Consider the following 68804-nt stretch of genomic DNA (forward strand, 5'->3'; position numbering starts at 1 on the left):
CTTGCAGCCAAGCCATATTGCTTGAGGACTAGTGCCATGGGTAGAGGACATGTCCTGAAAAGATCCTGAAGAGAGCCAGAGTGATTTGGAGTGCAAGACTGGAGCCATGGGGGTTCTATGAGACCCCCCCCCCGACTTGTCATTTGCAAGTGGATCATGAAGATTTGAGGTGGATGTTCCTATCCGCCCCTTTGTTAAATTTTATTTTATTTCCTTTTACTATATTTCCTTTTCTTTCCTTTTTTTCTTTTCTTTTATTATTTGGTTTTATCACTTTATTTTATTATTTTATTTATTTTATCATTTCGTTTAAAAAAAATATTTTATTTTATATTTTATTTTACTTTTTTATTATTTTCATTTTATTATATTTTATATTTTTTATATTTTATTTTAGTTTTGTTATATTTTATTTTACATTTTTATTATTTTAGTTTTATAGTTTTATTTTATTATTTTACTTGATTTTTAATTTCATTATTTTATTTTATTTTAATTTTATTTTAATCATTTTCTTTTATTATATTTATTTTTTTATTTTCTTTTATCAAATTTATATGCCGCCCATCTCAGTATCCAACTTCCTGTTTCTAACATCCCCTCCTCTTTCTGGGACCTCAAGCAGAGAGTCCTTCACAGGAGGCAAATAAGATATGCAGGACTACTTCCCTGAGGATTAGGGACTTGCAGGAGACCCCTCCCCTCCCCAGGGCCAAAGGGTGGGCTACAGACGGCAGCCTGAACCATGAAAGCCCACTGGGTCAGTTTATGTCAATCACCAGGAGGCTGGGAGTTCCATGTCCATGGGTTAAATGATCCCTGAGCAAAGTCAATGGAGAAGCCAGATTCGCTGAACGGCCGTGTGACGAACTTGAAAAACTGCAGAGATTCACTTAACTTTGGTGGAAACAAAGGTCGTAAAAAAGGACAGAAGTCACTGAAGCGATGTCGCGCCAAAGCATAGGAATTTTGGGCTGGGTTGCTGTTATAAGTAGAAGAATAGCTGCCCCCCTCCGACATGGGTCTCTTTTTGATTTTGCACCTTCCCCTTCCCCGCAGGAGCTACAGCTTAGATCCAACCGGTCCTTCCGCAGTTGCAAAATGAAGAGTGATAGGAGTGCGGGTTAAGCCAAACACGACTGCTCCCGAGACCTGTCCGGAGGAACCAAAATGGACTTCCGGAGTGAGAAAACCGACGATCCGGACCACAATGGCAAGATCACCGTCCAGCTGCTAAAAAGCCGGACGGGAGAATTCGATCTCGAGTCCATTCTGCTGTTAAAGCTGCGAGGTCTCGGGATTCTGGAACTGGGCTGCCTTGGCGAGTGTGCCAGCTTAGAGTGGCTCGACCTGTCGGGCAACAGCCTGACCCACTTGGCCCCCCTGGCCTCGCTCAAAGCATTGACCGTGCTCAACGTCTCTGCTAACCGTATCTCAAACCTGGAACCACTGAGCGGCTGCGAGAGTCTGCAGAGTCTCAATGCATCCGGCAACCAGTTGCGCAGCCTACAACAGCTACAGTGCCTGGCCGGGTTGCGGCATCTGGACAACGTGCGCTTCCACAATGGCCCGGCCCGGCTCAGCAACCCCTTCTGCGCTGCCGCCGGCTACCCGGGAATCCTGGCAGAAATGTTTCCACGGGTTAAAGTGATCGATGGTGAACGGGTATCCGGACGGGGTAGCGAGCTCTACCAGCTGTGCAAGGATCTGGATCGCTCACTGCAGCGTTGCAGCAACGGCGGAGGTCTTGCCGAGACGGCCAGCCGGGCCCAGCCCTGGATGGAAGAGGGCTACTGGGAGGTCCAACCGGCCAGGAGAAGCTCCATCGTGGAGGAAGCCTATAAGCAGTTTAGCGAGGCTTTGCTGGAGTGCCGGGAGTTGAGTAAGCAGGCTGACCACAGCATCGGCCAGGCTGAGCGGGTGCTCGGTGTAGGGCGTCCCGACGCCAACTCGTACCTCTTTTGAGGCTGCCGGATGCTGAGTGTCAGATGCGCTGGGGAAGGGTTCTACGCTATGGCCAACTCTCTATGGCCAACTAGCCATGGGTTAGGGCTCAGGTTAGGGTTAGTCTCCTCAACCAATTCATCACAACCAACTCAAAACAGCCAACTTGCCATGGTCAACCCTCTTTGGCCAACTCACCACAACCAGCCATGCCCAACTCACCACACAAACTCGCCCGGCCCAACTCACCATGGCCAACTTACCGCAACTAACTAGTCATTGTCAACTCTCTATGGCCAACTCGCCATGGGACAAGAGTTACACAAATACCAAAGAAATGGTGGAACAGAATGCTTCATGAAAGGCTGCCGAAGGAGGAACAGAACGAAATGGGAAGGCCAACGATTAAAATAATTTTCAGATTTTTAAATTCTTCAAAATAATTGCATTGTTGAATTGTCCTGCAGCTAGTTGGTCACGCCAAGTAAGCTTATGGCATGTTGGGCATGGCAAGTTAACGCCCCCACCCTGCAAAAAAGGGAGAAGGTCCCTTACCAAACCGTTGCTCTTTCTGCCTGCGTTGGGGGGAACCTGCCAAGACATCCGTTTTTTCCCCCAAGGGCAGCGGTCACTTCGGTTTGGGTGCATGGTGGCCTTTCTCTGTGTGTATATGTAGGCACTGGCTGGCCTGCTCCGAATAGCCCCCTCCCCCAATGCTGCTTAACAAGATAACCACAATTCTTTGTCCCAGACTAATCCCAGCTTTCCCCCTTAAGCAAGCATTATGAATCTCGGCCTGGCTGGCGCAGCTGCTTCTGCTTTTTTCTGCGGGTTGGGTGGATCAAGCTAGAAATCTGACAAAGTGGAGACATGACAACCCATTAAAAAACAAACAAACATCGCCATGTTTGCAATTCTTTTTTTTTTTTTTTTTGGGTGGCCGTGTAACGAAAAGACAGTGTGCAGATTTGCTAACGGGAAGCCAGAATTTGCTATCCGAAGCGAATTCAAACAGTCCCATCTTACCCCCAGGACATTCCGACAATCTCCAGAGCCTTACACCGCTATGTTGTATATCGTTACTCTCCCACCTGGTTGTAGAGAGGCAAAATCACAGAGGACAGGTCTTGTGCCTGGCCCCCAAATGCGCTTTTTTTTTCAAGAGACAACTGGACGTTCTTGGTTTCTTTTTCCTTGAAGAGGTTTTGCTCCTCATCCGAGAAGCTTCTTCGTTCTGACTAACAGTTCAGTTCTTCAGTCAGAAGTGATGAAGCTTCTCGGATGAGAAGGGAAACCTCAGGACAAACAAACCCCCAAACAAAACAAAATTCAAGCTCTGATTGGATGGTGGGGAACAGAAAGATTGATATTCCTTGCAGATAGTTGGTCATTTGTGTCCTTTTAGAGAGCTGTTGAGGCCATTTGGAGGTTTGTCGGCGTCATATCCTAGTAGTACATATGGGGGTGGAGCTTCTTGAAACTGCAGCTTGCATGATTTGCGCTACTTTGCACTATTTGGGTTACCTTGAGGACACCGACAAACACCAACAAACCTCCAAGCAGCCTCAACATCTCTCTAAAAAGGATGCAAATGACCAGCTGTCTGCAAGGAGTATCAATCCTTCCATTCCCCACCATCCAATCAGAGCTTGTTTTTCCCCCCCCTCCCTTGAGGAGGTTTCTCTTCTCATCCCAGAAACTTCTTCACTTCTGACTGAAGAACTGAACTGTTAGTCAGAACGGAGGAAGATTCTCGGACGAGGAGCAAAATCTCTTCAAGAAAAAAGAAACCAAGACTGTCCAATTGCCTCTTGGAAAAAGCTGCTTTTGGCGCAACCGCGACCTGGAATGACTGAGAGTCTCCGTAGACGTCTTATGCCCAGTTTGCTTCTGGGGACGATGGACTGCCGTGGATGCCCACAGAGCAGAAATGACAGGCGTGGTGAAAACTCAACTTGCAATTTTATTGGGAGAATCGAGAGGGAGGGAAAGGTGAGGGACTGATGTTTCTGGAAGGTGGAGAGGGATGATGTCTGGATGCCATCAGCAGTTCACGCAGCTCTGCATTGGGGAGGGGGAGAGAGAAGGGGAGACCTTCAACATCTTCTCCAGATAGCAAGTGATCCAAAAAAAGCCCAGAGATAACAGAAGATCAACAGAGGGGGAAAAAATCTATCTATCTATCTATCTATCTATCTATCTATCTATCTATCTATCTATCTATCTATCTATCTATCTACCTCTTTCTCTCTCTCTTTCAACTGGACAAATTTCAGCTGAGTCCTTCAATATATATGTGTGTGTGTGTGTGAACATCATCAGTGCTAGAAGGGAGGAGGAGGAGGAAGAGGAAGACTGTGTTACTCTCCTTGTTACTCTCTGAGCTTGAAAGTTTCTTGCAGATGTTTCATGACCCAACTAGAGAACATCATCAGTGCTAGAAGGGAGGAGGAGGAGGAAGACTGTGGGGTCCTTGTTGTTCTTGGAGGTTGATGGAAAAAGGCCGAGCACCTACCTGGCCAGGTGCGCGGGGAATGATCAGGAAGGAAGCCCAACAGAAAAGGCAAACTTCCCGGGCAAGTATGGGTCCTCATTGGCCAATTTGATGGCTCGACATTCCTCTTCTTGCCGCCTTCTCACTTCCTGTGTGGGGAGAGGGTGGGGAGAAACCAGGATGGGGGGGTGGGGGCTGGCATTTCTCAAGATGGGAAAATGTGGGAATAGATCCCCCCCACACACACACATTTGCCAGCTTGTTGGAGGGGGGCAGATGGCAAATGAAGCCCCTTGACATTTCCCAACAGGGTCGATGGAACCTCTCGAAGAACTTGGTCCACTCTGGACGGAATCTAGAATGACGGAGGTGGAAGGACTCTTGGAGGTCATCTAGTCTAATCCCCTGCTCAAGCAGGAGACCCTTGCAGAATGATGGAATAACAGAGTCACCTTGGACAACCAGCTCTGGTATTCCGTCATTCTGTAATTCCGTCATTCTTGAGACGCCATGTTCGAATAGATGGCAATATAAATTTCCTAAAATAAATAAATTCTGTGATTTCCTTAAGGGCCTCCTGCTTGAGCAGGGGGTTGGATTAGAAGACCAGTGAGGTCCCTTCCAACTCTGTCATTGTGTGATTCTGTTCGGTTCCCATTGGGCTGGTCGTGGCATCCACATACCTAGAGAGCAACCAGCTGTGCTGGCATTGCCAGCCAGCCAGGCCAGAGGTAGGAAGGAGTCAAGCAAGCATCTAGCTTGTAACTGTTGTACAGCCGCAAATGACATAAGCGTGAATTCTTTCCAAATCCACAAAGCCTTATCTGGCGGAAAACAAGCCAAGATTCTTGTAACATTGGTGATTGACAATCACCAGGGGGAGGGGGAGGTGGGCTCAGGCCAAACCCCAGCCCTCCGACAGTGCCTTGGGAATCTGGGGCCTCCTCTCCCTGGGGAGTAGCAGAGATGCGGGCATTCAGGAGCAGATGAGGGAGAGGGAGGGGGGGTTCCGACCCACCTGGAAGGCGGGATTATGTTCAGATAAGCATCGGAGGGATTTGTTGATGAGGGTCCCGGGATTGATGGCATCAAACTTGAAGCAAGCCAAGCATTTCTGCCTCCTCTGGAGGAAAGAAAAAGAGAGAGAGAGAGAGAGAGAGAGAGAGAGAGAGAGAGAGAGAGAGGAAAGAAGAAACGAGAGAGAAAGAGAAACAAAGAGACAGAGAATGAGAAAGACAGAGAAAGAAAAAAGAGAAAGAGGAGAAAGAGAGAAAGAGAAAAAGGAAAAGAAAGAAAGACAGAATGAGAAAGAAAAAAAGAAAAATGAGACAGAGAAAGAAAAAGAGAAAGAAAGAAAGAAAGAAGAATGAGAAAAAGAGACAGACAGAATGAGAAAAACAGAGAAAGAAAAAGAGAAAAAGAAAGTGAAAGGAAGACAAAGAAAAAGGAGAGGAAGAGAGAAAGAAATACAAAGAGAAAGAGAGAAGGGAAAGAAAGAGAAGGAAAAGAAAGAAAGGGGGAAGGAAGGGGAAAAAGGGAAAGAGAAGGAAGAGAGAGACAGAGAAAAAGGAGAATGAAAGAGAAAGAAAGAAAGGGGGGAGAGACAGACAAATCATGGTTAAGTTACAACAGAACTCTAAAGAAAAATGTGTCAATTTGACCTCAAAACTGTTCAAACAAGACTGTTGTATGAGAAGCTCAATTCATCAGTGGAACCCCCCGCCACCAGAATTAATGGCTGCTCCACCACTGGAAGTTTTGAAGAAGAGACTGGAGAAGCCTTTGTCTGGAACAATAGAGGGTCTCCTGCTCAGACATGGGGCTGAACCAGAAGACCTCTGAGGTCCCTTCCAACTCTGTCATTCGGTCAGGGTCTCCTGTTCAAGCATGGATTGGACTAGATGACCTCTGAGGTCCCTTCGAAGGCTGTGATGCTGGGAGAGTTTCCTGTGTCTTTTTGAGGTTTGGCTTGCGAAACGATGGCTTTGGCTTTGTCGCTTGTTGTGTTTTGCAAGATTTGGTTCTGGGAAATGGAGGGTGGGGGGGCAGTCTGTAATCTTTGTGTGTTTGTGTGTGTTTGTGTACTCACGCCACCCGCTTTGACCTGGCAGTTCTGGCTCCTCCACTGATGTTTTCTGCAAATGGTCTGGACGAGGTTGACTTCCAACTGGACATAGGTGCCCTTTGGTAACACCTGGGAGGAATACAAAAGTTCAAAGGAAAATTAAAAGTGAATGAAAATTCAATTAAAAGCTAGGACCAGGTAAGAAACGGCAGGGACCCTCACAGGACTTAGAAGGGGTTATTTGGGGAGAGGGTGACATAATGAACTTCCCACAGGACTTCGCCAACTTCCTGACCTTCGAACCTTTCGTCGCGAGCTGAAAACATATTTGTTCATTCGTGCAGGACTGGCATAGCGTTTTAGATTTTACATAGTTTTAATTTTTAATGGGTTTTACTGTTTTTAATTTTATCTAAATTGAGCCAAATTGAATAAGTTTTTTAAATAGTATTTTATCTTGTATTTATATTGTTGTTCGTTTTTATCTGGCTGTAAACCGCCCTGAGTCCCTTGGGAGAAGGGCGGTATAAAAATCTAATTAAATAAATAAATAAATAAAATAAATAAATAATAGCAGCATTCCAATATTTGGAGGGGCTGCCCCAAAAAAGAGGGGGTATACCCTTATTTTCCAAAGCACCGGAAGGCAGACGGGAAGCGGCAGATGGAAATTCATCCAGGAGAGAAGCAACCTGGAATGAAGGAGGAATTTCCTAACATTTGAGGACGATTAACCAGCGGAACTGCTTGCCATTGGAACTTGTGGGTGCTCCAACACTGGAGGTTTTTAAGAAGATACCCAACAGTCACTTGTCTGGAATTAGGTAGAGGGTCTCCTGCTCTGGCAGGGGGTTAGACTAGATGAACTCTGAGGTCCCTTCTGACTCTGTCACTCTATGATTCCATAAGGCTCTCCTGCTTTGAACAGGGTTGAATTGGAAAACCTCCAAGGTCCCTTCCAACTCTTGTCATTCTATGATTCTGCTGTTTAAGGGGGCTGGCCTAGATGACCTCCGAAGTCCCTTTGTTTAAGTTGCGTTGTTTAACTCCGCACCTCAAACTAAGTCAAAACCCAACAGATGGAGCGCAATGGAGCTTCCCTAAATCGCAGCAGTCTATCTGGCATCCACCTGGGGGCCCAACTTATTCGCTCTCCCTCCCAGCCCCTCCTCTCCCCCTTCTCCCTTCTTTCCAGGGGGGACTTTCCCAGGGCGGTGGCTGACGAACCCGGGGCCTCTCTCTCTCTCTCTCAGCGCAGCTTTCCAAACGGTGCTTGGAGCATCAGGCCGGGCTGTCAATCAAGTCGCGCGTCCCCCCACCACCCCACTCCCACGCCTGATGCCGTGGGTTGGTTCGGGGAGTATGGAGAGTATGGGGGAGAGGAAAACCCTTCGGTGGGTGAGAACTGGGAGCCCAGGAAGGGAGACACGGAGATCCCACTCCCACGCGTGCTGATCTCCCACCTGCTCCTTGGAGGTCTCCCCCACCTCGTGGAAATCCTTCAGCCACGTCTGCCGACCTCCCACCTACTCCCTTGCGGGCTCCCCACAGACCCCCTCCCCTCTCGTGGAAGTTTTCCAGTATTCCCACGCGGACTAAACTCCCACCAGCTCTTTTGGAGGTCTTCTCCTCGGCACTCGGGTGAAGCTCTCCCTCCGTGGAAATCTTCTGGCCCTCCCACACGGAACTCACACCAGCTTCTTGGAGGAACGCCGCTCGGACGGGGCTCCCTGCAGGGAAGTCCCCCAGCATTCCCACGCGTGCTAAACTCCTACCAGCTTCTTGGTCTCCGCTGGGAACGCCGTCCAGGTAAAGCTCTGCTCCCGTGGAAGCCCCTACGCCCCCTCCCATGCGTATTTGATGGCCGCCTTCCCCCCAGATTGCCTGACCTCCATCACTTCTTCGGCCATCTCCCCTCGGAAGGCCGCCTGGACCAGGTTCCGCCCGTGGAAATCCTCCAGGACTTTCTCCAGCGCGTTTTGCAGCGCGGTCGGCCGGCCGACCTCAATCAGGACTAGCAACATGCACGACAGCAACCAACGGGACATCGTGAACTTCTGCGCGGGTCCGCTTGCGCTCCTCCTTCCCCTCCCTTGGAGCTGGCGGGATGGGTGGGTCATCGGCCCGCCTCCCTCCCCACGCCCCCTTGTTGTTGTTGTTCCGCGGGGGAGTGGGTGTAAGAAACGCCCGCCCACTGGCTTCATTGGGCTGGGAACTTTTTTTTCTTCCAAGTTGCGAAATCTCCGCTGGCTTCTCCGAAACTCTCAGCCCGTTTCGGGGAAAAGACTCCTCGCGTGACCCATTATGGGGGTGCGGGGGTATTTCGTTAGACTCCCCCACGAGTATCAGGGACAGGCGACCCCCGTGGGGGGGGGGGCGGACGTTGCACCGAAGCTGTCCTTCTCAGTCAATCGCCAATTGGCTCCGGGGGGGGGGGGGATAGGACCGTTTCGGCCGTCGTTTCGGACTCGGTCCGTTGTTAGACGCTGCGGTTCGGTTACGGACCTCATCCAGGTTCGAAGGCTGTAAATAGATTCCATTCCCTTCCCCCCCCCCCGGCTTTAAGAAAGAGAATTTCAATTCCCAGAATCCCCAGCTGGTGGGAACTTAAACACAACTTGACTTTGACACCCAGAATCCTTCAGCCAGCATGAGTGAACTTTGACCCCCAGAATCCCCAGTTGATGGATTTCAATTCGACTTCAACTCCCAGAATCCCCCAGACTACATGGTGATTCTGGGAGTCGCCATGGGTCGGACACGACTTCGCAACTAACAACCCCCCCCCTTAAAGTTTCTATAATTGAGAAATATCGCACTAAACACAAAAGAGGAGAGCAGAGCTTACATGAAGCAGGCTTTGAATTACAGAGCCCATGATTCCCCGCTTCGATGGCCGCGGATCGAGGTGACGGGGAGCCATGGGGCCTGCAATCCAAGGCCCAGATTCGGAAAAGCCTCGATTGGGAAGCCTGCGGCCTTCAAAGCGCAAAACTCAAATTCCCAGAGAACCGCGCGAGGAAAAGCTTTTGGAGGGGGGCGGGAGAAAAAAAAAACACCAAATACACGGCGGGTCGTTCTCGCGAGATTTCTTTCCGAGACGTGCGAAGGCGCGAAGTCTCTGTCTCTGAAAACAAATCTACAAAGAACAGATAGTCCCCGCGATTACAATACGAAGAGCGCGGGGAGGGGTGGGGAGAAATGCCTCTAGGGCAGACCTATCAATCTGGCAATGCGTCATCCGCAGGCCACGCCCACCCGGCCTCCGCGCAGGAAAAAAATGTCGCGAGACATCGCCAGATAGGATCCAGGGAGTGATGCGCGCACAGCGAAAAGCGAATTAAGGAAGTACGGTGGCGCGTCATTTCCGCTTCTTTTATCCGGGTCCTTTTCTTTTTTTAAAAGAGCCTCGCCTCCTTCGGCCCGAAGAGAGAGAGAGCGCGCAGGCGCGGGGGGAGTGCGCGCATGTGACGTCACCGCGTGAGGTCGGCGTCTCGGCCCGATGATGCGTCGCTGACGCGCGACGCGTCCGCCACGGGGCCCGGACCGTCGCCCTTGTTGCTATGGCGACCCCGCTCGCCGGGTCAAGGGGTCACGGCGCGGCCTGGTGAGCGGGGGGGGCTGGGTCTCGGGGAGAGGGGGTGCGGGGGGGGTGTCCCACGTGGCAGGAGGGAGGGAAAGCCAGGCCCTGGCGGGCTTCCCTACGACGGTTGGACGGGTGAGGGGCGTCGGGCCTAGCGGGGGAGAGTGGGAGGAGGGAACTATGGGGACCAGGACCCCCGCCTCAAATCCAGCCAAGGAAGGAAGGTTCGCCCCTTCACCAAGCCGAGCTGAAAGGGGAGGTGGCGCAACAGGGCGGGGTGGGTTGGGTTGGGTGTGGGTGGGGAAAGCTTTCCCTCTTGGCTGGATTTGAGGCGGGGGTCCTACTCCCCCTCCCGGCAGTGACGTCTCTGCACCCACCTCGGGGTCTTTCTTCTGGTGCGGAGAGGGAGCATTAGCTATGGGGGGGCTGGGGTGGGTGGACGCGGGAAGGTGGGGGGGGGTTGCCCGGGGAAGTTTGGCGGTGGGTGGGAGGAGAGAGAGAGAGAGACAGAGAGAGGAAATGAGAGTGGAATTAAGGAAGAGAGGAGAGGGGAGGTAGAAAGGGGAATGAAAGAGAAAGAGAAGGGAAGGGAAGAAGAAAAAGAGGATGGAAGAGAAAGAATGAGAAAGAAAAAGAGGAAGGAGAGACAGAATGAGAAAGAAAATGGAAGGGAAGAGAGAATTGAGAAAATGAAAGAAAGAAAGGAGAGAATGAAAGAGAAAGAGGAGTCAGAAAGGATGAGAGATGGAATTAAAGAGAGTGAGAGAATCAGAAAGAGAATTAGAACAAATGAGAAAGATAGAATGAAAGGTAGAATGAGAGAGAGAGAAAGAATGAGAAAGAAAAGATAGAATCAGAGGGAGAGAAGGAGAAAGAATGAGAAAGGGAAAGACAGAATCATAGAATAGCAGAGTTGGAAGGGACCTTGGAGGTCATCTAGCCCAGCCCACAAAGTTAGGCAGAATGAGGGAGGGAGAGAAGAGAGAATGAGAAAGAGAATGAAAGATAGACTGAGTAAATAGGACAATGGGAAAGAGAACTAAAGAGAGGGGGGGGGGAGTGGGTCCCTTCCTTGCTTGGGAAGGGGCGGGACTTGAGTCTTGGTTTGCCTCCTATTCAACCCAGGTTTGAACCCTGAGCTTCAGCAGAATAACAGAAGAGGAGAGTTGGAAGGGACCTCAGAGGTCTTCTAGTCCAGGGGTCTCCAACCTTGGTCCCTTTAAGACTTGTGGACTTCAACTCCCAGAGTTCCTCAGCCAGCTTTGCTCCAAGGTTGTTCTAGTCCATCTCTCTGCTCAAGCAGGAGACCCTAATCCATTTCAGACAAGTGGCTGTCCAGTCTCTTTTTAAAAAAAACCTCCCGTGATAGAGCACCCACAACTTTTGGTGGCAAGCTGTTCCATTGGTTAATTCAATCAATCAGTCAATCAGAATAGAACTGGAAGGAACCTTGAGGTCTTCTAGTCCAACCCCCTGCTCGAGGCAGGAGACCCTCTATCATTTCTATCTGGTCTCTTCTTAAAAAGAGTGGTGCAGTGGTGAAGCACCCAGAACTTCTGGTGGCAAACAGTTCCACTGATTGTCTTCACTGTTAGGAAGTTTCTCCTTAATTCCAGGTTGCTTCTCTCCTCAGTTAATTTCCCATCCGTTGTTTCTTGTCCTCCCTGTGCTTTGGAACATAAGTTGACTTCTCCCCCTGTTCTTTGGGGCAATTCTGGAATATTGCTATCATGTCCCCCACTGGTCCTACTTTAAAAAAAAAAAAAAACTAGACTAGACTTCCTCAATTTCAATGTTGGTCCTGAAAAGAAATTCAATATTTTTCTGATTTATGCAGGGACTTTCTGAAAAGCCAACTGAAATAAATGGATTGAAACAAATAAACAAAAATTATCGTTCCACACTGGGATGGAAAAATTGCTCACCAGTTCCTGGTGAGCCAGGTAAGTTGGACGGCTGTTTTTTTTTATGCCTGCCTCAAGTATTTCCTTTTTTAATTATTTCTGTGGGTGTGTGTAAATTACCTAGGTAAGATGGAAGGAGGAGGATGTTTTTTTGATGCTGGGCTCTCAATTCTCTCTCTCTCTCTCTCTCTCTCTCTCTCTCTCTCTCTCTCTCTTTCTCTCTCTCTCTCTAGTTTATCAATAAGAATACAAACAAATATGTATGTATGTTTGTATATATGTGTGTGTGTGATGTATCAATAAGAAAAATACAAACCGTGTGTATATAATGTTTTTATCAATAAATAAAATACAAAATGTATGTATCTATATATGTGTATGCATATGTGTGTGTGTGTGTGTGTATACAGTCATGGCTGAAATTGTTGGCACCCCAGAAATTTTTCCAGAAAAGTATTTCTCACAGAAAAGTACTGCAGTAACACATGTTTTGCTATACGCATGTTTATTCCCTTTGTGTGTATTGGAACAAAACAAAAAAAGGGAGGAAAAAAAGCAAATTGGACATAATGTCACACAAAACTCCAAAAATGGGCTGGACAAAATTATTGGCACCCTTAACTTAATATTTAGTTGCACACCCTTTGGAAAAAAATAACTGAAATCAGTCACTTCCTATAACCATCAATAAACTTCTTACACCTCTCACCCGGAATTTTGGACCACTCTTCCTTTGCAAACTGCTCCAGGTCTCTCTTATTGGAAGGGCGCCTTTTCCCAACAGCAATTTTAAGATCTCTCCACAGGTATTCAATGGGATTTAGATCTGGACTCATTGCTGGCCACTTCAGAACTCTCCAGCGCTTTGTTGCCATCCATTTCTGGGTGCTTTTTGACTTATGTTTGGGGTCATTGTCCTGCTGGAAGACCCAAGATCTCAGACGCAAACCCAGCTTTCTGGCACTTGGCTTTACAGTGCGACCCAAATCCTTTGGTAATCCTCAGATTTCATGATGCCTTGCACATAGTCAAGGCATCCGGTGCCAGAGGCAGCAAAACAACCCCAAAACATCATTAAACCTCCACCATATTTCACTGTAGGTGCTGTGTTCTGTTCTTTGTAAGCCTCATTCCGTTTTCGGTAAACAGTAGAATAATGTGCTTTACCAAAAAGTTTTATCTTGGTCTCATCTGTCCACAAGATGTTTTCCCAGAAGGATTTGGCTTACTCAAGTACATTTTGGCAAACTGTAGTATTTCTTTTTTATGTCTCTGTGTCAGCAGTGGGGTCCTCCTGGGTATCCTGCCATAGCGTTTCATTTCATTTACATGTCGACGGATAGTTCACACTGACACTGATGCTCCCTGAGCCTGCAGGACAGCTTGAATTTCTTTGGTACTTGTTTGGGGCTGCTTATCCACCATCTGGACTATCCTGCGTTGCAACCTTTCATCAGTTTTTCTCTTACGTCCACGCCCAGGGAGATTAGCTACAGTGCCATGGGTTGCAAACTTCTTGATAATGTTGCGCACTGTGGACAAAGGCAAAGCTAGATCTCTGGAAATAGACTTGTAACCTTGAGATTGTTGATATTTTTCCACAATTTTGGTTCTCAAGTCCTCAGACAGTTCTCTTCTCCTCTTTCTGTTGTCCATGCTTAGTGTGGCACACACAGACACACAATGCAAAGACTAATTGAACTTCTCTCCTTTTTATCTGCTTTCAGGTGTGATTTTTATATTGCCCACACCTGTTACTTGCCCCAGGTGAGTTTAAAGGAGCATCACATGCTTGAAACAATCTTATTTATCCACAATTTTGAAAGGGTGCCAATAATTTTGTCCAGCCCATTTTTGGAGTTTTGAGTGACATTATGTCCAATTTGCTTGTTTTCCTGCCTTTTTTTGTTTTGTTCCAATATACACAAAGGGAATAAACGTGTATAGCAAAACATGTGTTAATGCAAGGGTATAGGTATGTAAGTCTTGGCATATTCGGGTCTTTTCCAGTGTAAGGTTGAAAATGTCTTGGCGATGTTTCGATGAGGTCTCACTCATCATCTTCAGGCTGGTGCTTTCAGCTTCATGCTTGTGCGAGCAAAGCAAAGCTTGTGCGTTTTGCTCGCACAAGCACGAAGCTGAAAGCACCAGCCTGAAGATGATGAGTGAGACCTCATCGAAACATCGCCAAGATACTTTCAACCTTACACGGGAAAAGACCCAAATATGCCAAACCTACACACATACACACACACACACACACACACACACACACACACATGCAAATACATGTTTTATCAATAAGAATAAAATACAAAACAAGTTTGTGTGTGTATATTTATAATATATAAATCGTGTTTTTCCGAAAATGAGATCAGGTTTTTTGCTCCAAAAGACACATTAGGGCTTATTTTCTGGTTAGTTCTTATTTTTTGGGAAATACGGTTCTAAATGTATCCAACGGGCTGACAATCTTAACTGGGGCTTATTTTGGGGGTAGGGCTTATATTAATTCAAAATTCAATTCAATTCAAATCTTTGTTAGTGCACAACATATGTGCAAAGAGATTGGTTGAGCTCCCTCAGTGCACACACACCCCAACACAATACAACTCACAGTGAAGACAGAAAATCCCTAACCCAATAAATCATATTAACAAAACAAGTCCTATTGCACCAGTGTAAACATGTTACACATTGTGCCGGCCCTGCAGTCCATCATACTACGTAGTTATGATGTTATTTCTCATTCAGGACTCTGACAGCCCACAGATAAAAACTGTTCTTTAGCCTGTTTGTGCGGCTGGCTATACTTCTATATATCTATATCTTCTCGATAGTAGGAGGGTAAAGAAGTGATGACCAGGGTGAGAGTCATCCCTGAGAATTTTCCTCAGTCTTCTGAGGCAGTGAGCCCTGATATTACCAGCATCTTAAAAAATCATGCTAGGATTTATTTTCCAGTTGGGTCCTATTTTCGGGGAAATAGGGTATTATTTATTATATAAAATTATATAATATATAAGAATTTTATTCTTATTGATAAATCTATATAAGTGAAAATCACTTACGCCACTAAATCTCCGGAACTGTAAAACCACTCATGCATTAATCACGACATCTCCACAACTGTAAAGCCCACAAACTTGAAATTTGCCACATATGTTCCTCTTGGCTTCTAGGTGCTCACTAAGAAAGGATTTTTCGAAATGACCATCAGAGCATTAGTATTTCCTACATTATGATTAACACACTCTGATGCTAAGAAGTTCTACTTCTCCTCCTCACCTCAAAAGAAATCTGTTCCAAATGCAAAACACAAGCAGAGGAGAGGAGTTTCACTTTCAGTTTTACTTTGATAGCAGCAAGCAGCTTTACTACAGAACAGTTGAGCTAAGCCACCCCAGCCTCTTTCTTGTCTCCTTGCTCACACAGCAAATACTGTTTGAGTTTCCAAACACCCCTCAACTCTTTCACACACTGACAGGATGCTAGTCAGATGACTACCGATGGATGCTGCTGGCTGGGACATTCTACTGCCCCTCCCCCTCTGTTCCAACTGCCAGTTGCATTATATTAACACACTGATGCTACGGAGTTACACATTCTACATTACATTTCAGGCTGCAAGTGTCGGGTTTATCAAACCCGAGCACATAGTTTCATATCGAAGCATGGGCGTCCAGCCAGCCAGCTAGCTAGACTTTATCAATAAGAATAAAATACAAAACAATGTGTGTGTATTTCTGTGTGTCTGTGCGTTTGTGTGTATGTATAAATAAATTAAGTGTTTTATCAATAGGAATAAAATACAAAATAGAAACACCAAACAGAAAAAAAACCCATACATCCAACGGTAGCAACAGCAAAGAAAAAAGCAAAAATTGTTTGTATTTAAAAGGAGAAAAAGAGAAAAAATGTGAGCCCAACGTCCAACATTAAGCATTTAAAAAAAATCCGCTTTTCTTTTTCTGAAAAGAAAAATAATAATAATAAAAAAATCAGTTCTCCTCTATTTAACAGAAGGGGGTCTGTATAAATATTAAAAGTCTATTAAAGAAAGAATGAACTTAGAAGCTTTCTTATTTAAACAGAAAACTATGTAACTGTTCAGATGAGGAGGTCTTAATTAATTCAGCTGGTCCTCACCTTACGACAGTTCACATAGTGACCGTACAACGCCACTAGAAAAAGGGACTTAGTATTTTTGTACATTTACGAGTGTGGCAGCATGCCTGTGGTCAGACGCTTGAAAACTGACACACATTTATGATGGTCGCAACACGATCGCTCATGCAATCCCTTTTTGCGACCTTCGGACCTGCAAAGTCAGAGTGAAGCTGGATTCATTGAAGAACCGCAGTGAGAACAGTCGTTAAACGGGGGGGGGGTAACAAATCACTTAACAAATGTCTCACTTAGCAACATCCGTTTTGGAATTGTTGCTCGTAAGTTAAGAACTGCCTGTAATGGGATCAACCCAACATCATACATACGTACATGCATTCATTCATACATGTACATATACATATAGATGTAGGACTTTGGTTATTCGGGTTTTCTCCCGTGTAAAATTGGAAGTGTCTTGGCGACGTTTCGACGAAGTCTCATTCGTCATCTTCAGGCTTCAGCTTCGTGCTTCTGAGAGCAATTGCTTCTGGGAGCAATCTGCTGCATGTATGGATTGGAGGGGTCCATACATGCAGCAGACTGACATCCACTATGAAGATGTAGCACAACCACAAACACGAAGCCAAGCAACAGCAATGCAGCTCACCAGCTCAAATCCCCCTGTAACTCAGACTAATCTGATCACAACCAAGCCCCCACCCAAACAGACAGACCCCCAGCCAATCAGAGCACAAAAAACCCCCATCCAATCAGAGCACAGCCAAGCTCCCACCCAATCAGTTCAAACCCCCACTAGCAGTTAAAAAGGAAGAAACAGCTGCAATCACACATTGCTCCCAGAAGCACGAAGCTAAATCCTGAAGATGACGAATGAGACTTCGTCAAAACGTCGCCAAGTCACTTCCAATTTTACGTGGGAGAAAACCCGAATACAAACACCCGCGAAAACCTCAGAAAACAAATATAATATACATATACATCTATCACACACATATATATAAATATATAAATTATACATATATATATAAGTATATGTGTGAACACACACACATGTATAACTATATATTTATAATTTGTTTATAATATACATTTATAATATATATACATACAAATTTTTATATGTTCTATCTGTTATCTATCAACCCTATTATCTAACTAATCGATTTGTCATCTAATATATCTGTCTATATCCTGTATTTATATTATCTATCTATCTATCTATCTATCTATCTATCTATCTATCTATCTATCTATCTATCTATCTATCTATCTATCTATCTATCTATCTCTCCTATACATCTATCTTCTCTCTATGTATCTTATCTATTGTCTGTCTCTGTCTCTCTATTTCTATCTATCATATCTCTGTCTTTTGGCTGTCTTTCTCCCAGCTGGAATATCAGTGTTATACAGGCAGTCCTCGACTTACGATCACAACAGCACCCAATTTCTGTCATTAAGTGAGACCTTGGTGATATGAGTTTTGCCTTATTGGATGACGTTTCTTGCCACGGTTGTTAAGTGAATCCTGCAGGACTTAGGTGAGTTGTGCTTTGGTTCACAACTGTGATATAGGCAGTCCTCAACTTATCACCACAACGGAGCCTACCTAACATGCTGTTAATTGAGACCTTGATTTAGTGAGTTTCATCCCATGCAACGGTCTTTTTTGCCATGGTGGTTAAGCGAATCCTACAATTGCTAAGTGAGTCCCACAGTTGTGAAGGGAACCCGGCTGCCCCAGGGACTGTCAGAGGGTCGCAAAAGGGGATCCCGTGACACCCCCCCCCACTCTCTCAGGGCACTGTGACCGTCGTAAACTAGAAGCCGATGCCGAACATCAAGTTTGGATCACGTGACCATGGGGATGTTGCATTGGTCACGTTCTTCAGTCTTGTCATAACTGGGAACAGTCCCTAAACAAACGGTCATAAGGCAAGGACTATCCGTTGAAGATAGATTAAAAATTTGTTACACATCAAATTCTCTGGTTGTCTGAGAACTAAGGAACATCTTGAAATCTTTTGATTGATTGGTTTTAGATAGATAGATAGATAGATAGATTATAGATTATAGATATATTCGTAGGTTTTCACGGGTATAGGTATATAGGTCTTGGCACATTCGGGTCTTTTCCTGTGTAAGATTGAGAGTATCTTGGCGATGTTTCGACAAGGTCTCGCTCGTCATCTTCAGGCTGGTGCTTACGGCTTCATGCTTGTGTGAGCAAAGCGTGGTCGGAGGTGCCGTCTCTATAAATACTGGTGGGGAGGTGGGGAGTGTTGGCCAACGCATATATACGTGATAGAGATAGATAAATAGGTAGGTAGGTAGGTAGGTAGGTACATAGATAGGTGATAGATTGCTTGCTTGCTTGCTTGCTTGATTTTCCTGATATGGGGTCTCCTGCTTGAGCTAGGGGTGCGACTAAATGACCTCCAAGGTCCCTTCCAACTTCATCCTTCTGTGATTCTGTAAAGGTTGCCTGCTCCAGCACAGGGTTGGACTAGATGACCTCCTAGGTCCCTTCGAACTCTGTGATTCAGTGTCCCAAGATGGGTTTTATAGTTCCTAGCTCCCAAATGGTTTGAGCAGAGGCATGTAAGTGTGTGTGCTCTTTTTCCCCCAGCAGGTAACGCTTGAGCTGGTCTTCCTCTTCCTCCTCCTGCTCTTCCTCCCCAAGGAGCTCAGAAAACTTCCACCATCTCTGGATGTTGTGATGGAGAACTACGAGCTGGTGACTTCTCTCGGTAAGAGCTGTCCTGATGGCGCTTGCTAGTTTGGTAATGAACGTCTGCCAGGATACCCAGCTCAGAGAGCACCCAGGACCCCACAGCCCTTTATCCTCCCCCTCCTCTTCCTCCTCCTCCACAAACCCCACTCCTTTCTTGCACTGATGATGTTACTTAGTTTGGTAATGAAATGTCTGTCAAGAAACCACCCAGATCAGAGAGCACCAAGGACCCCACAATCTTTCCTCCTTCTCTCCCCTCCCTCCCTCTCTTCTTGCCCTGATGGTGTTAACCTAGTTTGGCAATAAAGCATCTGAAACAAAACCACCAAGTTCAGAGAGCACCAAGTATCCCACAGTCCTTCCTCCTCCTCCTCCTCGGGTGAGGCAGCTAGTTAATGAAGCACACCCCCCCCTCCTGAGCCCCAGGAAAGAGGGGTTTTCCTTTGGCCAGCTGCTAGGGAGGAAGGGCTGGTTCGTCTTGGCCAGCTGTGACCCGCCACCTCAAATCTTTTCCAGGCTATCCAGTTCTCAAACCCGATCTCCTGTCTCGAATCGAACGGGTCGGAGAGCCGTGCGTGGGCGACCAGCTGGATTCCACCCGTGGGATTCCCACCGATCCATGTCCAGGTACGTCCACAGGCTGATCCCGTGTACACACACACAAAGACACATCCGTGCTAGTCAGGATTCGGATGGCCACACCTATTTTTCATTTCCTCAGGTCTCGTTTCCCGACTGTGTGTAGGGCTTTGGACAATGCGGGCTCCCTTGGCTGAGAAATGCAGATGAGTGTTGTGTCTCAGAGTTGGAAATGAGTGAACGGGGTGCCTGTTGCTTGCACGAGAGCTGTGCCCATATATGCCGTTGCCTGGTGCTCGCGCATCCCGATTCCAAATAGGCCAGGGCCGTTAGTATACTGTGGTCCGGGGGTTGGGGGCCCCTGCTCTGTTTCATTTCATTTAATTTCTTTTGTATCTCCCCCTCCCTCTTTTTGTCTGCTCTGGAACAGCTGCTGGACGGAGCAAAGCTATCAAGGAAGAAGAGGGCGGACAGAAGGGCTTTGTGGCCAGCTTGGAACGCTACCAGCTCTTTCCTGAGAGTTCCCGGGCGGGTCTGTTCCTGGCCCCGAACCCCGGGCAGCTGAGACCCCAACCCCGGGTCAAGAAGGAGGAAACGGCTTCCTGCGAGCCCAACCTGGGTGGCCCCGGACGTCCCTCCCAAGGCCTGGGTTCGGGCCCCTTCACTTGCGTGGTGTGCGGCAAGTGCTTCCGGCAGAAGCAGGGCCTGATCACTCACGGGCGCATCCACACCGGTGAGAAGCCCTATCCATGCCTGGAGTGCGGCAAGCGCTTCCGCCAACGCCCCAACCTGCTGACCCACCAGAGGGTCCACACCGGAGAGCGGCCATTCCCCTGTCTACGCTGCGGCAAACGCTTCAGCCAAAAGGCCAACCTGGCGGCCCACCAGCGTACCCACGCCGTGCAAGAGGGGCTGATCGCGCCCGAACCGAAAGTGCCGGTGCCGCGTGGCAGCCGCTCAACGGAGAAACCCTTTCCTTGCAGCGTCTGTGGGAAGAGCTTCAGCCAGCGGCCCAACCTCATCACCCACCAGCGCATCCACACTGGCGAGAAGCCCTTCCCCTGCACCGAGTGTGGGAAGCGCTTCAACCAGCGGGCCAATCTCATCACCCACCGACGTATCCACTCGGGAGAACGCCCCTTCCCTTGCGCCACCTGCGGGCGGCGTTTTAGCCAGAAGGGCAACCTGGCGGCCCACCAGCGCACGCACTCGCAGCAGCGGCCCCACGCCTGCTCCTGCTGCCCCAAACGCTTCAAGGGGGAGTCGGCTCTACGCGCTCACCAGCGTACCCATCGGCAGGTGCTGGGTGCCGATCCACTGACTAGCACCCTCCTGACCGCGCCTGTGCTACAACAAGCCCTCCCAGGGGACCCCGCTTCAGCTGCGCAGCGAGCCACTCCGGCTCCCCGTCCAGATATGCCTGGAGACCCTTCCCCTGGTGTCCACCGACCAGCCCCCTCCAGCCAGCACGGGGCCCCTCACGGGCAGAGTCTTCCTGCGGACCCGCCCCCAGGTCAACACACGGCCGGCCCCTCGGCGCACCTCCAAGGAGTGGCCCCCGGCTCGGAGCAGGGCCCAAAGCTGAGCGCTCCGCCCACCATTCTGGATCCCCATGTGGAAATGCTCCATTGCCAACGCCGGCTGGGCTTACCATTGCTCCCCAGCTCCAGCGCCCATTCGGTTGTGCCCATGGGACAACCACCCCCCATCACCTCCAAGCCCAAGGGGTTGTCGGCTGCCCCCCGGCCCACCACCACCGTGGAAGCCCCGAGTGAGATGCTTCACTGCCTCTGCCACGCCGGCAGGGCCTCCTTGGTCATTCCACACCCCCCACATCTGGGGCAGCTCCAGCCCGGCAACAGGGACACCCCTGGCCGCGCCTGGCTGGGCCTCCCCTGCCCAACACGCACCCTTCAGCTCCAGCAGGGTGGCCAGACGCATCCAGCTGCCCCTAATCCCAGACTTTGTTCGATTCCCGATTCTTTGCGGTAACTTGTCTGCGCGGGGCGAGCACAGATCGGCCGGGGCTGGACTCCCCTCGGATCTCCTCTGGCAGCGCCCTGTGTTGCAGACTGTGGGGTTTATGCATGTATCCTGAATCGAGAAGCCCCCGACTGCCCCCTCCTATTTTAGGGACACACACAGACCCTCCTTGGATCCAACCCTCCTGGCCGAGACTCTTTCTGTTTCAAGAGGCAATCCATCCTTCCAGCAAGGGCGCTCTCCTTCCCCCAAAAGTGTCATATGGCAGGAGGACCAAAACCGTCCCCACCTTGTCTTGCCGCTGAGCCCCAGCCCCCAATCTCCCTGGACGTCTCTCATCTACTTCCGAACAACGGAAAGAAAGACCCAGGACTTGGCAGGAGTCCAAACAGGAAGTGAAGGTGGAAGAGCGCCACCCCTCTTGGAAACTTGACTGAAGGCGGCCCTCTTCGATGAACCTTGGTGCGGGGGGTGTGTGGCGTGTGTGTGTCTCTGGTACCAGGACGTGGCTCTTGCAGCACCCCTAAGATGGTGGGTCTGCTCTGTTATCATGGCTTTGCCAAGCTGCCTTGGAGACTCCAGAGATCCTGTTCCCCCTCTTGCTTTCCTACGGAAGGAAAAATGGAAATAACTCATTCCAGAGATATACCGTTGGCATCACGCTGGCACCGCCGCGCGAACCGGATGGCCGAACTCTTGCCGGCGAGGGACTGCCAGCTTTGTGCCAAACTGAACAGGCCGGTGGTCATGCTCCCCATATGTCCATCGGGGTGATGCAGAACTTAGACTTTTTGGGGGGTGGGGATGGATTTGGCCCCTCCCAGGGGAAAAAAGACATTGGGGAGAGGCCCTGCCTGGCACTCAACTCAAAGAGTTAATGAGTAACCAGGTCAGGAAAACCACATTTTCCCCCCAGCAACATGGGGCTGTCTTGGGGGTGGGACAAGGCAGAAGGAAACAGCCCCCCCCACCCGCTACTAACAGCTGGACTAGAAAGGTCTGACTCTTGCAGGGAGCCAACACCAAAGAGGTTGGACTGTGGTGGGGCTGAAAGACGGGTGGGCTCCTCGCAGAAGGAGTGGGGCCAGAATGAACAAGAAGCACTTTAGAATGACCCGTTGCCCCTGGATTTGCCCCCTTCCCCATGTGGTGCCCACGAGGCTGGGTCCTAGCCCTGGCATGGGGCTGCTGGAAAGGAGAAAGCTGAATTTTTGTGGGGTGTGTGTGTGTGTCTGTGCCTTAAGCTGGGAAGCCTTCCTGGAAAGAAGAGTGGGGTCTCCTTTTGCACGGGAGAGTCCCAAGACGGTGAAAACAAACATTTGGAGCCTGCCAAGGGTCCAGGCTTAGTATGGGGAGAAAGGAGGAATTGTGACAGCCTCCCCTCCTCCCGCTGCCTGCAAGAGATGAGAAGCGTGGGGTAATAGGAAGATTTGGCCCCCTCCCCTATCCCAGCTTCTCTGAGTATCCAGTGCTCAATGAGCTAGGCTGATTTTGGGGCCCAAAATGGCACAGATTTTACCTGGCGGAGGTGTTGATGATGATAGATGCAGTTGACCTTGCGAATAATGCGAGGAGGGAGAACCCGAGGTTCGTGCGCAGATCTGTGCATGGGCACACACAGTGGCAGCTTCATGCATGGGTGTATGGAGGGTGGGCTCGTCAGGAACTTTGATTGGCACAAGGGGGCCGCTTGCAGTCTGCAGCCCAGGTGATGGAAGGTGCCTCCCACCGGCAGTTTCCTCCAAAACTGGAGGAATGAGTGTCCTTCCTCTGTGGCTCTTTCCCGGTGTGCTCTGAAGGGTGCATTCTTCTAAATAAGTCCTTGCTTAGCGGTGCACCCCAAAATAAAACTGCCCAGAAGTTTGGGGGAGGGAAATGTGGGGTTTTTTTTAAGCTGGCAAAATGCAGTCAGGACAGTCTGGAGGTGTGTTGAGGGTTTGGCCCATTGCGAAGGAACAGACAGACTCAACCCCTTCCCCCTCAAAAAAGAAACATAATTGTGGTCCAGGATTTGTTGAAGGTCAAGTAAGCTGGAGTGGGGCAACTTGTTCCCCATCTTACCCGACCAGTTTTGGGCAGAACTGTCCTGCCATGCACGGTGTGGTGATAGTTTTGCCAGCACGGGCAGCCCCTGAAGCCAAGAGAAGCTGTAATCAAGCCCCTACATGACCACAGGCCTTTTTCCCACAACCAGAGCCGTGGGGCAGGATCTCGAGAGACCCAGAAGCCCCTCCATCTGGGACTCATGCCCAAAGAGCCATCACTTGTGTTTGTTGAGTTGACGCGCTTGGAACACTGTTCCGACGTGTGGTTGGGCCTTTGCCTGTTGGCCGGACCTGAGATGGCCAGAAGGGGGGCAGCCCTGCCCTGCCAGCTGCTGGACAGCCTCCAAATTCTGATTTAAAGTTTTTCTTTTCTTGGTGTTGAAGGCGAGCAACGAAGTTGGGGAACGGTTGAACTCCGTAGCTGGCCTGGAAGTTGCCACTAGGGCAGGGGTACCCAATCCTGTCTATGTACTGACATTGGTTCGCAGCCTGCCGGGAACCAGTCTGTGCAAGCAAGCGAAGCCCCATCCGCACATGGGTGGGATATAGGCAGTGCGCAAAACCACATTCCTTCTGTCCGAGGAAAAACCACCTGACGTGGAACCAGTCCGCCATGAACAAATCTTGGTGGCTGTTGCGCTAGAGAGAACCAGCTGCCTGCTCTCCTTTATTTCTCGGGGTGCCGGGAAGCCAGGTGCAGGAAGCCCTCCTGCTTTGGCCAGGTGAGATACGGCTTTGTAGCCCTTTGTTGTCGTTTTCGGCTGAGTGTGGTTGTGTACGGGCAGCAACGGCAGGATTGTATGATGTTCCTTGCCAAGGCAGACACAGTTCTCCCTCCCGAAGTCTTTTCGGTAACGTTCCTCCTTCCAGGGTGCCAAGGCAGGTTGAAAAGATGAAACATCTACCTGAATTTTTGGTTGCTGGGTGTGTGTGTGTGTGGGAAGACCCTGCAATTTTTGTTTGGATCGAATGCGGCCTCTCTGAGAAGATGCTGCGGGTAACATTGGTGGCAAGGTCCAGCAATCTTTGCGGGGTCTCCTGGAAATTTGGTTGCTTAGCCCCCAGTATATGGGTGAGAGGGTGGGTGAGATGGGAGAGATGTTTGAAGGGGGGATCCTGGGTTCCCCCAGCCCTTTTCCTCCCTGTGTTGCCGATTTGCACCTTTGTGGAGCAGCTCCCAGCCACGGAAACCTTAACCATGGCCAGTTAATATAACCATGGCCTTGCCCCCCCAAAAAAGTGGGTTCAGAGGGACTTGGTGGCTCAGGTCGACGGGCTTCAGCAGGATGTGTAACAAAGCTGCATTTGGAATGAGGGCACCGCGAGTAATGCTTTTCCCATCCTAAAAGAGCGAGGTTGCTCTTCAGAGACAACCCACCTTCTAGATAGTGGGACCCCTCAATCCTTCGGAGTGGGACGAGGCGGGAAGGATTGGGGAGAGGTTAGCCTGGTAGGAAGAAATCTCCCAGCTCTGCTTCTGGGATCAGACCTGTTTTGGATGAGGAACTGAAGGACATTTTTGCTGGATCCGGCCTCCAGAGCAGCCAGTCAGTTGCTTGTGCCCCGAGCATGCAGGGGTTGCCATTTCTGTTTGTGCCCCAGCCCTCCCCCTTTTCCTCCCTGTATTTGGGGGGGCGGTGTTCTCTGTGCATGGCGGTTATTCCCTCCAACCCTGTCGCCTTCAGAGAAATGCACAATGCCCATTGCTGCCGACATCGTTCATGCCGGACCTCCTCGGCACATCAAGATTGCTTGGAGCTCAGGATCCGGTGCAAGAATTGGGGGAGGGGGGTCTTCCTTCTGCCCCCACTCCCCCCTCTCCCCCCCCCCGTAACTTCAGTCTGAAAATGACTTTTTTTTTTTTGCCGAGTGGGTCTGGGCCTCCCGCAAATGGAAGTAGAGCCGCTGATGGAAGAAGATGGCGGTCAGGCCCAAAGCTGGACACAAGAGACTGCTATCCCCACCCCCACCCCATGCCACATCCTGAAGCCAGGAGATGACCCCCCTCCATCCTTCCCAACCACCCGTGCTTGCATCCCCTTCTGCAAACGGCCTCCAAAAGACACCATGTCAGCCACTTCATCTCCCATTAACTAAGACGGGGCCTGTAGGCCTATTCCAGATGTATTATGATAATAATTATTATGTCTATTATTTTCTGAGCTATGTTTATTTGCAATAAAGGCTTTCTTACAGTTGTGGGGGGGTGTTCTTGCAAGGGAGGGTGGTCGGTGCGAAAAACACAGGACCGCAACAGCAGGAAAAGCTGGATTGTCGGCAGGAAGCTGATTGGATCATCAAATTTTCTGGAAAAAGTGCAGAGAAGAGCAACTAAGGCAATAGAGTCTGAAGACGAAAACATACCACAAATAGCGGCAAGATTTGGATATGTCTCCTTTAATGAAAAGAAGGACTTGACACGATAGAAACATTCCAGTATTTGAGGAGCTGCCCCAAAGAAGAAGGGGGGGGGGTTTCCACTTATTTTCCAAACCGCTGGAAGGCAAGACAAGAAACAATGGATGGAAATTAATGAGAGAAGCAATGTGGAATTAAGGAGAAATTTCCTAATGGTGAGGATGATTAAGCGGTGGAACTTCTCGCCACTGAAAATTGTGGGTGGGCCTGGGTTGTTAAGAAGAGACTAGCAGTCACTTATCTGCAATGGTACTTACAGGGTCTCCTGCTTGAGCAAGAAGTTGGACTAGAAGACCTCCAAGGTCCCTTCCAAATATTCTATTAATTCAGCAGGGTGGGGGCTCCAGCGGGGTCCCTTGGTCTAAGAAAAGCTTCCAGGTCTCCCTAAGGGAGAGGCATTTCTCTCTCCACCCCTCCCCAATTTAGAACTTCATGAAAGCAAGCAGGCTTCTGTTGTCTGGGGAGGGAGGCCCTAGGCATAGACCCATACCATTTCTCACCACCCATCAAGGTTCAGAGTGCAAAATATCCCCCCCCTTGGCTCGTTCCCTATTTATTTATTTATTTATTTATTTTGTCACAACAATATATGCAGGTATCATACAAAAAAATTATATATTATATAAACACATATATGAGAAAATATAGGGAGGTATAAGCATATATATATATATAGGAAGAAGAAGCTAACAAAAAAGTTTGGGAGGAACTTTTTTATTTTTCCCACGGGAAGTCAAGTTGCTAGACCTGCAGAATCTAACCCCCACTCCACGGCGGGAGAGGGGGGAGAGCTCTTGACGTCCATTCGGAAGAGCCAGTGGGGAGGGAGTGTCGTGTCATCCGGCTGCAAGACCCCTTTTGGAAAGAGCGAGGGACCCTCTTTCCCTAAACCCGCTCCTTCGGCCGGGCCGATCCGACGCGGCCAGAGCCGTTTTGCGCGCACGGGCTGAGCTCCATCCTTTTCGGTGGGTGGGTGGGTGGGAGGTACAGACAAGGGAGGTGGATGCCTCGGCCCGCCCCGCGGGACTCCGATCCTTACGCTGCCTTGCAACGGCCGGGGTCTGCAGCAGTGGATGGGGGGAAGGCTACGCTGGGCGCTGGTGAAGGGTGGCGGCTGGTTTCGGAGGCAAAAAGGTGGGTAGGGGGACGTCGGTCTGGATTGGCCCAGCCCTCCTGCTCCGGGAGGGCGTGGAAAAACTACACTTCCCGGCGTGCAGCTGTTTGCTACCTCCTCCTCCTCCTCCTCCTCGGAGTGTAAATCTTGCAAGGCTAACAAAAGAGCAACCGGCTAAGCAAGCAGCAGCATCAGGACCGGCGACCCGGGGTCCGCAATACGGAGGCGCACTCTTCTCCATCCTTGCAAGACGGCCCCGTGGAAGAGTGGGCGCGTGGGTGGGTAGGGGGGTAGATAAGAGCTATGGCCGGAGGGACCCCCGCGCAGGTAGGCCGAGTGGGCCCTGGTCTCTGTCTCTCTCTCTCTTTCAGCCCCCACACTCCCACCACCCGGCGCAACCCCGGCTTTGCACGCCCCAAACCCCCTCCTTCTCCGGTCGTGGGAACGGCGCTGCTGCTGCTTGGTTTGCCCCCTTCCCTTTTTCTGATGGAAGAAAACCCCTCACCCACCCCCAGGAAGGACCCCCGTCCCACCTCCACATTGCTGTCCGCGCGGGGTCGGGATGGCTCGGATCTTAGACCCGGGTTGAGACCCCCTCCCCAGACCCTTCTCTTGCATGCCGCCCCCTCCCCTCTTTGCGCCGGGACTGACGGGGTGGGGAAGGAAAGTTGCTTTGCCCGTCTTGCGGGTGAGTAGTAGGACCCGCGATCCCATCGCTCCCTGTGCCGGCCGGGAACGATGGGAGCGGCGGGGCGGAGCGCAGAAGGATGCTTTTGAGAAGTGGGGGCGGGTGGGGGGCGGGAAGGAAGAACCCACCCCCCCATTTTCCGTCCGGGACTTGCAAAGGGAAGGCTTGCAAGGCAACCGCCCCCCACTCAGTCACCCACCCACGCGCTTCACTTATGGGTCCCCGGACCGACGGGGGGGGGGCGCAGCTGATTTGCAGAAGATGCAAAGGAGACCCCTCTCCCCAGGGTCTCAGCTGGGAAAACATCTGGAAGAGTTTCCGTGTCAAAGTTGCACATTTGAAACCCGAGCACGAAAGGAAGCTGGCGGCGGGGTTCGGCCTTCTGCCTTCCAGGCGGGTCTCGGAGAAGGGGGCCCAGCGAGGTTCCTCCTGCTGGCTTTGGGCTCTCGAAGAGTAACCCCCTCCCCCGTCCTTCCCTTGGTGTGGGGCTCGGGGAAGGAAGGAAGGAAGGAAGGAAAAGACAAGAAAGGATGGAGGAAGGAAAGAAAACAGGAAGGAAGGAGAGAAGGAACAAGGAACAAGGGAAGGAAAGAGAAGGGAGGGAGGGAGGGAGAAAGAGAAACAGAAGAAAAACAAAGAGGGAAGTTTTCTGGGCTCCATGCACTTTTGGGGGAGAGAGTCTCCCTCCGCCTGGCTGGGATGGAACCAGAGTGGGAGCCCCTCCCATCCCGTCCTCACCTGGCCATCCTTCCCGACAGGTGCTGGTGGCCTTCGGGGACGTGGCGATCTGCTTCTCTGCTGAGGAATGGGCAGAGCTGGATGGATGGCAGAAGGACCTCTATTGTGACGTCATGGCCGAGAACTTCCAGCTGGTCTCCTCACTGGGTAAAGCCTGCAGGGTTTCCACCACACCTCTCCCTGGCGTGGGTGGGAGAGTCACGGGCTTGAGTGGGGGGGCCCAAAATGCCTCCTTTGCTATCCTGGTGGTAGAACCTTTGATGCCCGGTGATGCCTACATACAGGCCGAGCTCCGTAGAAGGAGCAGACAAGGAACCGGAGCAGAGTTGGAAGGGACCTTGTCTGACCCCCTTGCAGAATGACAGACTTGGAAAGGACCTTGGAGGTCCTCTAGTCCAACCCCCTTCTTTCCCTTTGCAGAATGCCTACTGGCCATCCCTGAACTGTTGTCCCAACTGGCACGAGGAGAGATTGGGCCAACCGCAGGGCAAGATGGGGAGGGCCAAGGTAAGGGGGAGGGGGTTCCGGGCGGGGCATTGGGATGTTGGGTGGTGACTGTGTACCTGTCTGCCTGGATTGGGTCAATGGTTCCCGGGGTCCCGAGAGGCAAAGAGGGAGCTTGCTAGGGGAGATTCCCTCTTTGGGGGCGGTTTAAAATATTAAATTAAAAATATTAAATATTAAAAATATTATATAATAACAGAGGGAGGGAAGGAAGGAAATAAAAAAGAAAAGAGAAAAGGAGGGAGGGAGGGAGGAAAGAAAAAAGACAGAAAGGAAGGAAGGAAAGAAAAGACAGCGAAAGGAAGGAAAGATACCGAGAAAGAGGCAGACAGATGGAAGAGAACAAGAAAAACGAAAGAATGAAATAGAATAGAATTTTTTTGGCCAAGTGTGATTGGACACATGAGGAATTTGTCTTGGTGCATATGCTCTTGGAGTACATAAAAGAAAAGAGGAGAAAGTAGGGAGAAACAAAGGAAGGAAGGACGGAAGGAAGGAAGGAAGGAAGAAAGAGAAAAGGAGGGAGGGAGGGAGGAAAGAAAAAAGACAGAAAGGAAGGAAGGAAAGAAAAGACAGCAAAAGGAAGGAAAGATACCGAGAAAGAGGCAGACAGATGGAAGAGAACAAGAAAAACGAAAGAATGGAATAGAATAGAATTTTTTTGGCCAAGTGTGATTGGACACATGAGGAATTTGTCTTGGTGCATATGCTCTTGGAGTACATAAAAGAAAAGAGGAGAAAGTAGGGAGAAAGAAGGGAAGGGGAAGGAAAGGAAAGGAAGGAAGAAAAAAGAGAAAGGAAGGAAGAAAATAAAAGGAAATGAGGAAGGAAGGAAAGAAAAGAGGAAGGAAGGTAGGAAAGAAGACAGGAAGGAAAGAAGAAAGGAAGAGATAGAAAGGAAGTAAATAAGGAAAGAGAAAGGGAGGGAGAAAGAAAAAAAGGAAGGAAAAGAAAGACAGAAAGGTAGCAAGAAAGAGAGAGAAAGAATGAAAAGGAAGAAAATAGAAGGAAACAAGATGAAAGAAGGGAAAAGAAAGGAAAAAAAGGAAGGAAGGAATGAAAGAAAGAGAAAGAAAGAAAGAAAGAAAGAGAAAGAAAGAAAGACAGACAATGTGGCAAAGAGAGGGAAAAAATTTCCTAGGCAAGGAGAAATGTCCCCCCTGGCTTTTGTGAGTGAGGGGTTCCCAAAAGTCAACAGGAATAGGACCTCTATTTTGTGGTGCAAACCCATCCTGGAAGCAGCTCCAGAGAGGGGCAGAAGGGGGTGGGAATCTCCAGCCAGGGATGGTATGTGTGGTGCCTATGCCAAAGCCTCCCCAAATGTCCCGGGTTCAAAGCCCCCCACTCCAACCGGGACAATTTGTCTTCGCAGTTGTGATACCGGAGCAGGAGGCAAAAAGCACTGAGGGGTTGCAAGAACCTTCCGAGCAGGCAGAGAAGCCCCACGCCCCCCATCCCTCCACACCGGGAAAGAAGCCCAAAAGTCCGGTTTCGCAGGCTGGAAGAAAGGCGTCCCCTGCAGGCGAAGGAGAGGGCGTACCGGAGCAGAAGCCCAGCCCTCGGAAGAGGGAGAAACCCTACAAGTGCCCCAAATGTCGAAGAAGCTTCTTGGGGCGTGTTGCCTTGGCTGCCCACCGGCGTCTGCACGTCCGTAAGTGGCCACGGGTCATCCCTCAGACAGCTGGACGCTCCCCGCACGCCCCAGAGCTGGCTGGACCCCAGGAGGGTGAGATGGGTACCGGGGCCAGCCCCTTCCCCAGCAGCCAGGGTGAGGGCACACTACCTTTTTGGCCGGAGATGGCTTTGCACCAGCAGGGTCCACCGGCCCCCAGCTTCAACCCCTGGGCTCTTGGATACGGTCCGCAGCCACTGCCCGGCCACCAGGCACCCGGCCTGCCGAGCAACGGGGAGTTTATCTGTGACCAGTGCGGGTGGAGCTTCCACGGCTGGGAAGAGCTGGTCACCCACCAGATGGCGCATATGGCAGCCGAGGGCATCGCAGGCTCCGTGCCTAAGGCAGAGGCGTTGGCGCACCTGGCCACTGACCGGCCATACGCTTGCGCGCAGTGTGGCAAGAGCTTCCGGCACAAGCCCAACCTGCTGGCCCATCGGCAGGTGCACACAGGCGAGCGGCGTTACCAGTGTCAGGAGTGCGGCAAGTCCTTCGGCAGCAAGGCATACCTGGCCTCCCACCAGCACATCCACACCGGTGAGAAGCCGTATGTCTGCACCCAGTGCGGAAAGAGCTTCCGCCACAAGCCCAACCTCATCTCCCACCAGAAAATCCACTCGCGGGAACCCCTCGCTCATGGCAGCCCACACCCTCTCGAGGCCTTCAACGGGGAAGCCTTTGCCAGCCAGCAGCGTCCAGCACCCGAGTCTCTAGGTCTGGATGCCTTCCAGCCCGTCCGCCTCGCTGCCGACATGCTCCTGCCTTGCGCCCGGGGCACCACCCCGCTGCCCCAGCTGGCCGGGATCCTTCCTCCTCCCTCGCCCCAGCCGGCGGTGGATCGTCCCTTCGTCTGCCCGGTGTGCGCCAAGCAATTCCGCTGCAAGCCGTACCTGGTGGCCCACATCCGGATCCATACTGGGGAGAAGCCATACGCCTGCAGCCGCTGTCCCAAGCGCTTCTCCCAAAAGTCGAACCTAGTCTCGCATGAGCGCTTGCATACGGGCGAGAAACCTTACGCCTGCCCGCTCTGTCCGCGCGTCTTCAGCCAAGGTTCCAACATGCGGGCGCATCAGCGCAGCCACAGAAATATGACTGGGGCCGAGGTGGAGGTGGGACTCCGTCCGGGATACCCGGCCCGACAGATTCAGCAACCGAATTAGAGGAGGGAGCGCTCTTTCTGCAGCTGTGCGCCTAGTCTCGGCTTCTCTCCCTCTCTCCCTCCACCCTCTATTCCACATTTTCCTTGGACAAGGGTGCACACGAAATCTACGCAGAAATCCCTCCTGCCTTCAAGGGCTGTCTCTGACACCCTGGAGGCCGGCAGAAGGTGCCTTAGTTTTCTTCTGGGTATGTGTGAGGGACCCCAACCCCTGGCACCGTGCCCTGGGTCTCCGAGAACTGAAGAGGGGCTGGCAAGGAGACAGTGACTGCTTTGTAGGATTTTGCTAGTGTTGGGAGAGACTCGGGGGCCATGTCGTGGCGTGCGGGAAGTATTCAGAATACAGAACGACTGAATTGGAAGGACCTTGGAATGGTCTTCTAAACCAACCCTCTGCCCGAGTAGGAGACCCTATCAGATTCCAGATGAATGGTTGTCATGTTCTTTTCAGGGGTGGAGCAAAATTGGGGTGAACATCCGTAGGTGGAATTGTTCCCCAGAGAGTCCCAGGTAGAGGGACGCACAGTGGGCAGAGATTTGTCTTATCACCTCCCTCATGACATTAACCCTTCTCCAGTCTCCAAGGGCCGTCTCTCGGGGAGGTAAAAGGACCAAGGGAAAAAAAAAGAGTAGAGCAGGTTCCACAAATGATGTCCCCCCCACCCGGGTGAAATCAGTACTGGGCCCTCGGTTTCACCAAGATGTACGGGACACCAACAACAGCAACGGGCAAAACATACGGCTTAAAAAGTGAGCAGGGGATTGTCCTTGTGGGGACGAAGGGGGGGGTCTTCTGGTTTGTCTCCAGGGCCCCGAAGATCCCTGGAGCTTTTGGGTCTTTTGGTGGGAGAGCTGCGTCGTTCCCTGCACGCAAGGAAGGCTGGCTGCGCTGTGCTGCATGCTTGCTCTCGTTATTTCCCTATTTATAGAAAGAGTAGAATTTGAGTTGTTGGAAAGAGGTGAGAAGAGGCCGGATTGCGTGCTTCCAATTCCTGACGTCGGTTGACCACCGTGAGGATAGCGTGTTAGTTCGCGTTTCCACCAACTTCCTACTGTATACTCTTTTAAAAATAACATAAATAAAGAGGTAGATGTTACTTTTGAAAGCCTGGCCTGCGCTTGTTTAGAATTCCTGTTCTGTTCTGTTCTGTTCATTCTGATTCTACTATTATATCCTATTCTAGTCTCTATTCTATTTTTTATTCTATTTAATTTTATTCTATTCTGATTCTCTTCTCATTCCTATTCTATTTTAATGCTATTTAATTCTAATCTACTTTGCTTTTTTTCTACATTCTCATTTATTCGATCCTATTCTAATTCTACTATTCTATTTAATTCTATTCTCATTCTTATTCTAATTCTATTTAATTATTATATTCTCTTTTCTATTCTACTAGCAGAGACTCACTGAATAGCTGTTGCAAGGAAGGAACGTCAGAGGGGGCAAAACCCCCTTCACCCAGCCCTCACTTAGCAACGTTGGCCGCAAGTTGAGGACTACCTGTAAACTAGGATCTCCTGCCGGAGCAAGGAGAGGGGGTCGGACTAGAAGACCTCCGAGGTCTCTTCCATCTCTATTCTGGGTTCGGTACTCGACAGTTTTTTATTTATTTATTTATTTGTTTGTTTTTATTATTTATTTCAAAGCAATTCCTGCTTTCCTTGGTCCCTTTTTCGGCTTCGCGCCGCATCGGCAGCGCGGGGGTTAAAAAGAGAGTAAACTAGGGGGCGGGGCATCTCTGCTGCTTGCGGATTGGCCGGTCTTTTTTCCCAGGGACACTGATGGCGCAAGCGCACAACAGCCGCCGCAAGGCTTTTATGTTTCCTTCGTTTGGGCGGTGTCGGCCAACCCCGGTGACGCCCTTCGGAGTGGTGATTGGCAGGCGGCCGCGTCCAATCGCTGCAGCCGACCTGCCAAAACGGTTGCTCTGCATCTCCAGGGCGGGAGGAGGGAAGCGTTAGGGGAGCCCCTTTGCGCATGTGCGAGGTGCAGTCTTTCTACAGAACACAGAATAACAAAATTGGAAGGGACTTTAGGAGGTCACCTAGTCCAGCCCCCTTTCTCGAGCAAGGAGCAGCTTCTTTGCTGCACCGCCTCAGATGCCCCCCTCCCTTTTCGCTACCTTGTGGACCAGGAAAGCTTGCATACATCCCACTCCCTCAATCTATGGGGAGACTAGATGACCTCCAAGGCCCCTTCCAACTCTTCTGATTCTTGCTGGAGCTCAGGGTGAAAAACCAAAGGTGGCTTCTAGTGTTAGACCCCTTCCTTTTGGGGGGTGGGGTCTTCTTAGCAGACCTCCCCCCATGGTTCTAGCCCCCCCCTTTTTTTAAATTTGCATTTATATCCCACCCTTCTCCGAAGGCTCAGGGCGGCTTACATTATGTTAGCAATAGTCTTCATTCTATTTGTATATTTATATACAAAGTCAACTTTTATTGCCCCCAACAATCTGGGTCCTCATTTTACCTACCTTATAAAGGATGGAAGGCTGAGTCAACCTTGAGCCTGGTGGGACTAGAACCTGCAGTAATTGCAAGCAGCTGCTGTTAATAACAGACTGTCTTAGCAGCCTGAGCCACAGAGGCCCATATATTTGTTACTGGTTCCTCCCAAAAGTCCTCCCAACCCCACCTGATCCGCTTAAGGACAGCCACAATTCACTTAACAGCGGCAAAAGAGGGGCACAATTTTGGGTCATCGAGCAATTTGGGGTTCAGTTGTCGTAAGTCAAAAGACAGCCTGTATGATCCTGTTTGCTGGGGTGGTCAAGTGAATCCCAGGCAGTCCTTGACTTATGACGGCCCGCTTAGGTACATTGCTTCTCACTTAACAACTGATATGGCATGCCTGGGGTCACATGATCAAAATTCGGATGCTTGGGCACGGACTTGTAGTTATGACGGTCGCAGCATCTGGGGCCCTGCAATCCCCTTCGGCGATCTGACCAGCAAAGTCAATGGGGAAGCCGGATTCGCTTAAGGACAGTGTGACTCATTTAACAACTGCAATGAATCACTTAAGGAATGTGGCAAGAAAGGTTCCCGTATCTCGAAAGACAAACTGTCCTCAACGGCCACAACTGGACTCCCAATTTCCCTCGCAAGGCAAGACAGTTGCTAAATGAACTACCCCGTTTTGCAACCGTCATTAAGCGAATCCGTGCTGTTGCGCTAACTCACACAATTAAGCTACTCAAATTGTTCAGGGTCTGCGTCAAAACAAATCTGCACTGACCCGCCAGAGGCGCCGAATGGAAGCCGGGAGTAATGCCTGAGCCTTGCAACAGAGCCAGCAGGCCTCCAGATGACAAAATCAGAGTTGGAAGGGACCTCGGAAGTCATCTAGTCCAGCCCACTGCTTGAGCAAGAGACCCTATAACATTTCAGAAAAACAGAAACGTCCTGGAAGGGACCTTGGAGGTCATCTAGTCCAACCCCCTGCTCAAGCAGGAAACCCTTACAGAATGACAGCCAGAAGGGACCCTGGAGGTCATCTAGTCTGACCCGCTGTCAGCATTGCACTCAAAGGGGGGGGGGTTTAACCCCCTGCTATCCCCTGCATGGATTCCCCCTCCCCGGAGGGTGAAGAGGGGTCTCTTCCTGAGATCTGTGACTTTCCTCCACCACGTGGAGAGCAGCACATCCTGTGGGAGGGGTGGCCTGAGAGGCCCCAACCCGGCGCCTGCTGCATCAGGGGTGGTGGGTGGCTTGGGGAAGGGTCCTCTTTTTATCAGACCCTGGGTAGAATTGATGTGGAGGCCCCTCTGCTGCTAGTGGATGGGGTTTGGCGGGGCAAGGCAGTAGGGTGGATGCTTATGAAAGCGGAGGGGGGGAAGGATGGGAGACCCAGACCCACCCCCCAATTTTGGGGAGAGGGAGGGGACTCTTCCCCAAAAGGGGGCGAAAGCAGCCCCCCATTCCAGGACAAAACCTCCCCCGAGCTTCCAGCTGCAGGAGCAGCGTGCTTTGCAATCTCACCCAGAACCCAGAAGACCCCTCCCCTCCCCTCCCCTCTTCCAGCTCACAGGGAAAAGACAACCCCCCCCTCCACGACACAGTTCAGGTCTCTTGCACCCAGGCGCAGTTGGCGGGCGAGGCTCATGGGGGGTGTAGTCCTCTTCTGCCAAAGAAGTGGTGGGGGCGGGGGGCGGGTAGAAGAGGCTTTCAAGAAGAAATGTCAGAAATGGCGCAGGAGGGTCTCCTGCTTCAGCGGGGTAGTTGGACTAGATGACCTGCAAAGCCCCTTCCAACTCGGTTAATCTGGAATGGTGCAGGAGCAGAGGGCTGGACTAGAAGGCCTCCCGGACCCCTTCCAGCTCTATTCTGCTCGATCGATTGATTGAAGAAGGAAAGGGGAGGAACCTGCGGAACTGGAAGCCACGCGGCATGGGGAGGGGGAGGGCGGGGCGGGGAGAAGGGGGCGGGGATTTTTACCCCCCTCCCCTTGGAAGATCGCCCCGCCCCACCGGTCCACCCGCTCGGCTTCGGCGGCCAGCGTGGGGAGGGTGGAAGGCGGCTGATCGCAGGAAGCGGCGGCGGCGGCGGGGAGGTCAATCGAGTGGCGGGGGCTGCAGGTCCCGGTTGGGGGAGGAGATCGAGGGGCTTCTGCTCTTCCCCCTTTCTTCCTCCTCCTCCTCCTCCTCCTCCTCCTTGCAAGGCAGAGCCGCGATGCACAGCCGCAAGTCCCGCGTGGGTCGGCCCGCTCCCGAAACGGAGCCCGAAACGGGTCCAGGTAAGTGGAGAGGGGTGGGGGGAGTGGGGGTTTGCGGAGTGGGTGGGGGGGGTCCCACGCCGTCCTTCCGGCCTGGCTGGCACGTGGTCCGGCCCCTTGCAAAAAGAAAAAAAAAAGGAAAAAAGAGGGGAGGGGGAGGGAGATCCTTCATCTTTGCAAGGAGTCTCTTGGGGATGGGGGGATGGGATGGGGTGGGGGCTTTGCAACGAGTGGGGGAGGGAGGGGTGACCTTGGGGGAAGAGGAGGAAGAAGAAGAAGAAGAGGAAGGGGAGTCGACTAGATAGGCAAGGTTTGGGGCTGGGGTCTCAAGATCTTGCCCATCCATCCATCTATCCACCTTGTCAATCGATCAAGCAATCTTGCAAAAAAAAAAGAAAAAGAAAAAAGAAAGATTTCAGGCCCCCCCCCGCCTTTTTTCTGCCCTCCCCCACCCCTTGCAGAGGCCAGGTAAAAGAGAGAGAGAGACAGAAGGCGCTTGGCATGCTGGGGTTTGTAGTCCTGCCCCGGAAGCCCCCAGCGAGCCAGGTGAGAGGGGGAAGGCTGACGTCATCGGAATCCCCGGGCAGAGAGACAGAAAGAGCGAAAAAACCGGTCCGGGCAGCTTCGCGCACGTTGCGCCTTCTCGACTTCAATGCAATCTCGGGGGGTCTGGTGGCAAGCTCTCTAGGGGTGGGTCCCGAGGCCGGATCCTGCTGGGGAGGGGGGGCTCCCCATAGGCAAAGGGGTGGCTGACCCCCGGGGGTGACACCCCCCCCGCACCCCCTCCCTCTCCCACCAGACCTTCCAAAACAATTGCAAACCAAGTGAGGTGCACACCAATTGAGAAGCTGCCAATCTGCCCCCCCCTCCCCTTGCTTGGCTGGTGGTTGGTCCCAGGATTCGCTTTTGATCTGGAAAACGGGAGGGGGCATGGGGGCTATGTGATCCAGGAGAATGGTGCTATATTTTTCCCCAAGTTGAAATTCTTTGGGTGGCTGGGTGATCTAGAAAATGGGTGCCAGGTTCTTTCCCAAAGGGCGATTCTTCTGTGTGGGAACCAGGAAACATGCCACATTCTTCCCTGAATTGGGATCCTTTAAGGGTCTGGGTGATCCAGGAGAGGGTTGCCATGTTCTTCCCCCAATTGGGATCTTTTAGGGGCCTGTGTGCCAGATTCTTTCCCAAATTGGGATTCTTTGGGCAGCTGTGCGATCCAGGAGATCACTGTGATGTTCTTCTCCTGTGGGATCCAGAAAATGGTTGCCAGGTTCTTCCCCAAATTGGGATCTTTTGGCTTTTCCTTGCAGACATTTTGTGACCCAACTACGTTACATCATCAGTGGCAGGAGGAGGAAGGACTGTGCGTCCTTGGTGCTCTCTGAGCTTGGTTGTTTTCGTGCAGACGTCTCATGACCCAGCTAGGTTAGGTCATCAGTGCTGGAAGAGGGGAGGAGGAGGAGGACTGAGGGGGGAGGAAGAGGAGGAGAGGGAGGAAGAGGAAAAGGGGAGGAGGAGAACTGTGGGGTCCTTGGGGCTCTCTGAGCTTGAGTGTTTTCTTCCAGACGTCTCATGACTCAACTAGGGAACATTATCAGTGTTAGAAGGAAGGAAGTGGGCTTTGTGAAGAAGGATGAAAGTTGTGGGGTCCTTGGCGCTCTCTGAGCTGGGTGGTTTTCTTGCAGACAACCCAACCTCATCAGGACTAGAAGAGTGTGAGGATTGTGGAGAAGAGGAAGAGAAGGATGGCTGAGGGGGTCCTGGGTCCCCTCTGAGGGGGCTGCTTTTCTTGGAGACGTTTCATGACCCAACTGGGTAATATCGACTCCCTGCTAGCACTGATCCTGTTACTTGCTTAGGCCATGAAACGTCTGCGAGAAAAACCACCCGACTCGGAGGCCGCCAAAGGCCAGGCCCAAAATCTCACGTGCCCTTCAGGCTCTAAGCCCCTGCCAGGCACAGAGTCCCCCACCCCCCTCCTCTCCTCGGTTTTGTTCGGTTCTTTTTCTACTCTTATTTTTTATATTCTATATTTTATATTCTATTTTAAATTCTATATTCTATTCTATTTTACATTCTATTCTGTATTCTATTCTGTGTCAGTTTTGGAAGCCATACTAGGCCGAAGGCTTCCACACCTGCCACTTTCCCACACACTTTCCCATGTGTGGGAAAATAGGAGGGGGGGGGGTAGTAGAAAGGGGCCATTAGACATAATAACATTCTTCCTGCCGGTCAAGGTCAGGCCGAGCCTGCATCTGGAGAAGGAGGGGTGGGAGTGATGCCTCGAGATGGGACGTGATCCGGCATGTGATCGGCAGAGGAGTCAAAGGGGGGGGGGGCTGGTCTGGGGTTTTGTACTACTGAGGAAAAGCCCGGATCTCCAGATTCGAACTTTATCCAGATGTGCCAGCTTACCTATGCTAGTAAAAGAACTTTGAAAGATGTTTGCCGAAGGGCTTTTCTGGAACGCTGACATTCTGTTCTATTCTGTACCCTATTTTACATTCTATTTTATGTTCTGTTCTGTTTTATTCTGTACTCTATTTTATATTCTATTTAATTCTATTTTATATTCTATTCTATTCTGTACTCTATTTTACGTTCTATTTTATATTCTATTCTATTCTGTTCTGTCCTTATTCAGTCCTTGACTTACAACTGTTCAAAGTTATAACAGTGGCACTGAAAAAAGTGACTGGACCATTTTTCATACTTAGACTGTTGCAGCCATCCCCATGGTCACATGATCAAAATACAGTTGACAGCTGACTCATATTTGGCAACTGACTCGTATTTATGACGGTTGCAGTGTCCCTGAGTCGCTGAGATATGGGAGAGATTAGCAGACAGAACATAGGAATGAATGGATAGAGAGAGAGAAAATAGAAAGACAAATAGTGATAGATAGATAGGTAGATAGATAGATAGATTGATTGATATGATGGATATGATTGATTGATTGATTGATTGATTGATTGATTGATAGATATGATAGATAGATAGATAGATAGATAGATAGATAGATAGATAGATTGATTGATATGATGGATATGATGGATATGATTGATTGATTGATTGATAGATAGATATGATAGATAGATAGATATGATAGATAGATAGATAGATAGATAGATAGGTAGATAGATAGATAGATAGATTGATTGATATGATGGATATGATTGATTGATTGATTGATTGATAGATAGATATGATAGATAGATAGATAGATAGATAGATAGATAGATAGATAGATAGATAGATGATATACCATATACTGTGGAATATAAAATGCTCCAGAGTATAAGACACACCTTAGTTTTTGGGGAGGAAAATAAAATAAAAATTATGCCTCTGCCTACCAGCATCCATTGGTATTCATCTGGCTAGCGTCCTATCAGTGTGTGAGAGAGCTGAGATCTGTTTGGAAACTGAAACAGTATTTGCTGTGTGAGCAATAAGGAAGAAGACAGCAGGGAGCCTTGTATTTAGTACCACATTGCTTTTGGTATTGTATATTCACGCGTTATATTATATATAACATTATATTATATATAAAGAGAAGTTATTGAATCCTGCAAAATCAATTACTTGTGTGTGCTCTCTGGATGTGATTGCTGCTGCAAACTCTGACAGGCCTTGCAACAAACAGCGAACAGCCAGGTCAGCTGCAGCACATTATATTGCAGCCTGATCCAGCACCAGCAGCTGATCGGCAGCTGGATCCGCCTCCTAGAACACCCCCAATCAGCTGTTCTAGGCTGCAGGGATCGCCACAGACCATGGCCCACTCCGTGCCTCGTGCTTTTGGCTGCATTCGGTGTATAAGACGCACCCAAATTTTCACCCTTTTTTGGCGGGGGGGGAGAGTGTGTCTTAGAAAAATATGATAGATAGATGATAGATAGATGGACATATAGACAGATGATAAATTATATAGGTAGGTAAGAAGGTTGATTGATACGATAGATTAGATAGATAGATAGATAGATAGATAGATAGATAGATAGATAGATAGATAGATAGATAGATAGATAGATAGATAGATAGATAGATGATATAGGTAGATAGTAGATGGATATGTAGACAGATTAGGTAGGTAGGGCGAGATAATCAAATTAAAATGAGTAAGAATTAAATAGAGACGAATAGCAATTTGAACCTGGTCCCACCATAGTGCACAACTCTCCAACTTTGGCAGCTTTAAGACTTGGGGACTTCAACTCTCAGAATTCCCAGCTCGCAAAGCTTGATGTTCAAGTCCCCAAGTCTCAAAAGCTGCCAAGTGGGATACCCCGACTTTAAGAGATTATTATCGTGTATAGTTGTTTTATGGTGATTTAATTTTTCGCAAGCCACCTTGACACAGGCAGCAAATGAACAAATTGGCATACATTGGGGTCGTGATGCTTCTCTTGCCAACCTCCCCTTGAAGCTATCTTATCTGTTTTCTCTGCAGAAAAGGGGGTCCCCATGGACGGGGCAGACCAAGAAACGGTGGCAGGGCGGACGCGCCAAAGTTCCCCTCCAGGGGAGAAGCCATTCCCTTTCCCGGCCTGGGAGGAGAGCTCGGGGGATGAGAACGGGCTGGTCATTCACAGCCAGGTGGAGGAAGAGGAGCATAAATGTGCCATGTGCGGTGAGAGCTTCAGTCAGCCGCTGGGCCTGCTGCGCCACCAGAAGCAGCAGCACGCTGGTGAACGGGCCTTCGTGTGTCCTGAGTGCGGCCGGGGCTTCAGCCTCAAACACAACCTCATCATCCACCAGCGGATCCACACCGGTGAGAAGCCCTTCGGCTGCAGCGTCTGCGGGAAACGCTTCAGCCTCAAGCAGAACCTGCTCACCCACCAACGGGTGCATGGCGGCCCGGCCCGCCGCCCTTTCGCCTGCCCCGTCTGTGGGAAGAACTTCCGGGAAGAACGGCTGCTCACTGCTCACCAAAAGAGAGACTGCGAGCAGCAGGAGCAGCAGCAGGAGCAGGACAGCCCAGGAGGCCAAGCGGTGCGCGTTGACGAGGAGGGCGAGGAAGATTTCACACGGCGCCGGCTGAGGATCAAACATCAAGAGAAGCCCCCCCAAACCCGAGCCGCCTTTGCCCGTCGGGGTTCCGGGGAACCCTTGGGAGGCCGAAGCAGCCTTGCTGGCTCCCCGAGGACCCGGCAAACCAAGGAGGAGACCCCCAAAGGCCCGAAGCCGAGGCTCCGCAGGGGGGACGCCCCCTTCCAGTGCCTGACCTGCGGGAAGAACTTTTCGCAGAAAAGCCACCTGGCCGCCCATCGCCGGAGTCACCGGGAGCAGGAGACCCTCAGCTGAGGACAGGCCGAGAGGGTGTCCTGTAGGGGCTGAGCGTTCAGAGCCGTGGTGGGCAGCGGGCTTGAGAAAGGACCAAGAGCAGGTGGCCAAGGAGAAAGTACAGCCCCTTCCCCATCCCAGATCTGGTCGCTTGAGGAACATACTGGAAAAAACTTGTTTACGTCCTCCATCAAGTCCCTTCCCACATATCGGGACCTCGAACTGACAATAAACGACAAGACACAGGGTGCTTTCCATATTTCTGCATTTTTGTACTTCTTTTTTCTTTTTTTGAGTCATTAATCTCCCTCCAGATCCTGGATCAAGTCCCACATCCCCCCTTCTCCACATTTTGCATTCCGTTTTTGTCCCTTTCTGATGGAAAACCGGCTCATGTCTCCCAATTCCGCAGAACGCTAACCGTAGCAGAATCGCACCGCCCGCCTGCAGGGTCAGAGCTGTACCAAAGAGCCCAGGACCCAGGGAGAGCAGGCTCGGGATAGACGTTGGATCAGCCGGCTCCGAGTTTGCAACGGTGAGCCTCCCTGGAAGTTGTTCCCTGTGGATTTGAACCCAAGACATGCGCCATGAACAAAGGGAACAGTGTGTCTCGCTGGAAGCTCTTCCCTGTGAATTTTAACCCAAGGCATGCGGCATGACGTGCTGGGGACCATAGAAATACTTCAGGTGACATCGTGGAATTAGCTGGAACATGCCGGCATTTTTGGGTACCTCGATCTTGTGAGAATCCACTGAGGAATGGAGGAACCCACCGGAGATCCGCGCCCAACGGAAAAGTTCCTGAGTGCCCATACTCGGAGCAGCAGTAGTGGACCATCACTGACGTGGATCCAGCAAAGAGGCCTCTCGGAAGATTGGCATCCATGAAGACGGTGGAGAAGCGGGGAGGGAAACTCCCAACTCGGAGGGGCTGTGTTCCCAAAGACGCCCCCCCTTCCCCTGTGAGTTCTGCCTCTGGAGAAGACCCCTCCCCAGTCTGCCTCCCTTTGCTGTCCAGCCGGGCTTCAGCTCTTGCTGCCATGCCTCGGGGCTCCCCGCTGCTCCCTGGGTTTTGCTGTTCCTGTTGACTGTTACCATGTTTGGCCTGTTTCGGAGGCTTTCAAGCACTCCTGGGTGAGCTGGATCTGTTGAACTATGGCGGAGTCACTGCATCTTGGATTTCTGACCCGGGGCACCACTAACACACACACACCCTGGTCCCTGCTGCTTGTGCCATCCAAGCATGGGCGAAGCGGACATGCCAAGGCGGTGTCGCGTCCTGGCATCCAAAGGGGTGGTGGTGGTTGTTGAGCAACGGGACACCCAGTGGGAAGAAGGTGGCTGCCTTGCCAAGGAGTCTGCCTGGGTGTGTGGCTGCGATATCCGAAGGTCTCCTAGCAGTGGGGTGAAAAAGGGGGCTCTAGGAGTGGGGTGGGGCTGTGTGCTCTTTCTCCTTCTCTTTCTCTTTTCCTTTCTTCCCTCTCTTTTTCCCGTTTTGTTTCTTTTTCTTCCTTCACTCATTCTCTCTCTCTCTCTCTTCTTTTGCTTCCTTCATTCCCTCCTTTCTTCTCTCTTTCCTTCCTTCCTTCCTTTCTCTTTCCCTCTCTTGGTTTCTTTTTCTTTCTACTTTTACTCTTTTCCTTCCTGCCCTCCCTTCTTCATCCCTTTTTCTTTTTTCTGTTTTCCTTCCTCCCTTCCCACATTGCTCCCTCTCCCTCTTTTCCTTTCTTCCCATCTTCTTTCCTCTCCCCCTCCATCCTCTTCCTCCCCCTTTTCCTCCCCTCCCTTTCCCTCCCTCTCTTCTTCCTTCGTTCCACTCTCCCTCCTCATTTTTTCTCCCTCCCTCCCTCATGCACACACAGCCTCCCACAACATTCCTGTCGTAGCCCTGCAGAATTTCTGCACCAAACTGCCAAGGAATACGGATTTCCCCACTGATTTTTCCCAGAGGGAATGTAAGGCTTTGGGCCTGGGATGTGAGGTCATCCACCCCAGACTTTTTTTTTGGCTCTTTGGAGTCGTTCCAGCGGCTGCTTCAAAGAGGGCCTGGGGCCAAACGATATCAGGTTCCCCCTTGCTGTGTCGCCCTCCCCCACAAACCTGAATTTTGGCCTGTCAATCCTGGCTGCGGGACCATAACGATGGCCCGTAAATGACCACCCCTAGTATAAATTGTGGCACCGCAGAATCCAGGTCCCTCCATCCATCCCTGGCCCCAGATGTGGGGGTTCCCATGTCATGCTGTCCTTCACCCTCGTCCCCGGCTTATCCAGGAACCCCATCCATTCCTGCAGTGGGAGAGCAGCAACATCTCTCTCTGGGGCCACTCAAAGTCAGCCTATCTAGAAATGGAATAAGATAAGATAAATAAAAAACCCCTCCCACTTGGGGGGGGCATGCCCCATTCCTAAGGCTGTCAGTACAGGGGCCAAACCACTAGAGATCAACCCTGTTAAATTTGGTGCGGCCGTTTCTCTCTTGGCGTATTTGTGAGGACCGAGCCTGCCATCTCCATCTCTCTACTGGCTGGGGGGGGGGCAAGAGGAAGCAACCCCCCCATGCCTCCAGTGACCTCCGACCTTCCAGCCATTTGGCTGGTGAGAGAAGGCGGCTAGCCTCTGGGTTAGCGGGACAGGGGCCGAGAAGGGTCTTTTCTCTTAGTTTGGGGGCAGCTGTCACTGGGTGTCCTATTGGGGGGAACCCTGTCCTTGCCTTGCCAAATTTGGGGTGAGGGATATATGCAAAATTCTGCAGTTTTTGTCAGGAGGGACTCAATCCCCACACCCCAAGAAATCTTGCGATAGCGATGAGCAGTACATGCGGCCACATCTAGAGAGCAGCATTCTCTCTGAGTTGTCACATCTGTGGGGCTGCTGTCTCGGTGGAGGGGGGCGCAAGTCGTATCCAGGAGTAGTCTCCTGCCCCCACCAAAGGGACCCCCCCCAGAAGATGCCACTGGGACCAGTTCAACAGGCAGTTGGGGACTGTTGTGGTCCTTAGTATGTTATCCGTTCGCTTCTACCATCAGAAAGGAAAATTTCATGGCAAGTTAAAGGATATTTTTTTGTGTGTGGGGGGGGGCGTGTTTTATTTCCTGTTCAACTCTACCGAGGCCTTGCCCACCCACCTCCCGCTCTCCCACTCCTCCCAGGACATCCCCTCCTGGAAACCTTCGCACAGCCTCTCGCTGCACCAACGGCAGACTCCTGGACGGTTCAGCTGTGCCCCCTCCCTCTTTTCACAGGGATGGCAAAGTACCAGGGTAGGGAGCGTCTGGCCTGGCTTGGGGATATGGCGGGGTCCCCTCCACGGGGCGCAGGCTGCAAATGGTTGTGCTTGGGTAACGATGCACCTTAATTCTTCCTCCTCCTCCCAGTGGCTGGAGCCTCTTTCTCTGTTGAATAAAATGTTTGCCTTCCATTCGTTGCCTTGGTGCTTTTTGGTGGATCGGCCTTTCACCCACACCCACCCTTCACCCTTCAGATCCAGCCAAGAGGGGAAAAGGTCCCCTTCCCCACTTCTTTCAATTTCAGAACCTGTTCTGATCCAGCCTTAGCAGAAGCAAGAAACAGACTCCTTGTCACGAAAAAACTCTCTTTATTTACCTCTGGTGAATTAATGGCGTTCACCCACCGAAAAGTCCAGGCAAGAGTCCTGCAAGGAGTTAACAGAAGTACAGACCTTATCAGACCTTATTGTGATAATTGCAAGGCCTTGAAAAGCTGCAAATTAAATTCTGGCAAGGCAGTCTTTGATGCACGAGAGGCCATGAGCAAAATCTTCAGAAATATGAACTGTTGTCTTCTATGACAATCACTCCCCTTTCCTTCTATTTATTCCCCAGCCAGGGAGGGGCCGTTCAGCGTCCACCTGTGCTTTGCCTCTCCTCCTCTGTTGTTCACCTCTCCTAACTGCTCTCTGCATACGTGCATCTGGAACAGGCCCCAGCTGTTCTTCTTCCTCACTCGCCTCAGCCTCCAATGGCAGCTGCCTCTCCGGTGGCTGGGAAATGTCCGACACAGAGCATCCATGCAAATCTTCCCCCGATTCCAGAACTGGCCCAAGTTCTTCCCCAACCTCTTCACCATCTGAGTCTGCCACCAGCCACAACAGAACAGAGGATGGATGAGTCAGAGGGACCTCTTGAGATCATCTAGACTTCTCCCATACGTAGTTGTCCCCAACACTCACGGCTTGTCCGGGAAGGAGCACTCTACAGTAGCCTGTAAGGAGGCCAGGGGTCCCTCCCCCAGTGGATCTCCCTGGCCCTGGGTGTAACCACAGGCGATGCCCAGTTGCAACTCCCCTTCCTAGTCTGGTGCCTCTTAATAACACTGCAGGTGGAGGGGGGGGGCAAACCCCCTTTGCAAAGGAGGCTGGGGGCGATAGGTGTGAAGCAGAGGAGAACCAGACCCAACCTGGGAGGGCTCAGCTCAAATTCCAAAAGGCCCCCAGAAGGGCCCAAAGCCCTAATTGAGAGCATATGCACCAAGACAAATTCCTTGTGTGTCCAATCACACTTGGCCAATAAAATTCTATTCTATTCTAATTCCTGCAGCCCCCACCCCCCATCTGGAGCTCCAGGGAGACAGAAGGTGACTTTTGCAAAAAACAAAAAAAAAAACCCTCCCTTGCAGGATGGGACCTATGGAGGACCCTTGTGGAGAACAAGCAGAGCAGAAGAGCTGGTTGGGGGTGAAATCGGGGAACTCTCTAAGCTGGAAGGGACCCTTGAAGCCATCTAATCCAGCCCGTGCTTGGAGGCCTGCCAAGCTGACATTATCCCAAGGACAATACTGCTCCTGTTCTCCAAGATTATTTGTTTCTGATTAGGGATGGGTTCTAATAACAGAATTACAGACTTGGAATAACAGACTTGGAGGTCATCTAGCCCAACCCTCTGCTCAAGCAGGGGACCTATCTCATTTTCTAAGAGTTGGGTTGCCTTCTAAATCTTACAAATACATGTACAGATGCTTTCCTGGGAACATGGCTGCCAGTGGTGGGTTGCCCCTGGTTCTCTCCAGTTCTGTAGAGCCAGTAGTAAAATTCTGCTGGCGTTTGGAGAACCGGTGGTGATGGCTGGCTGCCCACGCCCCCGAACCGGTTCTCCGATCATCAGAGGTTGTTTTTTTTTTTAACTTTTAAAAGCCTCTTTTCTTCAGCCAAAAAGGGGCTTTTAAAAGAAAAAAAACCCCTCTGATAATCGTGTGGCTGAGCAGGGATCCTCAGAGGAGCATTTTAAAAACTTTTTTTCTCTGGCCCACCCAATCCCCCCTCCTCACTTAATTAAGCAAGCTCCTTTTGGGCTCACTTTCCTTCGGCGTCTCCAATCAGCTACATTGTCCACAAACTTTAAAGTTATAAGGTTGGAGACCCCGCTCTAAAAAAATTAAATAAAATAACAAAATATTTGTGCAGCTTTCTGAGATTTGGTGTGTTTCTGTAATGTTTCACTCTAACTACACAAACACACAGAATCTCACAAAGCTGTATGTGGCATTTTGTGTGTGAGAGTCAGTTGTGTTGTGTTGTGTGTGTGTGTGTAAAATGTGAAACTTGGTTTTTGGTACCTCATTGTTTTTTAATACTTTGTTTATTATTTTTATTATTTATTGTTATTGGCCACGCCCACCCAGTCACATGATCACCAAACCACACCCGGTGTCACATGACTGCCAAGCCACGCCCACAAAATAAGCCACGCCCACAGAACCCAGCCCTGATGGCTGCCCTCCTGATTGGTCCAATCTAGTTAGGATGAGTGGACCAACTTCAGCAGTCGTCCTCTCCCCTCCCCCACAATGCCCCCCCCCCAGAACCTCTTTCACAAATAACAGTATTTAATAAGATCTTTGATTGACGCAAGAAATGCCACGGAGGCCACGCTGCTCAATGGAAGAAAGGAATGTGTTGGGCCACTGGTGAGAAAGAACCTCAAGCCTGCCCCCTCTTGGTGCTCTTTGGTGCCTGCAGGAGCGAAGGGGAGAAGTTTTCAAAACTCTGCTCCTATAATCCAATAAAGTCTGAATGTTTCTTGTGTTGGTGGTTTCTCAGCCTGGTCTCCCTCAAAGGCCTGAGAGGTGGGAGGCCCGAGAGAGTGTGTCCTTCCGAAGGGACCTGGGTCCAGGACTGGTTGAGGATTAGGCGGGGGAGGGGGGGCAGGATCTGCCCTTGGAGAAGGTCCGTCATTCGAGCAGGGAAACCGGGTTCTTGGAAGGAGGAGTTGGCTCAGCCATAAAACTCAGACTTTGGAGTTCTTTGGAGGTCTCCTGGCGAGGGCAGGATTGGAGCTTGGAACAGAAGGGGGGAAATGCAGGGCTGCAACCTTCCGGAGAGCTGCCCCCTTGGAGCAGAAGATCAATTAGAAGCGCTTTCTCTACTCAACCAGCCATCCTTAATGGTTACTACATCTACATGGAGGGAAGTAAGCTGTGGGGCATCGTAAGGTTCGGTGTCAGGCCCAGTACTCTTCACCTCTGTTGTGGGCCACCTTTTCCACCTGTATCTGTGTAAGAAGGAGCATCTCCATTCTCCTATAGGTCTTTGTCAATTGTCTTCCTCCGTTGGGCCTCCTGAACCTTTATTTTATTTACTTATTTATTTATTTTGTCACAACAATATATATAAGTATCATACAGAAAAGATTATATAGTGTATAAACATATATAAGAGTAAATATTAGGAGGAATAAGCATATATATATATATATAAGAAGGAGAAAAAGAAAAACAATAGGACAGGAACGGTAGGCACGTTTGTGCGCTTATGCACGCCCCTTATGGTCCTCTTAGGAATGGGGTGAGGTCAATAGTAGAAAGTTTTTGGTTAAAGCTTTTAGGATTATGGGAAGAGACCACAGAGTCAGGTAAAGTATTCCAAGCACTGATGATTCTGTTGCAGAAGTCGTATTTTCTGCAATCTAGATTAAAGCGGTTAACATTAAGTTTAAATCTATTGGTTGCCCTTGTATTATTGCAATTAAAGCTGAAGTAGTCTTTGACAGGAAGGACATTACAATAGATGATTCTGTGAGTTAAGCTTAGGTCTTGTCGAAGGCGACGGAGTTCCAAGTTTTCTAAGCCTAGAATTTCAAGTCTGGTGGGATAATAAAAAAAATATTTATATTGTTTTTTACTAAATTTGGCTATTGAATAAGTTTTTTATATCTGATTTTAATTGTATTTATATGTTTGTTTTTAATTGCCTGTGAACCGCCCCGAGTCCCTAGGGAGATAGGGCGGTATATAAATCTGAAAAATAAAAATAATAATAAATAATAAGGTATTTTGTTGTTTTCAGAGGAATGAAGAACTCTTCTTGTAAAATATTTTTTATTTATTTATTTATTTATCAAATTTTTATACCGCCCTTCTCCCGAAGGACTCAGGGCGGTGTACAGCCAAAGATAAAACACAGAATATGTACAATTAAAACCAAATTAAAAAATAGCAAATTACAAAAAAAGGCTGATAATCAAAATTTAAATTTAAATTTTTTTTTAAAAAAAATATTAATAAAACCCCAATATAAAATCAACTATTATGCCAGTCCCGCTTGAATAAATAAGTATGTTTTTAGCTCACGACGGAAGGTCCGAAGATCAGGCACTTGACGTAGGCCAGGGGGGAGTTCATTCCAGAGCGTTGATGCTCCCACAGAGAAGGCCCTTCCCCTGGGGGCCGCCAGCCGACACTGTGTGGCGGATGGCACCCTGAGGAGACCCTCTCTGTGAGAGCGTACGGGTCGGTGGGAGGCATAGGGTAACAGCAGGCGGTCTCGTAAGTACCCGGGTCCTAAGCCATGGAGCGCTTTAAAGGTGGTAACCAAAATCTTGAAGCGCACCCGAAAGATCACAGGAAGCCAGTGCAGACTACGGAGCAGTGGTGTTACATGGGAGCCACGAGTGGCTCCCATTACTACTCGCGCAGCCGCATTCTGGACTAACTGCAGCCTCCGGGTGCACCTCAAGGGCAGCCCCATGTAAAGAGCATTGCAGTAATCCAACCGAGACGTAACCAGAGCATGAGTGACTGTGCATAAGGCATCCCGGTCAAGGAAGCGACGCAACTGGCGCACCAAGCGAACTTGGTAAAAGGCCCTCCTGGAGACAGCCGCCAGATGTTCATCAAAGGACAGCCTACCATCCAGGAGGACGGCCAAGTTGCGAACCACCTCCTTTGGGGCCACTAACTCGCCCCGCAGCTGACTGTACCGGGGTGCCAGCATCCACAGCCACTCCGTCTTGGAGGGATTGAGCTTGAGTCTGTTTCTCCCCATCCAGACCCGTACAGCTTCCAGGCACCGGGACAGCACTTCGACCGCTTCGTTGGGTGTTGCGATATTATGCCATATGAACCCCTTTATGAAACTGTTTATAAAATTACTTATGTGCAAATATAAGCATGAGCAAGAAATTGCTTATGTGCAAAAATATCAGCATAGGTAAGTCTGGCTAATTGTTATCATGTAAGCAGAAATCTGTTTGATGCCAAGGTTGCAAAGATGTTTGCCAGTAAATGTAACAACACCTATGAGATAGCCACAGAACATTCCTTCTCTGATAAGGTCAACTTCACAGAGCTTCAAAAGAAGTTTGCTCCTACACACAATTATATGAGATTTATTAGTATGTAGTCAGGATGTCTCAAGATGTATTTCTGTTTGCTGTACCACGTAGGCAAAAGCAGAGACCAAAGAACCACTTCATGGTAAAACTCCTCCCAAGAATCATGATCTTTCTCCCAAAATCATAGGCTTGTGGATGTGCTTGTAGTCACGTGTTCACGTGTTGAATATATGCTAATATGTAACCACCCCTGCTTACCTTCTGTAACCCACCCCTAACCCCTAATCTTAATAAAAGGGTTGTTTCGAGCTAGCTCGGGGCTCGCTCACCCCGAGGAGAATTGGACTCTGCTTATTCATTTCTCACTCCGTCTGGCGCGGGGATTGCCCAGACCCTTTCGTGGCGAGCCGCTGGCCGCGAAAAGCCACAACTGGTGACCCCGACGTGATTTGATCCCGGTCCTGGTTGTTCGCCTTGATGCCCCGTGCTTTCGCCAGTGAGGCGCTCCAGTCGTAAGACTTAGTAAGTATGGGGAACGGGTTGTCCAAGGGCCAGGTTCGCACCTCCAAGAACTTGGAGACCTTATTAAGGCTGCAAAAATTATTTGTATGAACCATGGCAAACCTTTACCCTCAATTTCAGCAAATGATCTAGTCAAATTATTGAAATTCATTTGGCAAAAATATCCCAGCTATCCCCCTTCAGGGGATATTACATCTAAAAATGGGCGCATATTGAAATATTTAAATGACCCCCTAAAGCCAATCATGATTTGATTGTAACTTGTCAAGTAATTGTTATTAGCCTGGAGATTTATGAAAAGGCTATCAGAGATTCGGCGATGCCATGGCGCTCAACGCTGCATCTCCACCTCCATACGAGGATGCCTCCACGCAGCAAAAATCTCTTGAGGTAAAATGTTCCAACATTGCCTCTTTAACTGAAACATCTCCACCATCTGCCCCCCCTCCGCCTCCCCTAACTCCGGACGGGAGACTCGTCTCATTCTGCTCTCGCAGCTGGACTGAAGAGAGCGATGGCAACGGGGACCTTTCCTTAGAGGATTTGCAAATGTTTCCTGTTGCCCTTATAGATGACCCATAAAATCCTAATCAAAAAATTCGAGGTCATCAACCCCTTGATTTCAAAATGGTTAAAGATCTTAAAAGGGCAGTGGCAGAATATGGGATTCAGAGTCCTTATACCAGGGGTTTGCTTACTTCCATGGCCAATGGTCATGAATTGATTCCGGAAGATTGGAAAAATATTGCCTCTATGCTTCTTTCCTCTTCGCAATTTCTGATTTTTGAATCTGTTTGGCGGCAAGGGGTAAGAGTGGCGGTGGCCAGGAACCTCCCGGCCGGCATCACCGCTGACCATCTTCTAGGGGAAGGTGCTGTTAACACCATTGCATTGCAAGCTGCTTCCCCCCGTACCCTGTTCCCTCCACTTAATGCCATAATCTTATCTGCCTTTCTCAAAGTGGATGACCCTAAGTCATCCGTCTCCTCTTTTGCTTCTATCCGCCAGAAACCCAATGAGTTGTATTCTGATTTCATTGAAAATTCTCCAACCTTTTCGTTCTTTGTTCCCTTCTTTTCTTGTGTATCATTATATGGATGACATTCTTGTCGCTGCGCCTGGGCCCCCAGGCACAGTCAAACAGCAATTGCCAAAACTCTTACACACCCTTCAGAAGGGTGGCCTTACTGTTGCCCCAGAAAAAATTCAATCCCACCCCCCTTTCTCTTATTTAGGATATACGGTTCTCAGGTCAGCGGCCCCGAATGTGCCAACCCTCTACCTTTCAAACAAGCCCACTTTAGTTCAGCTACAGCAATACTTGGGGACACTGAATTGGATTCGCTCTTACACAGCTCTAACCACTGCTCAATTATCTCCACTGTTCACAGCCCTCACACAAGGCTCTCAACCATCAGATCGTATACAACTAACCGATCAACAAACGCATGCCATGCATCAAGTCAATCTAACCCTAAAACACATATGGGTAGACAGACTTGCTCCTAACATCCCATTTGGCATGCTCATTGTCAACACTGTAATGCTCCCTACTGGGGCATTAGTTCAAAAGGAGGAGAAACTTCTAATCCTAGAATGGTTTCATCTTCCTCACACTTCTCGCACTTCTTTAACTTCAAAGCCTACACAATTAGCGCAGCTCATTACAAAGATTAGATCTAGGAGTAAACTCCTCGCTGGAATAGAACCATCTATTTTATATGTTCCTTTTTCTTTGTCTATTTGGGAATCTTTGTTGTCTGTTTCTGATGAATTGCAATTTGCACTTGCCGAATGGCCAGGAAAAGTCTCCTGCCATCCGCCCCCAGACCCACGACTGCTACTTCTAAGAACCATTCCTTTCTCCTGGAATTCCCCCTTCTCTCCCCAACCACTACCTAATGCCCTCACTGTCTTTGCTGATGGCAGCAAGTCTTATGGTGCCTGTGCTTGGCAGAAAGGTGGTCAGTGGTACACTAAAATTACTCCTCCTCAAAAATCTGCCCAGAGAGCAGAACTCTTTGCTTCTATATTGGCTTTTCAAAACTTTTCTGATGAACCTTTCAATCTCATCTTAGACAGTCTATATGTCACTCAAATTATTAGCTCTCTCTATGAGTCATATCTGGCTCCCTCCCTCGATGCAGAACTGCTATCTTTGTTTCTCAAACTACAAACACTCATTTCTGCTCGACATCTTCCTTTTCATGTTTCACACATTGAAGCCACCAGCCTCTGCCTGGAATACTTCAAAAGGCAATAATGTGGCCGATGCTGCAGCTGCCGCTGCCTCTGTTAGTACTTCACTATCTGTTCTGTCTCTCTCCCCAATCTCCTGGGAGAGTCACGCTTATTTTCATCAAAATAAAAAGGCGCTCATGAAACAATTTGGTTTAACGGTTGCTGAGGCATCTGCTATAATACATCAATGCCCTACCTGCAGCCGCCAAGGTAACTCTCTTCCGATGGGGTCAACCCCAGAGGAACAGTGGCCTGTCAACTTTGGCAAATGGATGTTACTCAATATCCATCCTTTGCTCCATGGAAATTCTTACATGTATCAGTGGATACCTTCTCAGGCTTCATCATGGCCACCCCACAAAGGGGAGAAGCCACTAAACATGTAATCAATCATTGTATTCGGACCTTTGCATCGCTGGGATGCCCCAAAGAACTAAAAACAGATAATGGTCCTGCCTACACCAGTGCTGCATTTGCAGACTTCTGCAGACGGTGGAACATTACTCACAAATTGAATTCCATACAACAGCCAAGGTCAAGCTCTGGTAGAACGCGCCAACCAGACATTAAAAACAGCCCTTGACCGATACACCAAACAACAGGGGAAAAATGCCCCTGGCCTCCCAGCAGTGCAAGATACCTTGAATCGTTGTTTATATGTGTTGAATTTTTTAAACTTAACTGGACAACCGCTCGCGACCGCTGCAGAGCGACATTTTTCCCCTCCCCCATCTGCAGGTCTACCCAAACCACAGGTATACTACCGCGAATTACCTGACCTGACATGGAAAGGGCCTGCTGATCTCATCACCTGGGGTCGAGGTTACACAGCCATCCAGCTGCCGGACCGAGTGCTTTGGGTTCCAGCCAGACACACCAGACCGTATTTGGTTAAAGACGGTCCCCTTCAGCCATCCCTCAACTAGAAAGAATGCTGTAGTTCCCTGTTGCCTTTCAGCTACTGGACACTGCCTCCCTTCCCCCAGAGCACCCCTCCTTTTCCCCCATGGGTGCGATAGCTCAGACTATTTTTAAAAGTTTTTTTTCTCTCTCTCCTCGCTGGCTTATCTTAACTACCCCCCCTTCGTTCCTTGCAGTGCCAGGGAAGAGGGTGGGGTACGGGGGAGAACCATTCACCCCCACTCCATTTTTTCTCTCTCTTCTTTCTTGTCTGAGAAGGGAGGGGCAATTAGGCTCTCTGGAAGCATTGCTTTTGTAAAAAGCTATGTAAAAACTATGCAGACATATTTTCTTTTTAACCCTGAAAACACTTTTGATTTTAATTTTTAATCATGCATATAATTTTGCTTTTGCTTTTAATTTTTAATTTTCCTTTTTCTGGAACTTTTTGAGGTTTAAACTGCCTGATTAAATCTATACCTTTATAAATGTTTTCAAAGCACTGAGTTGACTAAAAATGTTTCATTTAGCTTTGTATTTTTGAAGCTGTTCACATACATCATGAGAGTTGAAAGGGACCCTTGGAGGTCTTCTAGTCCAACCCCCTGCCCAGGCAGGAAACCCTATAGCATTTCTGACAAATGGCTATCTTCTTATGTATGGACACATTTTTTTCAGCGTAAATCTGTTTTTTGGAAAATGCACTCAGGTTTTCCACATAAACTGACTCACCCAAAAGTTTAAACCCTTATTTGCTGTTTGTATTGTTTCTTTTTCTTTTTAGCAGCACAATATGTGCCCTGTTTTAGGAACTATTTCAGAGATACGTTAGAAAGTTATAGGATGTGATAAGTTAGAAAGTTACAGGATGTGAAGAGAGAGTTAAGAGGATGTTCTGATACTGGTACTGAGTAAGTTTTAATTTTGTTAAGTCAAGCTTTGAATTTTAAGCTTGAGGCATAATGGAGCTGAAATAGCAAGTGTGATTTTGCAAGTTAGGAGGAGGAGTTAGAAAAGTATGAGTAAAGTAAGACGGATGGTGATTTTGCTAAGATATAATGTGGTTTGTTTTTGAAAGTTTTTGATAGCATGGTTTTGTTAGTGACCAACTTCCACACATAAATAAAAAGGGTGGGAGTTGGGTTTTTATTGATTGATTGTCTTTTTCTCTGTCTTCCACATAGTACTTTTGTTAAAAAACAAAACTGAGATTTGTATGTTTGTTGTTTCTATTTCAGTTCTACATGCAAGCTACCCATTCCCCCTTGGCCCCCTCCCTAATCCTCCAACAATGCCTTTTTTCACCCAGAAAGGGAGGAGGAGGGGACCCTTTCTCATGTCTTTTAAACATGTAACGATCAAAAGACTTTTTAAGACAGTTTGGTTTTTTCTTGTTTTATGTATTCATGTAAGGATTTGTATTTTGAGATTTCTGTCAGCAGCGAACATCCACATCAACGGTGAGACCTTGAGGCCCTGGTCGACATATCAGTCCCTACCATCAAAAGATTGATGGCAACTGACTCTTTTCTTCCTACAAGAGACATTTATCGCTCCTTTGGCCTTTTCTTTCTCCAAGAAGGTGGATTGTGTGTGGCTTTAAAGGAAGAATGCTGCTTCTATACTGACCATCTGACATTGTACAGGACTCAAAGAAAAAACTAACGGACTTAACTTTGATATGATTTATAAGCTATTATAGTTGTAGTTGGTATAATTGCATTAGGATGTATAATTTTACCTTGTATTCTACCTATTTTTGTTAGAACAATTTCTAAAAGTTTATCTTTACTGGCTATTGAAGAACTCGAAGATGATTACACCCAAACTGCACCTAACAATTCCTGCCTGGTTGACGAAAAAGAAATAGACAAGGATAGTATGGCTAATATCTGTGTTTACACCACCATGAAACCGACTGATTGTCTGGTCCTAAAAAATAAAAACAGAGGAGATGTTGCGATATTATGCCATATGAACCCCTTTATGAAACTGTTTATAAAATTACTTATGTGCAAATATAAGCATGAGCAAGAAATTGCTTATGTGCAAAAATATCAGCATAGGTAAGTCTGGCTAATTGTTATCATGTAAGCAGAAATCTGTTTGATGCCAAGGTTACAAAGATGTTTGCCAGTAAATGTAACAACACCTATGAGATAGCCACAGAACATTCCTTCTCTGATAAGGTCAACTTCACAGAGCTTCAAAAGAAGTTTGCTCCTACACACAATTATATGAGATTTATTAGTATGTAGTCAGGATGTCTCAAGATGTATTTCTGTTTGCTGTACCACGTAGGCAAAAAGCAGAGAACAAAGAACCACTTCATGGTAAAACTCCTCCCAAGAATCATGATCTTTCTCCCAAAATCATAGGCTTGTGGATGTGCTTGTAGTCACGTGTTCACGTGTTGAATATATGCTAATATGTAACCACCCTGCTTACCTTCTGTAACCCACCTAACCCTAATCTTAATAAAAGGGTTGTTTCGAGCTAGCTCGGGCTCGCTCACCCGAGGAGAATTGGACTCTGCTTATTCATTTCTCACTCCGTCTGGCGGGGATTGCCCAGACCCTTTCGTGGCGAGCCGCTGGCGAGAAAAGCCACAACTGGTGACCCCATGATTTGATCCCGGTCCTGGTTGTTCGCCTTGATGCCCCGTGCTTTCGCCAGTGAGGCGCTCCAGTCGTAAGACTTAGTAAGTATGGGGAGCGGGTTGTCCAAGGGCCAGGTTCGCACCTCCAGAACTTGGAGACCTTATTAAGGCTGCAAAATTATTTGTATGAACCATGGCAAACCTTTACCCTCAATTTCAGCAAATGATCTAGTCAAATTATTGAAATTCATTTGGCAAAATATCCCAGCTATCCCCTTCAGGGATATTACATCTAAAAATGGGCGCATATTGAAATATTTAAATGACCCCCTAAAGCCAATCATGATTTGATTGTAACTTGTCAAGTAATTGTTATTAGCCTGGAGATTTATGAAAAGGCTATCAGAGATTCGCGATGCCATGGCTCAACGCTGCATCTCCACCTCCATACGAGGATGCCTCCACGCAGCAAAAATCTCTTGAGGTAAAATGTTCCAACATTGCCTCTTTAACTGAAACATCTCCACCATCTGCCCCCTCCGCCTCCGCTAACTGCGGACGGGAGACTCTCTCATTCTGCTCTAGCTGGACTGAAGAGAGCGATGGCAACGGGGACCTTTCCTTAGAGGATTTGCAAATGTTTCCTGTTGCCCTTATAGATGACCCATAAAATCCTAATCAAAAATTCGAGGTCATCAACCCCTTGATTTCAAAATGGTTAAAGATCTTAAAAGGGCAGTGGCAGAATATGGGATTCAGAGTCCTTATACCAGGGTTTGCTTACTTCCATGGCCAATGGTCATGAATTGATTCGGAAGATTGGAAAAATATTGCCTCTATGCTTCTTTCCTCTTCGCAATTTCTGATTTTTGAATCTGTTTGGCGGCAAGGGGTAAGAGTGGCGGTGGCCAGGAACCTCCGGCGGCATCACGCTGACCATCTTCTAGGGAAGGTGCTGTTAACACCATTGCATTGCAAGCTGCTTCCCCCCCGTGCCTGTTCCCTCCACTTAATGCCATAATCTTATCTGCCTTTCTCAAAGTGGATGACCCTAAGTCATCCGTCTCCTCTTTGCTTCTATCCAGAAACCCAATGAGTTGTATTCTGATTTCATTGAAAATTCTCCAACCTTTTCGTTCTTTGTTCCCTTCTTTTCTTGTGTATCATTATATGGATGACATTCTTGTCGCTGCGCCTGGGCCCCCAGGCACAGTCAAACAGCAATTGCCAAAACTCTTACACACCCTTCAGAAGGGTGGCCTTACTGTTGCCCCAGAAAAATTCAATCCCACCCCTTTCTCTTATTTAGGATATACGGTTCTCAGGTCAGCGGCCCCCAATGTGCCAACCTCTACCTTTCAAACAAGCCCACTTTAGTTCAGCTACAGCAATACTTGGGGACACTGAATTGGATTCGCTCTTACACAGCTCTAACCACTGCTCAATTATCTCCACTGTTCACAGCCCTCACACAAGGCTCTCAACCAACAGACCGTATACAACTAACCGAACAACAAACGCATGCCATGCATCAAGTCAATCTAACCCCTAAAACACATATGGGTAGAACAGACTTGCTCTAACATCCATTTGGCATGCTCATTGTCAACACTGTAATGCTCCCTACTGGGGCATTAGTTCAAAAGGAGGAGAAACTTCTAATCCTAGAATGGTTTCATCTTCCTCACACTTCTCACTTCTTTAACTTCAAAGCCTACACAATTAGCGCAGCTCATTACAAAGATTAGATCTAGGAGTAAACTCCTCGCTGGAATAGAACCATCTATTTTATATGTTCCTTTTTCTTTGTCTATTTGGGAATCTTTGTTGTCTGTTTCTGATGAATTGCAATTTGCACTTGCCGAATGGGCACCAGAGGTCTCCTGCGATCCGCCGCAGGACCCACAGGTGCTACTTCTAGGCACCATTCCTTTCTCCTGGAATTCCCCCTTCTCTCCCCAACCACTACCTAATGCCCTCACTGTCTTTGCTGATGGCAGCAAGTCTTATGGTGCCTGTGCTTGGCAGAAAGGTGGTCAGTGGTACACTAAAATTACTCCTCCTCAAAAATCTGCCCAGAGAGCAGAACTCTTTGCTTCTATATTGGCTTTTCAAAACTTTTCTGATGAACCTTTCAATCTCATCTTAGACAGTCTATATGTCACTCAAATTATTAGCTCTCTCTATGAGTCATATCTGGCTCCCTCCCTCGATGCAGAACTGCTATCTTTGTTTCTCAAACTACAAACACTCATTTCTGCTCGACATCTTCCTTTTCATGTTTCACACATTGAAGCCACCAGCCTCTGCCTGGAATACTTCAAAAGGCAATAATGTGGCGATGCTGCAGCTGCCGCTGCCTCTGTTAGTACTTCACTATCTGTTCTGTCTCTCTCTCCCAATCTCCTGGGAGAGTCACGCTTATTTTCATCAAAATAAAAAGGCGCTCATGAAACAATTTGGTTTAACGGTTGCTGAGGCATCTGCTATAATACATCAATGCCCTACCTGCAGCCGCCAAGGTAACTCTCTTCCGATGGGGTCAACCCCAGAGGAACAGTAACCTATCAACTTTGGCAAATGGATGTTACTCAATATCCATCCTTTGCTCCATGGAAATTCTTACATGTATCAGTGGATACCTTCTCAGGCTTCATCATGGCCACCCCACAAAGGGAGAAGCCACTAAACATGTAATCAATCATTGTATTCGGACCTTTGCATCGCTGGGATGCCCCAAGAACTAAAACAGATAATGGTCCTGCCTACACCAGTGCTGCATTTGCAGACTTCTGCAGACGGTGGAACATTACTCACAAATTGAATTCCATACAACAGCCAAGGTCAAGCTCTGGTAGAACGCAACCAACCAGACATTAAAAACAGCCCTTGTCCGATACACCAAACAACAGGGGAAAAATGCCCCTGGCCTCCCAGCAGTGCAAGATACCTTGAATCGTTGTTTATATGTGTTGAATTTTTTAAACTTAACTGGACAACCGCTCGCGACCGCTGCAGGCGACATTTTTCCCCTCCCCCATCTGCAGGTCTACCCAAACCACAGGTATACTACCGCGAATTACCTGACCTGACATGGAAAGGGCCTGCTGATCTCATCACCTGGGGTCGAGGTTACACAGCCATCCAGCTGCCGGACCGAGTGCTTTGGGTTCAGCCAGACACACCAGACCGTATTTGGTTAAAGACGGTCCCCTTCAGCCATCCCTCAACTAGAAAGAATGCTGTAGTTCCCTGTTGCCTTTCAGCTACTGGACACTGCCTCCCTTCCCCCAGAGCACCCCTCCTTTTCCCGCATGGGTGCGATAGCTCAGACTATTTTTAAAGTTTTTTTCTCTCTCCTCGCTGGCTTATCTTAACTACCCCCTTGTTCCTTGCAGTGCCAGGAAAAGGGTGGGCTCTGAGAGAACCATTCACCCCACTCCATTTTTCTCTCTTCTTTCTTGTCTGAGAAGGGAGGGACAATTAGGCTCTCTGGAAGCATTGCTTTTGTAAAAGCTATGTAAAACTATGCAGACATATTTTCTTTTAACCTGAAAACACTTTTGATTTTAATTTTTAATCATGCATATAATTTTGCTTTTGCTTTTAATTTTAATTTTCCTTTTCTGGAACTTTTGAGGTTTAAACTGCCTGATTAAATCTATACCTTTATAAATGTTTTCAAAGCACTGAGTTGACTAAAAATGTTTCATTTAGCTTTGTATTTTTGAAGCTGTTCACATACATGAGAGTTGAAAGGGACCCTTGGAGGTCTTCTAGTCCAACCCCTGCCCAGGCAGGAAACCCTATACATTTCAGACAAATGGCTATCTTCTTATGTATGGACACATTTTTCAGCGTAAATCTGTTTTTTGGAAAATGCACTCAGGTTTTCCACATAAACTGACTCACCCAAAAGTTTAAACCCTTATTTGCTGTTTGTATTGTTTCTTTTTCTTTTTAGCAGCACAATATGTGCCCTGTTTTAGGTACTATTTCAGAGATACGTTAGAAAGTTATAGGATGTGATAAGTTAGAAAGTTACAGGATGTGAAGAGAGTTAAGAGGATGTTCTGATACTGGTACTGAGTAAGTTTTAATTTTGTTAAGTCAAGCTTTGAATTTTAAGCTTGAGGCATAATGGAGCTGAAATAGCAAGTGTGATTTTGCAAGTTAGGAGGAGGAGTTAGAAAAGTATGAGTAAAGTAAGACGGATGGTGATTTTGCTAAGATATAATGTGGTTTGTTTTTGAAAGTTTTTGATAGCATGGTTTTGTTAGTGACCAACTTCCACACATAAATAAAAAGGGTGGGAGTTGGGTTTTTATTGATTGATTGTCTTTTTCTCTGTCTTCCACATAGTACTTTTGTTAAAAAACAAAACTGAGATTTGTATGTTTGTTGTTTCTATTTCAGTTCTACATGCAAGCTATCATTCCCCTTGGCCCCTCCTAATCCTCCAACAATGCCTTTTTCACCCAGAAAGGGAGGAGGAGGGACCCTTTCTCATGTCTTTTAAACATGTAACGATCAAAAGACTTTTAAGACAGTTTGGTTTTTCTTGTTTTATGTATTCATGTAAGGATTTGTATTTTGAGATTTCTGTCAGCAGCGAACATCCACATCAACGGTGAGACCTTGAGGCCCTGGTCGACATATCAGTCCCTACCATCAAAGATTGATGGCAACTGACTCTTTTCTTCCTACAAGAGACATTTATCGCTCCTTTGGCCTTTTCTTTCTCCAAGAAGGTGGATTGTGTGGCTTTAAAGGAAGAATGCTGCTTCTATACTGACCATCTGACATTGTACAGGACTCAAAGAAAAAACTAACGGACTTAACTTTGATATGGTTTACAAGCTATTATAGTTGTAGTTGGTATAATTGCATTAGGATGTATAATTTTACCTTGTATTCTACCTATTTTTGTTAGAACAATTTCTAACAGTTTATCTTTACTGGCTACTGAAGAACTCGAAGATGATTACACCCAAACTGCACCTAACAATTCCTGCCTGATTGTCGAAACAGAAATAGACAAGGCTAGTATGGCTAATATCTGGGTTTACCCCACCATGAAACCGACTGATTGTCTGGTCCTAAAAAATAAAAACAGAGGAGATGTTGCGATATTATGCCATATGAACCCCTTTATGAAACTGTTTATAAAATTACTTATGTGCAAATATAAGCATGAGCAAGAAATTGCTTATGTGCAAAAATATCAGCATAGGTAAGTCTGGCTAATTGTTATCATGTAAGCAGAAATCTGTTTGATGCCAAGGTTACAAAGATGTTTGCCAGTAAATGTAACAACACCTATGAGATAGCCACAGAACATTCCTTCTCTGATAAGGTCAACTTCACAGAGCTTCAAAAGAAGTTTGCTCCTACACACAATTATATGAGATTTATTAGTATGTAGTCAGGATGTCTCAAGATGTATTTCTGTTTGCTGTACCACGTAGGCAAAAGCGAGAACAAAGAACCACTTCATGGTAAAACTCCTCCCAAGAATCATGATCTTTCTCCCAAAATCATAGGCTTGTGGATGTGCTTGTAGTCACGTGTTCACGTGTTGAATATATGCTAATATGTAACCACCCTGCTTACCTTCTGTAACCCACCTAACCCCTAATTAAAGGGTTGTTTCGAGCTAGCTCGGGCTCGCTCACCCGAGGAGGTGGACTCTGCTTATTCATTTCTCACTCCGTCTGGCGGGATTGCCCAGACCTTTCGTGGCGAGCCGCTGGCCGCGAGAAAAGCCACAACTGGTGACCCCGACGTGATTTGATCCCGGTCCTGGTTGTTCGCCTTGATGCCCCGTGCTTTCGCCAGTGAGGCGCCCAGTCGTAAGACTTAGTAAGTATGGGGAACGGGTTGTCCAAGGGCCAGGTTACGCACCTCCAAGAACTTGGAGACCTTATTAAGGCTGCAAAAATTATTTGTATGAACCATGGCAAACCTTTACCCTCAATTTCAGCAAATGATCTAATCAAATTATTGAAATTCATTTGGCAAAAATATCCCAGCTATCCCCCTTCAGGGATATTACATCTAAAAATGGAGGCATATTGAAATATTTAAATGACCCCTAAAGCCAATCATGATTTGATTGTAACTTGTCAAGTAATTGTTATTAGCCTGGAGATTTATGAAAAGGCTATCAGAGATTCGAGCGATGCCATGGCGCTCAACGCTGCATCTCCACCTCCATACGAGGATGCCTCACGCAGAAAAATCTCTTGAGGTAAAATGTTCCAACATTGCCTCTTTAACTGAAACATCTCCACCATCTGCCCCTCCGCCTCCGCTAACTGCGGACGGGAGACCGTCTCATTCTGCTCTCGCAGCTGGACTGAAGAGAGCGATGGCAACGGGGACCTTTCCTTAGAGGATTTGCAAATGTTTCCTGTTGCCCTTATAGATGACCCGCAAAATCCTAATCAAAAATTGAGGTCATCAACCCCTTGATTTCAAAATGGTTAAAGATCTTAAAAGGGCAGTGGCAGAATATGGGATTCAGAGTCCTTATACCAGGGTTTGCTTACTTCCATGGCCAATGGTCATGAATTGATTCGGAAGATTGGAAAAATATTGCCTCTATGCTTCTTTCCTCTTCGCAATTTCTGATTTTGAATCTGTTTGGCGGCAGGGTAAGAGTGGCGGTGTGCTGGAACCTCCCGGCCGGCATCACCGCTGACTATCTTCTAGGGAAGGTGCTGTTAACACCATTGCATTGCAAGCTGCTTCCCCCACTCCTGTTCCTCCACTTAATGCCATAATCTTATCTGCCTTTCTCAAAGTGGATGACCCTAAGTCATCCGTCTCCTCTTTGCTTCTATCACTGAAACCCAATGAGTTGTATTCTGATTTCATTGAAAATTCTCCAACCTTTTAGTTCTTTGTTCCTTCTTTTCTTGTGTATCATTATATGGATGACATTCTTGTCGCTGCGCCTGGGCCCCAGGCACAGTCAAACAGCAATTGCCAAAACTCTTACACACCTTCAGAAGGGTGGCCTTACTGTTGCCCCAGAAAAATTCAATCCCACCCCTTTCTCTTATTTAGGATATACGGTTCTCAGGTCAGCGGCCCCAATGTGCCAACCTCTACCTTTCAAACAAGCCCACTTTAGTTCAGCTACAGCAATACTTGGGGACACTGAATTGGATTCGCTCTTACAGCTCTAACCACTGCTCAATTATCTCCACTGTTCACAGCCCTCACACAAGGCTCTCAACCATCAGATCGTATACAACTAACGATCAACAACGCATGCCATGCATCAAGTCAATCTAACCTAAAACACATATGGGTAGACAGACTTGCTCTAACATCCCATTTGGCATGCTCATTGTCAACACTGTAATGCTCCCTACTGGGGCATTAGTTCAAAAGGAGGAGAAACTTCTAATCCTAGAATGGTTTCATCTTCCTCACACTTCTCGCACTTCTTTAACTTCAAAGCCTACACAATTAGCGCAGCTCATTACAAAGATTAGATCTAGGAGTAAACTCCTCGCTGGAATAGAACCATCTATTTTATATGTTCCTTTTTCTTTGTCTATTTGGGAATCTTTGTTGTCTGTTTCTGATGAATTGCAATTAGCACTTGCCGAATGGCCAGGAAAAGTCTCCTGCCATCCGCCCCCAGACCCACGACTGCTACTTCTAAGAACCATTCCTTTCTCCTGGAATTCTCTCTCCCCAACCACTACCTAATGCCCTCACTGTCTTTGCTGACGGCAGCAAGTCTTATGGTGCCTGTGCTTGGCAGAAAGGTGGTCAGTGGTACACTAAAATTACTCCTCCTCAAAAATCTGCCCAGAGAGCAGAACTCTTTGCTTCTATATTGGCTTTTCAAAACTTTTCTGATGAACCTTTCAATCTCATCTTAGACAGTCTATATGTCACTCAAATTATTAGCTCTCTCTATGAGTCATATCTGGCTCCTTCCCTCGATGCAGAACTGCTATCTTTGTTTCTCAAACTACAAACACTCATTTCTGCTCGACATCTTCCTTTTCATGTTTCACACATTCGAAGCCACCAGCCTCTGCCTGGAATACTTCAAAAGGCAATAATGTGGATGCTGCAGCTGCCGCTGCCTCTGTTAGTACTTCACTATCTGTTCTGTCTCTCTCCCCAATCTCCTGGGAGAGTCACGCTTATTTTCATCAAAATAAAAAGGCGCATGAAACAATTTGGTTTAACGGTTGCTGAGGCATCTGCTATAATACATCAATGCCCTACCTGCAGCCGCCAAGGTAACTCTCTTCCGATGGGGTCAACCCCAGAGGAACAGTAACCTGTCAACTTTGGCAAATGGATGTTACTCAATATCCATCCTTTGCTCCATGGAAATTCTTACATGTATCAGTGGATACCTTCTCAGGCTTCATCATGGCCACCCACAAAGGGAGAAGCCACTAAACATGTAATCAATCATTGTATTCGGACCTTTGCATCGCTGGGATGCCCCAAAGAACTAAAACAGATAATGGTCCTGCCTACACCAGTGCTGCATTTGCAGACTTCTGCAGACGGTGGAACATTACTCACAAATCGAATTCCATACAACAGCCAAGGTCAAGCTCTGGTAGAACGCAACCAGACATTAAAACAGCCCTTGACCGATACACCAAACAACAGGGGAAAAATGCCCTGGCCTCCCAGCAGTGCAAGATACCTTGAATCGTTGTTTATATGTGTTGAATTTTTAAACTTAACTGGACAACCGCTCATGACCGCTGCAGGCGACATTTTCCCTCCCCATCTGCAACCTACCCAAACCACAGGTATACTACCGCGAATTACCTGACCTGACATGGAAAGGGCCTGCTGATCTCATCACCTGGGGTCGAGGTTACACAGCCATCCAGCTGCCGGACCGAGTGCTTTGGGTTCCAGCCAGACACACCAGACCGTATTTGGTTAAAGACGGTCCCCTTCAGCCATCCCTCAACTAGAAAGAATGCTGTAGTTCCCTGTTGCCTTTCAGCTACTGGACACTGCCTCCCTTCCCCCAGAGCACCCCTCCTTTTCCCCCATGGGTGCGATAGCTCAGACTATTTTTAAAAGTTTTTTTTCTCTCTCTCTCCTCGCTGGCTTATCTTAACTACCCCCCCCTTCGTTCCTTGTAGTGCCAGGGAAGAGGGTGGGCTACGGGGGAGAACCATTCACCCCCACTCCATTTTTTCTCTCTCTTCTTTCTTGTCTGAGAAGGGAGGGGCAATTAGGCTCTCTGGAAGCATTGCTTTTGTAAAAAGCTATGTAAAAACTATGCAGACATATTTTCTTTTTAACCCTGAAAACACTTTTGATTTTAATTTTTAATCATGCATATAATTTTGCTTTTGCTTTTAATTTTTAATTTTCCTTTTTCTGGAACTTTTTGAGGTTTAAACTGCCTGATTAAATCTATACCTTTATAAATGTTTTCAAAGCACTGAGTTGACTAAAAATGTTTCATTTAGCTTTGTATTTTTGAAGCTGTTCACATACATCATGAGAGTTGAAAGGGACCCTTGGAGGTCTTCTAGTCCAACCCCCTGCCCAGGCAGGAAACCCTATAGCATTTCTGACAAATGGCTATCTTCTTATGTATGGACACATTTTTTTCAGCGTAAATCTGTTTTTTGGAAAATGCACTCAGGTTTTCCACATAAACTGACTCACCCAAAAGTTTAAACCCTTATTTGCTGTTTGTATTGTTTCTTTTTCTTTTTAGCAGCACAATATGTGCCCTGTTTTAGGAACTATTTCAGAGATACGTTAGAAAGTTATAGGATGTGATAAGTTAGAAAGTTACAGGATGTGAAGAGAGTTAAGAGGATGTTCTGATACTGGTACTGAGTAAGTTTTAATTTTGTTAAGTCAAGCTTTGAATTTTAAGCTTGAGGCATAATGGAGCTGAAATAGCAAGTGTGATTTTGCAAGTTAGGAGGAGGAGTTAGAAAAGTATGAGTAAAGTAAGACGGATGGTGATTTTGCTAAGATATAATGTGGTTTGTTTTTGAAAGTTTTTGATAGCATGGTTTTGTTAGTGACCAACTTCCACACATAAATAAAAAGGGTGGGAGTTGGGTTTTTATTGATTGATTGTCTTTTCTCTGTCTTCCACATAGTACTTTTGTTAAAAACAAAACTGAGATTTGTATGTTTGTTGTTTCTATTTCAGTTCTACATGCAAGCTATCTATTCCCCTTGGCCCCTCCTAATCCTCCAACAATGCCTTTTTCACCCAGAAAGGGAGGAGGAGGGACCCTTTCTCATGTCTTTTAAACATGTAACGATCAAAAGACTTTTAAGACAGTTTGGTTTTTCTTGTTTTATGTATTCATGTAAGGATTTGTATTTTGAGATTTCTGTCAGCAGCGAACATCCACATCAACGGTGAGACCTTGAGGCCCTGGTCGACATCAGTCCCTACCATCAAAAGATTGATGGCAACTGACTCTTTTCTTCCTACAAGAGACATTTATTGCTCCTTTGGCCTTTTCTTTCTCCAAGAAGGTGGATTGTGTGTGGTTTTAAAGGAAGAATGCTGCTTCTATACTGACCATCTGACATTGTACAGGACTCAAAGAAAAAAACTAACGGACTTAACTTTGATATGATTTATAAGCTATTATAGTTGTAGTTGGTATAATTGCATTAGGATGTATAATTTTACCTTGTATTCTACCTATTTTTGTTAGAACAATTTCTAAAAGTTTATCTTTACTGGCTATTAAAGAACTCGAAGATGATTACACCCAAACTGCACCTAACAATTCCTGCCTGGTTGACGAAAAAGAAATAGACAAGGATAGTATGGCTAATATCTGTGTTTACACCACCATGAAACCGACTGATTGTCTGGTCCTAAAAAATAAAAACAGAGGAGATGTTGCGATATTATGCCATATGAACCCCTTTATGAAACTGTTTATAAAATTACTTATGTGCAAATATAAGCATGAGCAAGAAATTGCTTATGTGCAAAAATATCAGCATAGGTAAGTCTGGCTAATTGTTATCATGTAAGCAGAAATCTGTTTGATGCCAAGGTTGCAAAGATGGTTGCCAGTAAATGTAACAACACCTATGAGATAGCCACAGAACATTCCTTCTCTGATAAGGTCAACTTCACAGAGCTTCAAAAGAAGTTTGCTCCTACACACAATTATATGAGATTTATTAGTATGTAGTCAGGATGTCTCAAGATGTATTTCTGTTTGCTGTACCACGTAGGCAAAAAGCGGAGAACAAAGAACCACTTCATGTTAAAACTCCTCCCAAGAATCATGATCTTTCTCCCAAAATCATAGGCTTGTGGATGTGCTTGTAGTCACGTGTTCACGTGTTGAATATATGCTAATATGTAACCACCCCTGCTTACCTTCTGTAACCCACCCCTAACCCCTAATCTTAATAAAAGGGTTGTTTCGAGCTAGCTCGGGGCTCGCTCACCCCGAGGAGAATTGGACTCTGCTTATTCATTTCTCACTCCGTCTGGCGCGGGGATTGCCCAGACCCTTTCGTGGCGAGCCCGCTGGCCGCGAGAAAAGCCACAGTTGGGGTGGTCTGGGGTGGAAAAATACAGCTGAGTATCATCAGCGTATAGATGATAACTCAACCCGAAACCACTTTTTGGACACATTCAATTGTATGTCAGAGATGTGGTGAGGGTTCCAAACAGGCGAGCTGTATTCTAGAATTGGTCTAGCAAATGTTTTATATGCTCTGATTAGTAGTGTGGTGTTTTTGGAAAAGAAGCTACTCAAGATTAGGTTTACAACTCTTAGAGCCTTTTTTGCTATGTAGTTGCAGTGGGCTTTGGCACTTAGATCATTTGATATGAAAACTCCAAGGTCTTTAACAGGGTGGGGGTCATCTGCAAGGTAATGTCCATCAAGTATGTACTTAGTGTTTGGGTTCATTTTTCCAATATGTAAGACTGAGCATTTGCTGGTTGAGATTTGGAGTTGCCAAGTTTTGGACCAAACGGTTAGATGATCAAGGTTTTTTTGAATGGTAGATGTATTGTCTGTGGTGTTAAATAGTTTGACATCGTCAGCAAAGAGAACACAATTACTTGAGATATGGTCACAAAGATCATTAATGTATAGTATGAAGAGTGTTGGTCCAAGGACGCTGCCTTGAGGAACGCCACTCTTGACAGGAACAGGATTTGATAGAGCATTGCCAATTTTGACCACTTGTTG

At 48.2% G+C, this 68804-nt stretch overlaps 5 protein-coding genes and 1 long non-coding RNA gene across 10 annotated transcripts; 4 read left to right on the forward strand and 2 right to left on the reverse strand.

The window, feature by feature from the left end:
• The first annotated feature begins 1133 nt into the window (after positions 1 to 1133).
• On the forward strand, positions 1134 to 2811 carry LRRC61 (leucine rich repeat containing 61). The gene has a single exon (XM_058179391.1). The coding sequence runs from the start codon at positions 1171 to 1173 to the stop codon at positions 1963 to 1965; it is 795 nt and encodes a 264-aa protein (XP_058035374.1). The 5' UTR covers positions 1134 to 1170; the 3' UTR covers positions 1966 to 2811.
• A 1076-nt stretch (positions 2812 to 3887) lies between these two features.
• Positions 3888 to 8643, reverse strand: RARRES2 (retinoic acid receptor responder 2). 3 transcript variants are annotated; one of them, XM_058179405.1, is made up of 5 exons: positions 8393 to 8635; positions 6528 to 6632; positions 5457 to 5561; positions 4460 to 4587; positions 3888 to 4005 (listed from the first exon to the last, which is right to left on the reverse strand). In XM_058179405.1, exons 1-4 carry the CDS (start codon positions 8621 to 8623, stop codon positions 4483 to 4485), a joined length of 546 nt encoding a protein of 181 aa, XP_058035388.1. In that variant the 5' UTR covers positions 8624 to 8635; the 3' UTR covers positions 3888 to 4005; positions 4460 to 4482. The 3 variants fall into 3 exon arrangements, with proteins under 3 accessions (XP_058035388.1, XP_058035391.1, XP_058035390.1); XM_058179408.1 differs by lacking the exon at positions 5457 to 5561 and having other exon boundaries at positions 8393 to 8643; XM_058179407.1 differs by lacking the exon at positions 4460 to 4587 and having other exon boundaries at positions 8393 to 8641.
• A 1310-nt stretch (positions 8644 to 9953) lies between these two features.
• On the forward strand, positions 9954 to 19484 carry LOC131196552 (uncharacterized). The gene is made up of 4 exons (XR_009154763.1): positions 9954 to 10110; positions 11924 to 12029; positions 18751 to 18871; positions 19372 to 19484. It is a non-coding gene; the product is annotated as an uncharacterized LOC131196552 (long non-coding RNA).
• Positions 19485 to 25652: 6168 nt separating this feature from the next.
• Positions 25653 to 27235, reverse strand: LOC131198297 (uncharacterized). Its single transcript, XM_058182784.1, has 3 exons — positions 27193 to 27235; positions 26628 to 27149; positions 25653 to 25768 (listed from the first exon to the last, which is right to left on the reverse strand). Exons 1-3 carry the CDS (start codon positions 27233 to 27235, stop codon positions 25653 to 25655), a joined length of 681 nt encoding a protein of 226 aa, XP_058038767.1.
• LOC131196518 (replication initiator 1-like) lies at positions 26959 to 32834 on the forward strand. 3 transcript variants are annotated; one of them, XM_058179337.1, is made up of 4 exons: positions 26959 to 27014; positions 28441 to 28567; positions 28841 to 28927; positions 30297 to 32834. In XM_058179337.1, the coding sequence occupies exons 2-4, from the start codon at positions 28534 to 28536 to the stop codon at positions 31754 to 31756; spliced, it is 1581 nt and encodes a 526-aa protein (XP_058035320.1). In that variant the 5' UTR covers positions 26959 to 27014; positions 28441 to 28533; the 3' UTR covers positions 31757 to 32834. The 3 variants fall into 3 exon arrangements, with proteins under 3 accessions (XP_058035320.1, XP_058035319.1, XP_058035318.1); XM_058179336.1 differs by lacking the exon at positions 26959 to 27014 and adding an exon at positions 27141 to 27321; XM_058179335.1 differs by lacking the exon at positions 26959 to 27014 and having other exon boundaries at positions 27157 to 28567.
• Positions 32835 to 36228: 3394 nt separating this feature from the next.
• Positions 36229 to 42205, forward strand: LOC131196531 (zinc finger protein 300). The gene is made up of 2 exons (XM_058179381.1): positions 36229 to 36493; positions 40929 to 42205. Exons 1-2 carry the CDS (start codon positions 36430 to 36432, stop codon positions 41780 to 41782), a joined length of 918 nt encoding a protein of 305 aa, XP_058035364.1. The 5' UTR covers positions 36229 to 36429; the 3' UTR covers positions 41783 to 42205.
• Positions 42206 to 68804: the final 26599 nt, after the last annotated feature.

Source organism: Ahaetulla prasina, chromosome 4, assembly GCF_028640845.1.
Source record: "Ahaetulla prasina isolate Xishuangbanna chromosome 4, ASM2864084v1, whole genome shotgun sequence".
Classification (NCBI taxonomy): domain Eukaryota; kingdom Metazoa; phylum Chordata; class Lepidosauria; order Squamata; family Colubridae; genus Ahaetulla; species Ahaetulla prasina.

What these genes read in the sequence shown, in the direction of transcription:
- RARRES2 (XM_058179405.1), bottom strand. Translation starts at nt 8,623, where the DNA reads ATGACCCACCCATCCCGCCAGCTCCAAGGGAGGGGAAGGAGGAGCGCA. An exon ending in GCCAGGTCAAAGCGGGTGGC is followed by an intron (nt 5,562 to 6,527) that starts GTGAGTACACAA and finishes TCTTTCCTCCAG; the next exon opens with AGGAGGCAGAAATGCTTGGC. An exon ending in AACATAATCCCGCCTTCCAG is followed by an intron (nt 4,588 to 5,456) that starts GTGGGTCGGAAC and finishes CTCCCCACACAG; the next exon opens with GAAGTGAGAAGGCGGCAAGA.
- LRRC61 (XM_058179391.1), top strand. Translation starts at nt 1,171, where the DNA reads ATGGACTTCCGGAGTGAGAAAACCGACGATCCGGACCACAATGGCAAG.
- LOC131196531 (XM_058179381.1), top strand. Translation starts at nt 36,430, where the DNA reads ATGCACAGCCGCAAGTCCCGCGTGGGTCGGCCCGCTCCCGAAACGGAG. An exon ending in GGAGCCCGAAACGGGTCCAG is followed by an intron (nt 36,494 to 40,928) that starts GTAAGTGGAGAG and finishes TTTTCTCTGCAG; the next exon opens with AAAAGGGGGTCCCCATGGAC.
- LOC131196518 (XM_058179335.1), top strand. Translation starts at nt 28,213, where the DNA reads ATGGAGGAAGGAAAGAAAACAGGAAGGAAGGAGAGAAGGAACAAGGAA. An exon ending in CCAGCTGGTCTCCTCACTGG is followed by an intron (nt 28,568 to 28,840) that starts GTAAAGCCTGCA and finishes TTCCCTTTGCAG; the next exon opens with AATGCCTACTGGCCATCCCT. An exon ending in GCAAGATGGGGAGGGCCAAG is followed by an intron (nt 28,928 to 30,296) that starts GTAAGGGGGAGG and finishes TTGTCTTCGCAG; the next exon opens with TTGTGATACCGGAGCAGGAG.
- LOC131198297 (XM_058182784.1), bottom strand. Translation starts at nt 27,235, where the DNA reads ATGGAGAAGAGTGCGCCTCCGTATTGCGGACCCCGGGTCGCCG. An exon ending in TTGCGGACCCCGGGTCGCCG is followed by an intron (nt 27,150 to 27,192) that starts GTCCTGATGCTG and finishes CTCTTTTGTTAG; the next exon opens with CCTTGCAAGATTTACACTCC. An exon ending in GTGGGGGTTAGATTCTGCAG is followed by an intron (nt 25,769 to 26,627) that starts GTCTAGCAACTT and finishes CACTTTTTCCAG; the next exon opens with AAAATTTGATGATCCAATCA.